The sequence below is a fragment of the Panthera pardus genome, unplaced genomic scaffold (assembly GCF_024362965.1).
Source record: "Panthera pardus isolate Hobbes unplaced genomic scaffold, ASM2436296v1 HiC_scaffold_10, whole genome shotgun sequence".
In the NCBI taxonomy this organism is placed as follows: Eukaryota; Metazoa; Chordata; class Mammalia; order Carnivora; family Felidae; genus Panthera; species Panthera pardus.
Window position 1 is genome coordinate 37,130,130 of NW_026526655.1, and position 72,089 is coordinate 37,202,218.

Consider the following 72,089-nt stretch of genomic DNA (forward strand, 5'->3'; position numbering starts at 1 on the left):
CATAGTCTTCACACATTTCCCCTTGATTAACAGTTCAGTTTGGGTCAGTCCCACACAGCCCTGTCAACTGCTCTGGTTCAGTCCTCTGTGTGTGCCTGTATGCGTGTAGTTGTACCTATTTTTTTTTTTTTTTGAGTATTTATTCATTATGTGAACATCATAAAGTCTGTGGAAATCTACGTGTGTTGATGTTAAAAATGATTTCTCTATTTAGATACATGTGCTGGGTCATTTTTTTTTAAATGTTGCCCACACTCTGAGAATACAGAGGAAAGAGGAAGGCCCTCACACAATATGACCTTTTGCTCACATCCATAACTGAGTCTCTACTTGGAAAAGGTCAAAATGGAAATTAAATCAAATTTTATTCTGTAGATTTTCAGCACTCATGTACAAAATAAAATAAGGAAATCCAATTGAAAATCAGAAATTGTTCAGAGTACTCTTTACCCAACTGAATTTATACCTACAAAATAAACACATTTGAGCAAAAGATTTTCCCCATACAAATTATCTTTGGAAAACTTTTTGAAAAAATGTGTCCCAATAAAGATGCACCTAGTCCTCCATTTTAAGTTGATCTTAGTAACTCATGGGACTATCACAAAACATAAAAAGGCAACCTTCCCATCATTTGCAAGCTTAAAACAGTAAACTGAACATTTGTTTTTGCATTCTGTTTAAATGTGCTAAGAGAATTATTAGTTTTAAAAGAAGGAAAGCTACAATCTTCAGGGCTCTATAAATTCTCTCATAAAAAAAAAAATCTGAGTGTCCATTGCACTAAAACCAGCTAAAAAAGAAAAAAAATCAGTTCAGAAAATTAATAAACTCAATTGTTTAAGCATCATGAAGACAGAACTATTGATTGAGCTATCAGTTGATTGCTTTTTATAATTTTTGAGTTTGTGATTGATTTGAATATAAAATCAATTATATAAAAATCAATTATAAAAAAAGGCAGATGATCTGTGATTCAGAATTAGGATTCTGTGTTTGGTCGATTAATTTGCATGAAGATGAAGTTTAGAGAGGGTGTGGCAGGGAGCTTTTGTTGGGATGGGGGCCTCAGTCCCCCAAGGAAGAAGCAATGCAATTATCCTCAACTGTATGTCTTTATTTACCAGAATTTTAACTGTTTCCCCTTTATTTTGTGCTACTTGGTAAAATAAAATTTGGAAAGTCTTTTATTCTGCTTCCACCCATTATCTTTTTAAAAAGTGGATACAAATATATAAAGTCAAAAACCCGTATTAGTCTTTGAAATATTGAGAATTAAGCTTCTCTGTAACCAAGGCAGCTACTCCATATTTAAAAGTTTATCAGATGAACCTGGTTGGCTCAGTCAGTTAAGTGTCCGACTTCCGCTCAGGTCATGATCTCAGGGCTCATGAGTTCCAGCCTCATGTCGGTCTCTGTGCTGACAGCTCAGAGCCTGAAGCCTGCTTTGGATTCTGTGTCTCCCTCTCTCTGCTCCCCGCCCCACTCATGTTCTGTCTGTCTCTCTCTCTCCTTCAAAAATAAATAGACGTTACAATTTGTTTTTTAATTTTTATCAGATGTATACTATTAGAAGGGCATGTGTCATGAGAAACACTATGATTTTAATTATAAAAAACTTCAAACAAGGTAATGAAAATAAAATACTAACCTAATGAGAAAAATTATAAATACTTTTGGTTAATCCTTTAGTGTTTCTTCAAAAAGAAATTGAAAAGCAATAAAAAAATTCCTAGAAATAATTTTAGTATAACATGGTGTTAAGAAGACAACTTTTCAGGTTGCTAATGAAAGATATAACTAATTTGTTCTATCACATAATGATTCATATCATCATTTAAGTCAAAATAGCTTTTATAAAGATGGCAGGGAGCAGGAAACAAAAGAGAAAAAAATTGATTTTAAATATTTAAAGATCTCTCCCCACACACACAAAAAAATATGTTTCAAAACAGAACTATTTCTCTCCTCAATATATTTCCATCCTCAATACATTTCGATTTGCAATACCAGCAAAAGAAAACAGATATAATTGCACCACCTATAATCAAGACTATTTTTACTGCCACAAGAATGTTAAAACAATAGTATTTTACAAACAGCATCAGTCTTATAATGATGTCTTAAAAAAATACTCTCTCATCTTTTACATTCACTTATTTATGAAATGACTATGAGAAGTTTCCTTTCAAGACGATTCTCAAAATTCACCCAAGGATTGCCATTCATTTTCCAAATGCTGAAAATTCTCAGGAGAAACATATTGGGTTCTTTGCCTACCCGTATCTGATGTTTCTTAAAGTGAGACTCATGAATTACATTATAATTTATCTCTAACGCTTGCTTAAAATGCAGATTGAAATAGCCCAGGTCGGGCCTGGGAATAGGCATTTAACCATTCCTCCAGGGCTTCTGACACTCACAGAAGTTGGAAATGCCCTAGAATGGAAACCCTGGGAGCACAGGGCCTTAGTAATCTGTCTTCCCTCTGCACCTGGACCAGCGCTACTTTGACCAGACACCACTGTAAATGCATAAATGCACTGCTGCCCTAATGTCTGAGACCCACGGCAGTCCTCAGGTTCTGCCTGCAGAGGGTGGGTCCCCTCTTCCTTAAATTCCTGCAGCACACACCATGCGCCCAGTTCTTGGAACGCGTGGGAAGCCAACGCCTTGCTTTGTGTTACTGAACTGAACTGCCATTCCAACTAGATTATGAATTCCTGAAGGAGAAGATTTGGATTTGGGTTTTTTCTTTTCCTTTTCCCTCATTCAACATTCACTATAGAAATATTGAGCACTTAGTCCATGCCAAATACCATGTCTAGAACTGGATATAGAAGAAAAAAGAAAACAGGTATGTTCCCACAGGCCTGGGAACTCCGTCAATGGATATCAGGAAGGATGACCCCACAACCTAGAGGGCAATGCGGACATTTTGATGGGTGCTTTGTCAGTGAACACAGTGGTGTCAGAGCATTTATAATTACATACATATTATTTCATTATATACTTCTCTTTTATATCTCCTATGTATTATAATTATGGCATAACAGATTTTTTAAAAAGACGTGTGTAAGTAGATATTATCTGTGAATTCCATTGATTACTAAATTAAGCATCACAGAATACACATTATCAAAAGGGGGCATACGTTTGAAAATCACTAACCTGGTGAACATTTTAATATTAACTTGAAGATTCCCATAATAAAAGCAGAGTGATATTTCAAAGTAATTGCTTAAGAAAAATGGATAACTTAATGGAATAAGGATTACAATTTCGCCAATGACTTGATTCTACTGTAAACTTTCCTTTAGTCAATAAGAGTTTTCACATTCTCACGTTTCAGATGCATACACTACTGGTCTGTAGTTAAATACTATTCTACATGACAGATAGCATGTGACCAAAAGATTTAAAGACACGTCACCTATATTAGTTGGCTATGGTTAGCACCTACTCTATCACACTGAGGACATTCTGACCAAGTAGGTGACTATCTTTCTCTAAATGACTTAAAAAAAAATCAAACCGTCATGGCACTGTAGCTATATCATCTAGACTCAGCCCCATCCCAAAAGAAGCAAACAAACAAACAAACAAAAAGTGAGATTTATCCTGTTAGTAGGAACATTCTTAATCTTTTCTCACACTTGAAAGACAAAGAAATAAAAATTACTCAGATGCTAATAATTAAAGACTTCAGGAGCTCTTTTTTTCATCTGAATGCTAAATCACAGGGACACTAAGTTCTACCTTCTTTATATGAATTGTCATGATTGTGCAAAATCTTTAAACAATTATCCCATTCTAGCGTATATTGGTGATGAAATGCACCTGATACAACTCTTTGTTTGCAAATTCAAGTACAGCAAGAGAAATCAATCTTTACCATCAAGAGAAGCTCTTATCAGCAAATGAAGAGGCAAAAATGACACCAAAAGGCAACTAAGTAATGACCCATAGAGTTCCAACAAGCTCTTTTATCACCACACTGTGTGAAGACCATCACTGTATAAGGAATGGCCCTACTCACCCAAGCTGCCCCCTCTAATCAAAACTGTCTCCCCTCTTAATGAGCAGTAACCACCAGGTCGCTTATAATTTGGCTTGCCAGAATGACTACAGATTTATAGGAAAGAGGTTAAAATAAACACAAATAATTTAAAATGCAGTAAGTAGGAAATGCCTCTTTGGACTAAACTGTGTTGTAAATTTTACAAAAAAATGTCAGAAAATATTTATAAATCTTATTTTCTCCTTTCTGCAAGAAAAAGTGACATCCATTTTTCTTAGCAGTATGAATCGTTACATGAGACTAAAAACTTTTTAAAACAGTAAATAGCTTTTATGAAACTAAAAGGTCCCGAATGTAAGAGAATTTATATAAATTGTGGGTTTTTTTCTTAAAACTACTGTTTTAAGAGTTTTGATTCTCTGGGCCACAATTAATTTAATATATGCTTTAATATAAGCATTTCTTTCTATATAACCAGCAAAAAGCAGAAACAATAGATGTAACATATTAAGACACAGGCCTAGGACAGTGTGACATTTAGACCATAAACATGTCCATTTGTAAAATCAGAATTGTTTAGAAGGATGATGTAGAATATAAGACAAACTCCTATATTGTAGAGTGATGTCTAAGCCATATTATAAGTAAAGTGCTTAAGATTCTGCAGGATTAGATTGATTTTCACTTATTCCAACACCTCTTCCTATGGCTATTGTTTTGTTCTGAGCTCCAGTACAAAATAGAGCTGCAATCCAGGAGGGGTAGAGATTGCAAAGTGCTTCTGAGCCATTTATTGTAGGAATGGTGCAGAGAATTGGAAACTTTGGGAAGTCTATAAACCACAAAGAGTCCCATTTCAGCTCAGTCCACCATTCTGCCTGCTTCAGCCCAGGATTTCCAATGCTTTCCTTTCCTTCCTTCCCTGGGAGGATGATGGGAGAAAGAAGGTTAATGTATTTCCATGTACTTACACTTACGTGTCTCAAAAAGAAAAAATGAGAGCACAGGAGAAAAGAAGAGGTAGGTCACTGGCTCTATTACACCTCCAGCTTAGATTGCCCTGACCCCAGAGGCAAAATCCCACTGCTTCAATTGGGATGCAAGGACAAAAGATGGCTCATCAAGGGACTTTGTATCCTTACCCACCACAGAGCCCTGGTGAAGGGCAACCATGGCGCTTGCACAGCAGCTGGGGGTGGAGTGGCCCAGGCTACACTGTGTGTGTGAGGATGAGCTATTTCACAAAGAAGTCTCCTTCCATAAACTACATGTATTCCTACGGAGGAAAATTGTACAAAGGTAACCACCTTATCCAGGATTGAGCAAAAACATACTAGTTTTCACTGTCAGCTAGAAAGTTGCTGAGGTTTCAAGCCCCACATTTTCTTTGTCCTTAACCTTACCTCCTGCCACTTTCTTCCTCACTGTCTATAGTGGATATCTTGTGATTCTTAACTCTAGTCTTCCTTGGTCCCACAACTTCAATCACTTCTCCAGGAAGCATCCCACTAAAATGGCTCCCAGGTCATAAACCCTGTGTTTCCTCTTTTATAACACTTGGTACACCTGTATTTATTCATAGTTTATCTTTCCTGATAGACTGAAAGTTCCATGAGAGCAGAGACTACATTCATGTGGATCACTGCTATATTCCCAATGCCTATTCCTTGCATGGCATAGGTGTCTAATAAAATATCAGTTCAAGGAATGAATAATAATTTATTAGCAACTGATGGCAAATATTTTCTGCCACGGGACTCTGTAATAAGTTCTCCAAGCAATGAGCAATATAGTCATGAATGATATGGACTGACCATAACATTGCTCTAAAGACCAAACCCTACCAAGTTCTCTGGCTTCATCTTTCACCAGATTTCTCTTGCTAACTACCATCTAACGACACTACTCTCAGTTTTTTGCATGCGCCATGGATTCCTTTATCACTGTGGGTGTTTTAAAGGGCTATTTCTTTTGTTTGAAATGTTCTCCCCCACCTCTATCTTATATCCATCCTATATAGTCCTTTTCTTGGTTGAATTTTGCATTTATTTGCATAACCTTTCAACTCCCCATAGGATTATGTGTTCCATGAAACTGGGACACTATTTCCTTGTGCTCACCATTATATCCCAATGCCTAGCACAATGTAGGCACCTGATAAATATTGCTGTGTGACTGAATGAACAAATAAATGTATTTTACTGTGGCAAAATAATCCAACTGAAACTACCATGTCCTTATTGGTATTTATTGTACTATTATCTTTGGACTTCTTCTATTCCTTGTGAAGAGAAAAGAAAGATAAAAATGTGCCACCTCTTTCATAATTGTTCTTCTATACCAAGCCAAGAATTTTGCACAGATATACATCAGATTTACCAATTCCTGGATTTCTCTGAGAGTACCCCTAGCCTATGGAAAAGGTTTGTCCTTGCCTCCGTGGCTTTGGCAGTATAACCTTGAATTGTGGTCTGTCATGCTCAGTGGTCCTTGATATTGGTTCTTAGCAGATATAACCTAAACCACTGCTCCTTTAAAACTGGGCCCTAAGGACTAGATCAAGACTATTTGTTTAGGCGCTGTGTCCTACCAATGCATTCAAAAATGTCCAAATTTTTCACGTTGTATTGGAGGCCCACTCTCCCTCTCTTTTATGCACAGGCTTGTTGTTACCCATTGCGGGATGGTTGATTGGAATTGGTATTTTGATTTCCTGCCTCAAAATGGTAAGGCCTGACATCACCCCTCATCAGAAATATCTAAAATTGATTTCTTAAAATGGAATGAAAGTGACTTTATGGATTATACAATGGAGGGCTAGACACTGAATCAGACTCAGAACAAACAGATAAAAATTTACTTGGCCTAATCTCAGGAGTCTCCTGGGTGTTAGCCACTTGATGGGATGCAGTTTGTTTGCTGGCATTCCTCTATTTTTGCTGTTTTAAACCACAGGTCATCTTAAAGTAGATATAATTAGTTAGCCAATCCAACAGCCTTTTTGCTGATCTGGGCCTGGTTGTGACAGAATACGTGGGAAGTTGACTCTGGTCACCAAACCCAAGCTATTCAAAACTGCTGATGTGCCAGATGTAGCTTTACTTATAGGCATATGTCAGAGGCACACTGCGTGCTCTGGCTCCCAAACAGAAGGGTTTTAGATTTGTTGGCTCCCTAGCTTGCAATTTAAACCCTGGAACAAAAGTATTCTTCTGGGTAGTGTGGGTGCAGTGTTTGCAAGCTTTAAGTTGTTTAAGCTGGGTTGCCCCACAAGGCAATTACTGGCACTATTTCACTATCTTTCTGTCCTTTTGATGTGGTATTCATTTTGTTTGAGGCATTTGCCTAATTTAGGAGGTACAGTGATTCTGTTAGGATTACCCCTGAACCCTCCTAGGTTTGGGGAATGGGTAGTCTCTGTGCAAACCACAGAGCCCACTGCATAAACTGAAATCTAAAAAAAAAGAGAAAAATGTGTACATCTAGAATAATGGAACCCACATCTAGGAAGGAAAGCTGACGTCTGTGAATTACATATGGGATCTTACCCCTTCTTGAGGTATCACACTTTGGCCTCCTTCTCTGGTGAAACTCATAAATAAATGTTTGGACGACAACAGCAAAACAAAACAAAACACACTCAGCTTTTAGATTGACAGCTGAAAGGGATATCAGCATCTCTCTGCCCTTGATATTTGAACTTTACAAAGATCTCTCAGCCATGGGAAACATCAAAGTGTGAACACACAAGTCATCACTAGAAAAGAGTATACCAGGTGGGTCTCAGTGCTGCATGAACAGCTGTAGAAGCAAGGTCTGGAGAAGGAGCCAATGTTGCCCACAGCCACAGGCCAGTGCCTGCCATCTCCATTGCTTGTAAATTACATCAGGGTTGAGCCTTGGTAAAAACCAGAAGTCCTACGGGCACAGGAAGAAGGGAAGGTTTAAGCTTCATGACAAGGAGTCTTCAACATGGACGTGAACCACACTGATGCTCAAAAGTAGACCTGCATTCAAAGATTAATAAAGGTCATTCCTTAGATATGAATAAAGACTGGTTTGTTTTGTTCTGTTTCTCTTTTCAATGAAACTTTGTTTTTGGAAAGCCAAGTGTGGACAGACAGACTTTTAATACAAGTTATAAGAAATGAACCCATTTTCTTGATCTATTTTAAAACAATCTACTTTGCTTCATTGGATTTGTACTAGTATAAAACTTCGACTTACTAATTTAAATTTTGTTAATATCCTAGTGATGAGAGCCAATATGTATACGTTAAACAATTGTGCACCCTTAAATTTGGAACATGCATATTATTTACATGATTAATAACAATGGCCCAAAACATGCAAACTTGGCTTTTCTTCACAAAATGATTTAATCATTCTCACATTGTCAGTACTAATGATATCACTCAGAATGATCTCTTTTAAAAAAATGATGACTTTTTAAACAAGCTTTTGCCTCAAAATATCTAGTTGCTACTAATACGAATTCAGGAAGCATGGAGTTAAAGAAGTTGGCTTTTTTTTTTCTTAAATCTGAACAATTGGAATCAGCAGTTTGCATTATTTTAAAAATGAATGCTTAGAATCAGCAATTTTCTTCTTTTTTTTTTTTAAAGATCTTGAGGGTTTTTTTTATTTAAAGTGGAAAACTACATTAAGTGCAAGGCAGTCAACAAAGAAGCAGCCATAAAGCCTAAGTATTCCTAGAGTTATAAAATATGTCCATTGTGCCAATTCCACTGCCAACAATGAAGTTTTAAGCATTAATATGCCTTCATTGCAGTTTTAATGCCTTAATATTGACTCTATAGCTCTTTTGGGTAATTTTGCTTTCTCTGGTACTTGAAAGGTGATGATGTCAGCGTTCTTCGCACTGATTCATATGCAGGTTGATGAAGCTGAGTTATTTATTGAGTTCCATTATATTTTCTATAAACATTAGTTCTCAATAAACAGAGACATTTAGCCGAGGGTTTATTTATTAAATAGGTACTGTACAGATGGTTTTGCCACACATGATGTGCTGCAGAGGATATTACTCAGGAATAATCAGCTGTGTTATAGCTTGGCTAAATTAATAAGATGATAATGATGAAATTGATGCTTTTGAGCTAGGCTTGGTAAATGGTTTTTGCATAAACAAACTGATAAATTTGAGAAGCAATTACTTGCTTGTCAAAGATAAAAACACAACAGGGCCCATTTATAGTTAGGTCCTATTTATTTTTAAAGATTGTACCAGATTTTATGTTTAATACGCTGCAATTAAAAAATAATACTTAAATGAAGAAGAAGAATAAAAAAAACTAACTTTCTGAGTTCTTCAAATCTGAAGAAGCAGCGTTGCTTGATTAGACACCAAGAAAACTTTTTTGCTGCATGTGAAGGGAGAATCTATCTGACGAAAAAACGGGTGATATTCTACATACATTTTTAATCAGATGGGCGTGCTGCAGAAATAGTGGACGGACAACTCCCTCCTCCTCCTATTCATCCCCTTCCCCAGGCACACAGCACACACTTATAAGGGCCCTAAAAAGACTTTTTAATCTTGTACCCAAATAGCAAAGGAAATGTTTAACCTAGCTTACAGTGTCCTATAAATGGTACAGAATCCATCCATTCTTTTCACCCAAAGACCATTCAAGTTTTACTTAGAACCTGAACATGAAAAGTACATGCCTACTGATAAAAATTTACTGATACAATTTCATTACATAATGCTAACTTCTTGTACTGTATAAGTCAGAAATGAAGTCCAAGGTCAGGGAAATGTTAACTCACTTCCTTCCCCAGATTTAGCAGAATTTTTTTTTAATTCTGATTAAATTACAGCCTGAGGGGCCACCCTTTAGACCTGAACATAAGCTGTATATCGAATATATAGTTTGCATCTGTTTGTGTATATGTGTATTTTAACTATGACAGAAGAAGAGAACATCTCTATACATCTGGCAGCATTTTATCAAAAGCTACTTCATGCTAAATAACAGGTTTAATTTTACTTCTTCCCAAAGAGTCTCTGATCACCAAAGATAAGTTATAGCATATTTTTACTACTCGGGTATACTTACTGATTATCAGCAATAGACTAGTAGTCATACAGAAAGAGAATCATATGCAAAAAAAATTAAATATTTTAATTCTAAATGTTGGGATCCCAAACTTTTGTAATTGTAATACTCTTACAAGTTATGTAATAGGGGCAGACACTATCACTATTTAAAAGTATAGGATGAAGTCATCAGCTGTGAGATGAAATCAGATACTTGTTTCATGAAAATAAGCACCTTCTTTGTCTTTTTAAAAGAGTATTTTGATGTCCTTCATATAAAAGTATGTTAGCTTAAAATGAATTAATCTGTGACCATTAAATGCAAGCCACAGTGTTAGAATGGGTGTTTTGCATTTTATTGTTTATGTGAAATAAATGAGTTACAGCAAAATGTTTTGTACATGCATGGTAGAAATTCTATCCCTCTGGGCAGCTCAAAAACAAGATATTTATCTTCTCAAAAATTCCCAACAAAAACAAAAATAGAATGATCACAAGAATCAGCAGGATTATTTTTAAGACACATAACAGGTTTATATCACAGAAATTTATAATATATTGGTCTGATATCAGAATGCCTAATGATTTGTTATAAAACTTCAGTTGTGATTTCCTCCTCCTGGTTAATTGGAAACAACTGCTCCCCACGACTAATTACAACTCCATCAAAAAGAAAGGCGAGCACAAAGATGTCTTAAGGGAACGTGAAAACTTTGAAGGTGAGGCCCCATAAACTGAGTTGAGGGATGAAATTTAAAACCATTCTATGAACTCTGCTTTCTAGAGACCATTGCAATGAGCATCAAGGAAATAAATCCAAAGAGATTTTCAGGGATGATATCAAGAGGCATGAGAGCATAATATATTGAGATGCTTTAGATCGTGAATCCCATTGATCAGCTGACAAACTGATTATTGTTAATAGAAATTCTATGTTGGATCTGCACTGTCATCTGCTTTACTGAGAATAATTTTTGGTAAGTGCTTAGCAGAAATTTGTGCTTCTTGAAACTATTCTGAATTATCTAAGACAGCACTAATATGCCTGTGAACTCTGCAGAAGCTATAATCTTGGTAGGAATCTTGCTTTACAAGATGTACCATTCAGCTTGTAATTGAAGATATTTTAAATTACCTATAAAATTAAAGAATGAATGAGGGCAATGGTCCATCTGTGTTTCTCGCTCTGCTATCAAAGATCGCAACATCTGAACTGATTTGCCTTGGTTTCAAATGTCTATGGTCCTATGTCACAAACCTGTATATCTGGATTTCAACATGTATAATGTTGAACTAAGGAAACACATCTCTGCAAATTACAACACAAAACTACCATATCTGTGAAGTTGTTTCTAATCAATATTCAGGTGACAGATTTTTTTCTCATAAAATTCTGTACGAAACTACCCTACTCAAAATTCACATGCAGAGAAGAAAGCATTTTACTAGTCTAATCCTAACAAATAATTTTAAAATTTTATTAAGCCTATGTACTGTGTCATATATTTTTGTCAACATATACTAATTTATTTTCACCATTTGCTACATTTAATAGTCCTATTTAAAACATTAGTAATTTATTCAAGTAAATAATCAAAATAAGAATCAAATTAAGCTCTCTGTTTTAGACATTTTGACAGCTATTTTTAGGTTTATGATTTAAAAATAGTACTTTAAAAATTTTTGTGATAAATTATATTTTGAAAAAAGCAAAACACTTGGGAACATCTACCCAGCTCTAATATATATGAGTACAACAGTTCTAACATATTTTTTTGCAGTACCAAAATATAGTCATGGTTTTTCATATTTGTGAAATTTTCCTCTTTGTCTTAAGCAATTTCAATGGTTAGGATAATCAAAATCACAGTCATTAAATTATTAATTCACATGAAATGAAGAACACTGGATTTAGCAGTGGTGAGACTATAAACTGCAACAGAGAACACAGAAATTCCCCTTATAAACATACATTAGAGAGGCTCTCTGTTACAAAGCTAAATTATACCGATTACAAAGCAATTGTATAAGATGGCTTGCATGGATTGGAACACTAAGCAACCATTCAAAATGCAAGTGTGAGAATTTCAAAGGCACCAAGTAGAATAGAATTACAAATTCCTACCACTCTGTCTCTTAAAATCTGTCTCTTTCATATTTACTCTTTATTTCACTCCTACATGTCAATATATGTCTCCAACAGGCTAAGAATGCATTCATTCATTCACTTATTGTTTCTTTTACTTATTGTTGCATTTACTTTCTGAGTACCCAATATGTGTTCTGCAGGGTACCGAGTGTGGGCAGGGGTGGGGGGATGCTAAAATGAACCAAACAAGGGCCCTACTCTTTAGGAGCTCAGAACAGCGGAGAAAATAGAACATCAGAGTGTAGGAGACTTGTATCCCAATACAACTGAATTAAATATGCCATGGAAGAAAAGCCATCAATGGGTAGCCATTGAATCAATATGCTTTATGTACGTGAAAATAAAGGTATCATAAATCCAGGAAGACAAACAGTGGCACAAAGAAGTCTGAGGTTGAACTGATAAAAGAATATAATAGATACCCAAGCAGCTGTTCTTTCATATCAGAGTGAGTTGTCTGGGATAAGGAAGAGAAAGTGTGGCCAAAAGTCCAGTTCTAAAATATAAAGGGATGTGGGAGTAGAAAGGGAAATAAGTGAATAATGATAGACAAATAACTGAAATTTCTTTCAATATTGGAAATGCTAGTTCTTTTCAAAATATTCTTCTTCTAGTAGTATTATTTTCTGCTTATATCCCAAAAGACTTCTTTATCTGAGACAGGGAAATTCCCCATCATCTGCTTTTGGAAAGGAAACTCTTGAAGGGCAGGACAACGATAATTTCTCCTCTCCCTTGACTGATTGCTCTGCTTCTCTGCTGAGACTCCCAATAGGGGTAACAATTAGTGCCAATTGTCATGATGTTTTGAGATGTAGACACCTGTCTTCTAATAACTGGACTGAGACCACCGACTCATTTCATACAGACCATCAAACAGACATCAACTAGTAATAGCCTATATTTACTACCAACCTGGGCTCAAGCCAAAGCCTTTTCTCATGGAACTGTGTGAGCATTCTTGATGACAAACAGCAAGTTCAAAGTGTTCACTCCCCTCCAATAAATGGACCAGTGGCTGTGGCAGTAAGTGCCACTAGACTATCATGGCTCTCTCTAATTATGTGTTACCTCCATATTTGAACTTTGTAGAGTCAGCCTCTCCTAAGTAAGTATGTTTAATACCCATTGAAGTGAAATGCAGATTAAGATTCATGTACAATTTTTTAATATAGAAACTAAATTTACATATTCATGTCCCACCATAAGATGAGGAGGTAAAGAAGGCCTGCTCTATGTTAAATTCCAAGAAGAAAAATAAACAGTATCAACATCAGGGATGCATGAATTCTATATAAAGTATTTTATAACCATCTGCATATTGTAGTTCTCTAAAATAATCTTTCAAGTAACTTTAAAGTACTTAAGTAGAACTAGATTCTCCAATTCCCATATATATTTCGTACTTTAAGGGGGGTTTAAGTTTTTTTTCTCATATGTAAATCAAAATTATCAAAACACAAAAGAAAAAAATGGTTTAGAGAAAATGATAGAATTCAAAGAAATTCTTAGATAAAGTCCTAAAGAAGTACAGGTTAAGGAGAAATTATCTTTAGCTCCAGTTACAAGAAATAGGGCTGGGGGCGCCTGGGTGGCTCAGTTGGTTAAGCATCCAACTCTTGATTTTGGCTCAGGTCATGATCTCATGGTTTGTGAGTTCAAGCCCCATATCGGGCTCTGCACTGATAGTGTGGAGCCTGCTTGGGATTCTCTGTCTCCCTCTCTCTCTCTGCCCCTCCCACTCACTCTCTATCTCTTCCTCTTAAAATAATAAATAAATAAACATTTTTTTAAAATTAAAAAAAAAAGAAATAGGGCTGAAGAAGTAAGTGGGGTCAGTCATTAGTCCTTAGAGCTCTAAAGGGTTTGTTGGGAGGGGGGTGTTTCAGGGACACCAGTCTAACACTATAAAATGTACATGTTGAAGAAAGACTGGAGGCAGGAAGATGAATGACAAAGACTAGATGTTAGAAGATAATGACCATTGTCCAGGATAGTGACAAGTATGCAACATAGTGACAAAAGCTAGTGGGTATTTCAGAGAGATTGTTGGTTGAAAGCAAGAATTGGGAGAGAGACTGCAGATTTAAGAGTACTACAACCTGTTAATCGATTGGCAGAAGAAACAAAGAGGGGAAAAGATAAAGTTGATGTTAAGATGTACCTAGATGCCTAGAAGAAGAAGAGAAAAAAAAAAATTTAAGACACAAGGGGCACAGATGCAAGGGGAAGATGAGCTAAATGGGAATAATAGGACTAGAGGAACAAGGACAAGAGGAACAAGCAAGCACACCTGTATTCCTGTCTACTTTGAGAGTCATCTGAGGAGCAGTAATGAAACAAAGGAGGTGGATGAAAATGCAAGAGACTACAGAGCTAGAAGAAAATAAGATACAGATCCTTGGAAATACAACCTAGTCCCCACCCTCAGAACACACTGTCTGACCATGAAGAGAATTATGCATCTTCACAACAAAACCAGAAGAGAGAGGGTGTTAACATGAGGAATATGTTAGTAACACAACACTTACATATGTATGCAGTTATTCTCTCTAATATATCTCTAACTAATTTTACTACCCCAGAATTTTTGGAATTGTGAGTCATGAAAGCTGAAGGCTCTCATATCACTACAGAGCAGTGGCTCTCAACTGAGGATAGTTTTGTTCCCCAGGAGATGTTTGACAACATCAAGGGACATTTTTATCACAACTGAAAGGTGCTACTGGCATCTAATGAGCAGAGGCCAGAGATGCTTAACCAACATCCCACAAGACACAGGGTGGCCCCCCACAACAAAGAAGTATGTGATCCAAAATACTGACGGTGGCGAGGCTGAAAAATCCTTCTATAAAGTTATTTTGACACTTTGATTAATATTATCTAAGGTACTTGAGCAGTAATGTTCACCATTGAGATGCACCTGACTTTTATTTGTGTACTTAGGACAGTCATTCAAGATACAAAGAAGACACCAGAATTTTCTAGGGTTATTTCTACCATAAAGCAATATTTATGGCAATTTGGATAAGTACCTGGTTTTAAGCATGCATTTAAAATTTCAGGTATTTAAAATGTGGAGCATTTTCTGGTATAATTATGTGTTCTAAGTTTCTGTTTTCCAAAATTCCATTAACCAGCTCATTCTTCACAGTTCCAAGCTATTAAAATGTTAAGATAACTTAGTAGATACAGAAATTGACCTTGGCTGACTTCATTGCTAACTTTCCTCTTGAATACCACATAACCTTTCTAGCACTTAAATTCTGGTACACCCTGACTACTTGTTTTGTTATTTATGTCCATGGATCTCTGCGAACACTTACCCTCCTTTAATGCAGATTTTATTTTGGCAATGCTGCTGTCATTGTGTAAGAGTGCCTTCAACTAAACCCTCTCACAATGAAGTTAGTCACAGAACTATTTCATGTCTGTGATTTATTGCTTATAAAGTGCTTCCATGACATCATTTCACTCTTCAGGACAGCGTGATAAGGCATGGTACTTCCATAGCACGTGTCAGGAATTATCACCTTGCTGGGAGCAGGGCACTGTAGCTTATCAATGCTACTGAGGGCGGTTGTCAGACCTGGAATCCCAGCTGTCTGATCCTTGATCCACTCAACTGCATCACCTACCTGTCAGATGCCTCACTCAGGATACCTGGGACCTCTTGCTTTACCTCCAAGCACCATGTTCACACAGTTCATCGCTCGCTGTGTCTCCACCTCATATCGCACCACTAGGGCACGCAAAACAAAATGCTTCTGTCTAAGACTGTTAAGGCTTAAATAATAGCCTCAACGAACAAGATTTTGATGACCATACTTCTTCTGGACAGAGACTTAACCTAATCATTCAGATAAGGCTAAATGACCCTGTTTTAGCCCACCCTTCATTTCCTAGCAGCACAAAACAAAATTTTAAGGAAAAAAGTTAGATTGTGGGCTTAAAATATTAAATGTGACTACATTCTGTTTACATACATGGATTTCTTTGTTGTATATTCACAGAAGAGTTTGTGTGTGAGAGAGAATTCTGCCAACATTATGTCAATATTTGCTTCCACCGCTAATAAGGGAGCCCCTTGGTCATCATGTTTCCCATTTCTTTCCCTCTGTACCGCCAACAAACCCCTCTTGACATGTTGGCAAACTGACAGGTAGTGGAGTCAGTTATCAACTTACAGCTCTAAAATGTAACGAGAGGTGACCAGACATTAGGTGGGACGCCCTCTGACTGACACAAGAGAAGTGGGAAATGTTATTTGTAGCTGATTAGAACTCATGAAAAAATGTAAGTTAGAACCAGAGAAAGAACCTTAGAGTTCTTTTGTTCCAACAAGCTCGTTTCCAACTGAGAAAACTGAGCCCCAAAGAAGGAAAACTTCAACAAATCTAAATTATGGCTGTTGGAAATATATTTGAAAATGGTGAGACTATCTCCTGTCCATTCACCTCTGAAAATGATCTTTCTTTCCACAGCACCATTTTCTCTATTTTTTTTCTGTTGTTGGTTCTTCTTTTTCAGTGCTCTACATTTCTTGTGACTCATCATTGCAATGAAGTATTTGTGTTCATTTAACACTCAGTCTACAGCTTTCTTCCTAGTGTGAAATATGTGAGCTCGGGGACTACCTGGATGTGCCTCCCACTGCCATCACGTAATAAGGGAGAGATTCTGGACTAGAGACTAAAGCTCCCTGGCCTCCATTTCCCCCTCTTTAACATGGTGTTAAAGTTGTACCTACTTCATAAACGTCTGAAGAGAATAAAATGAGATTGTGTGTATATGTCCACACATACATGCTTATGCACATCAAGAGATATATGCTTAGCACTATGCCAGGCACATTGTAAATGCTCATAAATGTCAGTTATTATTTCCAAGAATAGTACCTTTAATTACCCAAATCCTCGCTATTCAATTAAATTCAACAAAGAAATATACATCACAGGGGCACCTGGGTGGCTCAGTCAGTTGGGTTTCTGCCTTCAGCTAGGGTCATGATCTCGTGGTCTGTGAGTTCAAGCCCCGCATGGGGCTCTGTGCTGACAGCTCAGAGCCTGGAGCCAGCTTCAGATTCTGTGGCTCCTTCTTTGTCTTTCCCTCCTCCCCACTCACCCTCTGTCTCTCTCTGTCTCTGAAAAGTGAATAAACATTACAAGTTTTTTTTTTTTTAAAGGCATATATATCACAAATCAAGCCACCTAGTGGGTCACTATGTCTTTGCTGGGAGTAGAAGCAACACAAACATGGTGTGTAGAATGGTAACTGTTTTAGACTAGCGCTGGGTGCCACGCATTGTGGTCAGAACTTTTGCTGCTTTATCTCATCCACACTTTAAAACCATCCAACCCTGGGGCGCCTGGGTGGCGCAGTCGGTTAAGCGTCCGACTTCAGCCAGGTCACGATCTCGCGGTCTGTGAGTTCGAGCCCCGCGTCAGGCTCTGGGCTGATGGCTCGGAGCCTGGAGCCTGTTTCCGATTCTGTGTCTCCCTCTCTCTCTGCCCCTCCCCCGTTCATGCTCTGTCTCTCTCTGTCCCAAAAATAAATTAAAAACGTTGAAAAAAAAAAAAAAAATTTAAAACCATCCAACCCTGTTTTCCTTTTCATCTAAGAAAACGTAACTAGGTCTGAGAGAGATGAAGTGACTAGCCCAAGATCACTTGGCGATAAGATAGGAAATAAAAGGTATCTGACACCAAAACCTTTTGCACCTAAAGCACTTTGCTATTTTCCTTCTCTACAATATGTCCAGCTCTGGGGAGTGCGCAATGCATAATAGAAAAAGTTGAAGCCTCCTTCTGACCCAATTATCCTCATCCAATTGCCTAAGAATTGAACCATTGGCATATGTCACTGATTGTGGTATGTGTTCCACACAGTCTGGATTTTAATTGCAGGCTTTCATGACATGTATTCTCTTGCCATTATTGTATCCTAATTTCTGTGACATTTCACTAAAAATGATTCAAAACAATAGCAGTCAAAGCTTACTATAGGTAAACTCAAGAAATGTTTGGTTGTGTGTGTGTTTTTCTTTTTTTGAAGTTCACCAATTTTATGCTATCCACACAAAAGAAAATTAAGAAATTTTCTTGGTGGCTCATTACTTCCAAAAAAATTATCTCTCTGTGACATTAGTAGATGCTAAATAAGAACATTTACACAAATAGCAATGCTCCAATAAATAATTTTTATTACCTCTCTTCTGGTTAGGAATATTACACACACACACACACACACTACACATGTGTGTGTGTGTAGTGCGTGTGTGTGTGTGTTTGCTTTTTATATAGCCTCTAAATAAAATTGGAGAGTATCCAATCCAGGAAGCTCTAATGTCAATCTTTATTTTACAAGCGCCAAAATGTATATCACAAGAAATTGTCATTCATCATGACACTTCACATGTACTGCATCGTTTTAATAGAAAAATCTAAAGTTTCATTATGTTAATGTCGAGCAATGAAAATAAAACATCATAAAAAAATAAGCACTTTTTGGTGATTGGCTATAGCAATTTTCTGTCAGCTTCTAGCACAATAAAAGTACACTGAATGGAAATAGAGCAAATGCTAGGAATCTAGTAGCACCAAAAATGTTTTACTGGATCCTGGGAAATCTAGTGTTATTAAGTGTCATCCCAAATAAAATACAACTTACCCAGTAAATTATGTAATAATTTAATTGTCCCAGAGAAGAATTTATAGAGTCTTCCTATACATCAATGCTAAAAGCAATTTATCCAAATAACATCTCTCATTCAAAGTGATAGAGTGACTTGCTTAAAATTTAATAACTGATTTAGGTCAAGTTAAAAATGGAGGAATACTACTCTGCTACTCTAGAGGAGAAAACGCAACACAGAAGCTCATCAATAACTTTGCTGATTTTTCTCTTTTGTAGGCAACACAAATATAGAATTGATATACTAACAGAAGATCCATCTAGCACACGATCATTGTGCAGAAAAAAAAAATGCCACCTATACAATACTGTCAATAAGTCTAAGTATTTTCTGTGTCTAGGCACATATTTACTGGGGAATTAACTAAACATATAGATTGATATAAGCAGTAGGTGTAGAATTGGCTTAATAGAAAATATGTTAATCTTAGGAAATAAACTATTTCTCCTTAGGTGTCAAAACTTCCACATGTAGAAGAGTTTGCTTCACTCGTATTTTTTCTCTCCCCTTTTTTTCTTAAAACTCCTCTATTACAGCAATTTTCTTTGCAATGAAACAAAAATTTGTCATGCAGTGTAGTGGGCTAATCAATATATATCATATGATAAACCTATAAGCGATCAATAAGTATCAAATTACATTTAGTACTTTTATAAAAATCTCCCAGAGAAGACCACTCTATAAAAAAACTGCATACCCCTACAATGTGCTAATGCTCAAAATATTCATCTACAAATCACTTGAAAGAAAGGACATACAATACAGACTGGGTATCAAGCCAAGAGATGTCTTCATTTTTCAACAGATTATTCAGGTAATGATTTATAAAACATTTTTTTAGGAGATGATTAAAGATATTTTAATTTGTCTTTCCTGAATCAAGCAAGTACACTGTTCTTGACTACATTCCATTCCTTGATGAAAAATATCTTGGAATACTGGTCAATTTCACTAAATTTTGTCTATTTTGCGTCAAAGACTTTAGATCTTGCCCAAACCCTGACTTTGTGGAACTGTGATTTTCCTCTACTATTCTAATTCTTTTATATCCTAGAACAGTAACTATCCAACAAAAGCAAAATCTGAAATGATCACCCAAACTAGCTTCATATCACTTCTTTTTGTATATCTGGGAGGGTTTTTGTTTTTTGGTTTTTTTTTTTTTTTTTTTGCCTTTTGTTAGTAGCTGACAAGCATTTTGCCAAAGACTTGAATAAATAAACATCTAATTCTAATTAGAATTAGTTCAAAATGAAGAACCCTAAATAGAATTAGAGGTTTATAGGTAAAAGGGATCTGTAACATGTTCTATATGCTTTACAATACACTGAATTGCAAGATAGCTGTATTTTCACAATCTTTTGAAAGTATCTGTGCTATTACAAACTTCAGTGCCTGAGTAATCCTGACTCGTTCTCTCACATTTATTTTCTAGAAATTGGTACTTTCCACCTCCAAGAGGGCAAGCATTACCTACCATATGTCATGTGACTGCTTCTCAAGAGTTCATATACCCTCTCCAGGGGAGTGGGGGGTGGGAGCGGGGAATGAGTGTCCACCTTGCAAGAGTCCTAGAATTTCTTCTGGTTTTTCAGGACCCCTGGATCTTCCCAGTCCCAATCCTCCTGCTTCTCTGATAGGAGCAGTCTATGGCCACTCCACTGCCACTGCCCAAGCCCTTGGCCACACACTCTGCTTGAGCCCACGTAGGACTCTCTTTGTTCTGTTGTCTGCACCGACCAGTCACTCGACTGTTTGGGAAAAGTGCTAGACTGGAGCTGTGTGCACATAAGAGAAATACTGTTGAGTAGTGCCTAAGGAGATAGAAGAACATTATTTTAAATTATCTCGATCATAAAATCCAAGTGAAGATTTGGCAATATAGCAGCAAAAAAAAAAAAAAATCTCAAAACCAGTTATTCCTTTTAAATAAAAACAAAAATGAGAAACAGTAACTATTAGAAATCCCACCTGGTGCTTTTCCTGTGTTAATGATGCTTCTTAAATTGCATGTGGGTAAATGGTAATTTTGTCTCACACCATTAAAAACTAATGGAACCCTTGATGATAAGAAATGCCATAGCTAGCTTGTTGGAAAACGTTTAATTAATAAAGTAATAAAATTATTGTAAACTAGTGCAGTTTCAGGGAGAATTCAATGGGATATAAAACAGATAAAACATTCTAGAGAGTTTGTATAGGAAATAAACATTACTATATAAAATACCATATAAAGTTAAGGGGGTTTGTGTGACATAGAATTAAAATTAGCTATTACACTAATAAAAAAGAATTATTCTTTCAGGGAAAAAAATGCTAGAGAACACAACTTATAAAAATCTATTTTTAAATCATCCAAGAAAATATCTCAATTACAACAAAAAAGGGGAATGTTATTGTATTATCCCATAAATTGGAACTCAGAATTTAGGCATAAGTTTATGTTTACTAGCTTAACCTTAAAACAATCAAACAACTGGTTCCAATGAAAACATTAAGTCATTCTGTTTTTTTTTTAATGGAGGTTAATTCTTTAGATTATCTCTTACACTTTTCCCAGTACAGTTTACATTTTTGTCAGACGTTGGGATTTGCTTAAGAATCCCAAATGAAAAAGATTCCAAAATGTCTTTTGTCATTCATTTGAGGGTAAATCATGAAATAATGAATATTCTAATGTCAGCCCACTTTTAACTTGCCAGCCCACTTGTAATGCAGTGCTGATTCTTTTTTAATTCTCTTATGTTCCTTAGGGTTATATTACTCAAAGACTAAAACTATAGTTTATAAAGGACACAAATTTAATGTATTAACAGACATTAGTAAAATTTGGGACCTTGAGCCAAGAAAAAAAGTCTCAATAAACAAATGAGTTTTAAAGCTTAAATTACCAGTTTCCCAATGATAGTGAAAGTTGACATTGTAATGGTGTTCTCTCTCTTCTCAGTGTTTATAGAAATAATATTGATTTGTAGATATCCCCAATTCAAGTTTTCATGATGTATTCATGTCAGCTTAGATGCATGCATTCCTTAATTAATTCCAAAAAATTATTAAGCAACTTCTGTGTGCCAAGCATTGCTATAGGGGACACAGCCGTGAATAAAACAGATTCCCCTACTCTCACACAATTTGTATCCTAGTCCTTATTTCCATTTTATTGTGAAATTAAACAAGTTTCTCCTTTTATTAAAGACCATCTCACAGTCTTTTCCAGTTGCCTGTTTCCCATTAATAAACTCCGTAATTATTTTTTAATTTTTCACTGGATCCTTATCTCTAGGTTTTTTTTTGTTTTCATTAAAATTTACCCTACTTATAATCTTGAGGAAGGGGAAGCCTGTCTTATCAAATCTCCAAATCACAAGTTGTAAGAAAAAGTTTGACTTTAACATGTGAAGAGCTTTTCATATGTTAGATATGTAGATAACACCACATACTATCATATGTAGATAACACTACAGAAAATTTGGCAAATAACTTTCACAAGTAAGAGAAGATGAAAAAGAACAATAAACATCAGATAAACAGCATCATTAAAGAGAAAGGATATCCAAATTAAAAGAGTTATAAGTTTTGTTCTGTTTTGTTTTTCCTACATTATAAAGAAAAATCAAAAGTTGATTATACCAAGGTAGGTAACAGCATGAGTACAATTTAAGGTGTTAATTTGAAAATACTTACCAAAACTTAAAATAAAATATATGTAACCTTTGACTCAATAGTTCTACTTTAGAAATGTATTCAAATGAAGGAACAGAAAAAATAATAAATTATTAAGTACAAGGACACTCATAGCAACACTGTTAGTTGAAAATTTAGGGGAAAAAACCAAGAAGGAACTAGGTGAAGAAATTATACATATGTAAAATAAAAACACAATTAAAGGATAGCTTCTTATGGGGTACCTGGTGGCTCAGTTGATTAGGCATCTGACTCTTGTTCTGAGCCCAGTCTTGATCTTAGGGTCATGAGTTCAAGCACCATGTTCGGCTACACACTGGGCATAGAGCCTAAATAAAAAAAATAAGATAAAATAAAATTAAAAAGGATAGTTACTTATAAACTTACATAGAAACATATTCATGACATTGCTAATTGAGAAAGGAAGATTACAGAAAAGTATGCATAATGTGATAGCATTAAAAAATATATGCAAAAATATCTGTAAGATACACCCTAAACTTTAACCATTGTTTCTAGTGATAGAACTATGGTAGATTGTACAGCACTTTCGATTTCTATTTTATACATTTCTCTTTTGTTTCTCTATTGTTTGCAATGAGAATTTATGATGTTTACAAACAAAAAAGGTAAATATTTTCCCCTCTAAAAAATTTAAAAGCTATTCTATTCTCAAAGCCAAAGACTAAATATAACTGTCTGGTTCAGTTTTCAGGATGCCAAAGTCAATTGGCTATTGTCAAAAATGTGAGGTTCTTTGGCTTTTTTGGTGAGTTTGAAATAATCACATTGTCAGAACTTATGAAAACTTGCAAATTTCTAGGATCAAATATAATGCCTGGAAAAAGAAAGGCAATGTCTGGCATTTATCTCAACTTCATACACTTTCTGTAACATGGGGAGAAGTGTCCTTGAGAATTTAAAGCGCTGTTTCTCCAGACAGAATCATAAGAAAATTCATTTCAGAATTGCATTAACATTTGTATATGGTTAGTTTGATATATTATCAAAATTAAAAAAAAAACCTTAAAAAATAACATTAGAAAGTATAAAGGTTGGGGTGCTGGGTGGCTCAGCTGGTTAAGCATCTGACTCTTGATTTCAACTCAGGCCATGATCTCATGGTCATGAGATTGAGCCCCACATTAGGCTTCACACTGAGCATGAAGCCTGCTTGAGATTCTCTCTCTCTCTCTCTCTCTCTCTCTCTCTCTCTCCCCCTCTCTCTCTTCCCCCCCCCCACCTTGCCCCTCTCCCCCGCTCATGTGCTCTCTCTCTCTCAAAATAAATAAATAAATAAATTTTAAAAAGAAGGAATAAAGTTCAATGGATACATAAAAAAAAATTATTTGCATATGGTTAATCACTGGTCATAGAATATAAATGGAGGCCTAGGATTTTTTAATCTAGGTACCCAGCAGTGCTAAAGATGTGATTTAATAACACTCATAGTCATTTGGAAATTTTGCATATACTATCATTAAGAAATTTTAGCTGGACACTGTCGTTAACTGAACACTGTCATGCAACTGGACACTGTCATTCAGAAATTCTTGAATCCTTCCATATGTATAAACCAGCTATTCAGGTTACCCCAAAGCACATCCCAGCACCATTAGCTCTAGGAATTCACAATAGGAATTACTGAGAAGCCAGTGTGACCATTCACAAGGCTTCTCCTCCACGTTACACCAAATTGATCATGAAGCTCAGGTGATTCAATCTCAATCTAATTGTCTTTCTTATCTCCCCTCCCAGCATCCACATCCATAATCTTAGCTCAGGGCAGAGTCTCTCACCTGGTTTTCTGGTCTCATGACCCCAGTCACCCTTCTAATTCAGTGTTGGTATTCCTAAAAGACTGATTGCATTACATGACTCTTATGCTCGAAAACCATCTGTGAATTCCCAAAATATTTCTAAAATCCTTAAAAACAAGGCCTTTGAGAATCTGGATACCACTCACCGCCCCAGCACTACCACTTGCCAACGTTTCCACATGTACCCTTAACTCCAAACATATTACATGCTCACTCTTCCTATGATGCACCAGGTCCTCTGCTTGCTCATGCCTCTATGCCTTTGCACACATTTTTCCTTCTGCCTGGCAGCCTTCTTTGCCCTGTCGCTCTCCTTCTTACTCATCCTCTAAGTTCGAGTGCCACTATCTCCAGAAAGCATATTTTGAATGGATTCTCCAACAAGATGAATTCCAGAGAATACCCCATTATTCACAGTGAAATCAACCTGCTCTTTATTATATGATATTCTAATAATATGTTGATTCATCTGTCTCTTACAAAACTGAGACCACCTCCAACCCTTGAAAGCACGATGCATCTGGCATAGTACTTGAAAAATAGTAGACCCCGAAGAATTTTTTGTAGATTGACTGAACGAGTAAATTATTGAGGAATGTATTACCCTCACCCAGGAAACCTGCACAGAGCCAAACATTCTCAATGACAATGCAGACCTGAAAACCATCACTTACTTTTGCTACCCATTTAATAAACCAATCTTTGGAGCTCTGGTTGATCAAAGTTATTTAAAAAAGTGAAATGAGAAGTATACACACCCCTAGTGAGATTTGCAGGTAGAGTCTGACACCAAAAGATCATTAATATCCAAGTTAAACTCCAGTTACATAAAATGGTTTTGTTATCTATCCTGATGTATGGCTCTAAGTCCACATGTTGTTTAAGATAATGGTGTTCCTAGTGACAGTCATACAAAAATACGTCCTCAAAATAGGTTACTAGACTGGAGGGAATCTCTTTCCATTGCAAAATGTCTGGATCTGTGTATGATGTGGATAGTAAGAGCAGCTTTATGGTGTAATGAAGTTAGTCAACACATGATATAGCTGTGGATTTGAAGGAAATGATAGCAGCAGGCAGATGGACAAATAAGCCTGGCCAAAAAAAAAGTAAGAATAGAGGAGTTTCTTAACAGCAAAGATCAACCAAGAAGCAAAGGGAAATTCAAAGGGCAACTGCAAAAGGTAGCAAGGGCTCTGGACTAGGAGTAGGGCGCATGTTTGTGTCTTGGCTAGAATCTGTAAATTGGGCATTTCCTCCTCTAAACTGCCAGTTTCCAACATGTATATGTATGTGTATAGTCAAAGTAAGATAACTCTTTTAACAGTCATTTAATCATTGTATGGTACAATATATAGGAAAATATTATCATTAAGTTATAATACAATTGTTGAAGAGATGATTGGAAAAGATTGCTGGTCACATGCAGATTTTCAATTTACATCTTCACCTAGAAACATGCTAAAGTCTTTCTTGTCTCAAAAACAAACAAAAAACCTGAACTTAATTTTTTAGCCACATCTCTTAACTGCCTTCTCTCTCCTTTACTTCAGAACCAAGCTCCTCAAGTCAAAGTTACTTGTTATTTCCCATTGCATTGAGGACTTGGACCCCAATACTCTGGCAGCCACCACTAGAGGCCTTTTAGTCTTCCTCTTATGTTATTTCTCTTTGGCTTTTGACATTTTTTTTTTTACCCTCTCCTTCTTCCTGACACTCTTTCCATTGTCTTCCATTTTCTCCTGGTTTTCCTCCTACATCCATTCCTCCTCAGCCCCTTCCACTAGCCCTCTTCTTCTGTTTGTCCTTTAAGATTAGTGCCCACCATACACACACACACACACACACACACACACACACACACACACACAGCAACCTATGAAAAGAGACTCCCTGTCTTGCTTTTCCTACCGTTCTTGGAATGATTATCTGAGGTATATGAACACAGTAATAGGAGATTTATACTTATTAAAATTTGGGTATGGGGTGTCTGGGTGGCTCAGTCGGTTGAGCGTCCGTCCAACTCTTGATTTCAGCTCAGATCATGATCTCATATTTCATGGGAGCTCCACGCTGAGTATGGAGCCTGCTTAAGATTTTCTGTCTCTTTCTCCCTCTTCCCCTCTCACCAGCTCTCTCTCTCTCTCTCTCTCTCTCTCTCTCTCTCTCTCTCTCTCTCTGTCTAAAATGAAAAAAAGGGTATGGATTAATAATACAGACAAAAATGTAAACACTAAATCTAAGAAGGTCTTGGCAAGGGTACTGTTGGTAGGGGAGGATGTAAAGGTGCTAAATTCCTATCTTTCATACAAAGAAATTAGTAGATAATATTCAAAACTGGAAAATAAGGACTCTGTAATAGAAGTTTTTTACACATGGAAATAAACACCAGGAAAAAAAGACAAGTCAGCTAGGAGAGTTGACCGTGCTCTTTTGAAGAATGAGAACCGCAAGAAGTCAGAGGCTGAAGACTGAAGGCAGAGGACTGCTGTTTCTCACATAACATTCTAATACTATTTGCCTTTTTCAACTTTGTGCACATCCATATGGAAGATGACAGGGATACTATTCAAAAGCCACCAGTTTCCTCATGTATAAAATCAGCATTTCGATGTAAACTTTGCCTAAATGAAAAAAGATAACTGGCACCATTCCAAAACAGACCTCCAAGAATGGAGCAATAAAACGGGGAAAAAATGCTCACATGGCAGTTGAAGGAGGAGACGAAGCCATAACTGCTGTCTGAAATGATAAAGAATTAACTGCATACCCCTTTTCTATTAAGCACAAAGCCGTATCACGACAAGCAACTCCTAAGTCTTCATATGTCTGTTGCAAACAGCCCCATGCTTGCCAATGAGAGTCTCCCAGGTAAAATTCTCTGTGCCAATTCTTGTTTCTGATGTTAAATCTGTTCTGATTCTTAATTTACATGTTGGAACAAATACCATACCCTTCTCTTTTAGGTCACTTATGATATCTCTTTAACTCTATACACTAAGTATAAGAAAATTCAAGTACAAAATCCTTGACAATATATCAAGGGTTTCATATTTATATGACATATATATCTTGTGTAAAATATGTTATAAAAGAAGTGAACACAGCACTTTGCACAGGGTCATATACATTCCATGTTATAGGATACATATTGTGAAGCCCCAGTGGAACACCTGATAGAAGCCTTTGGGCCTTTACAAGTGTTATTGGATTCCAGTCCCAATAATTGGTCTGATCTACCTTGTTTACAGGCATTTCTGATTAAAAACCATAGAGGAACAAGGTGGGGAGGGGAGTCAGGGATGAGGAAGGAACATTCATTAGCAATCTCAAACTAAAAGGTAGTCATAATCCATAAACTATTGACCCAATAACAAAAATTTCCCTTTGTTTTAAATCAATTAACATTTATACATGAGCCATTAAAAAGCCATCATGCTTATAAGCCATTACAGTGTGTACCTACTGTATTGATTAGCATGCAGTCAGTTATTAATTAATGACATCATCACTCTCAAACCTCTTAAAGGTTTTAGGGCCTTAAAGAAACCCACCACCCACCAGAACCAAGTACTCTACACTTGCCATGCTTTATAGCCTTGAGCAGAAAAATATGTTTTTACAGATCCTCTGTTGTCCTTCTAATGCATCAGTCAGCCCATGATATTGCATGGTGTGTCCTCCAAAATATCCCATCGCGTTGTATAAGTAAACCATATAAATCTCCAATGATATCATAGTTTTAACATTATTTGTATTACAGCAGTATATTAACTTCTCAGTGCACACCTCAGATGAAAAAAGTAATTTACAATGCATGTACGATGGCTGCCATCTAAATAAACTCAGCGCGCCTCTCATCATGAACACCCTCTTACCCCGTTCCTACCGTACCTAACAAAGCAAGGCCTAAAGCTGTAGGAAAACAAGCTCTACAAATGCCATAATCTCAAATGTCCTTCCTTTAATGTAATACAAGCCAAATAATATCTTTTAAATATCTTTTCCTCTCTTTATTATCATTTACAAGATGATCATCTCTGGAAAATAAAGATGTCTTGAAAACTTTGAGAATGAAAATTTTGGTTCAAATTTCTGCATCGATTCAAAAGAACCAGATTAAGGCCCTAAATCATACTGTAAAACAGAATCACTGCTGTTTACTTAAACGCCGCAGTCTGTTAAGGGATTACACACTGACACCATGACAAAAGTCATATTAAGTGCACAATAGGGTTATAAAGTAAAAGCTACCCCAGGGAATCTGAAATCTACTAAAGAGTGTTAACATCATCTTCCTATCTAAATCAAATTAACCTCCGAAGAAGATAGACATACCACAAAATAACTAATTATGATTCACCCCATCCCCCTTACTCCTAATCATGAATAAGCTAGTTATTTGGTGTTCTCCATAAAACTGTTTAAATAATACAGAAATTTAATTAACATTTCTTCGTTTTTCAATTGTATTTTGTGGTATAAAGAAGCTTCCCGATAGAGTTTCATTAAATAAGCACAAGAATGAGACCAAACCACCTGAATTAAAATTCTTTATTTTCCCACTGTCTTCTCCTCTGGGGTCTTGGCAAATTATTCATCGTTCTCATTCAGAGTCATTGCAAAAAGAAGGTTGGACAAGTTTATGTTAATTAAGCCTGTTGAGGATGAAATAATGCATGGCCACATTAAGTGTGCAGTATTATCTCCTTGTCTAACATTGTTACGGTCTCATCGCTCAGTCTGGAAGAAGGAAGGAAAGCACCCTTGTAAGATGATATTATTATTATTATCATTACCTTTATCATTATTTTGTCACAAAAGATCTCTCTCTCATTAGGTTAGAGACCATCCTGAAATGATTACCAACATGAGAGGGTAGGACAAGAAGCTGGGTTAAATGAGACCCCCGTGTTGGGGGCTCACAATAGAAATCAGGTGTATTTGCTTTTATGGAAGATTTTGGTTCATGGAGCAGTTTTTGGGTGATTTTTTTAAGCCACAACCAAGATAAGCTTATTTCTTCCATAAAGGAAGACATCTTTTTTTTTAATAAAATTGGCAGTGAGGGTATGTGTAAGGCAAATTGTGACTGAGCCAATAATCTGTCATTCTTACCATCCAGAATGTTCACATGAAGATATAAACAGAAAAAGAAGCCACTTCATATGTAAAGAAAAAGGAAGATGCTTCCTCAAGATCTCAAAAGCTCGGATTCACACTCCTCATCCTCCCAGAGAAGAGTGAGGTAAGCAACAGGGCAGGTATGAAGGGGAAGAGAGAGGAAATACTAACCATTAATACCAATTGTGCGTGAGTTCACAGTAGAGACGCTGAAGTCTAAATAAGCACTTTTGGTAGGTCTGGTAATGCTGCTCCCATTTTCTTTATGACAGAAAATCATAACATACTATGTAGTTCAGATGCAGGTACAAGCAGGCTTTTCTTTAGAAAAAAAATAACAAAACCTCTAACTCAGGGCCATGAGATTATTAATGGATTATTAATGGGCTCATGGCAAATTCTCCCCTTGGCCTCCACTCCATCTGTCCCTTGAATTCCCTGGGTTTAAATGAGTCTCTCTCCATTAAGGGAAAATCCATGGCAGTCGGAAGCTACCATTCAAGTGCTTTGGGTACATCTCACTGTCTCAGATAATTATAGAAAGGTTGAGTAATTTAAAAAGAATACATTTGCTGACAAAAAAAAAACCCCACACATATATATGTATATACATACTAGCTATTTGGAATAGATCATTTTACTGGCACTCCTCTTAGATGTCACAGCCAGACAGTCAGCTTCTGTGGGTCCAAAAACCTATTCACTAATGATCTTAGTTAACCTTTAAAAAAAAACAGATTGGAGAAAGATTATATAGGGTCTCTTACTATTCTGCGATCACAACGAAAAAGGGAACTCAAAGGAACGAAATGTATTAAGCAACCATTGTGTGTCAAGTGATAGAATAAATGATTTACACATTGATCTCTCACCATAGCATCCCTGTTTGAGAGACAAGGATCCTGAGGCCTAGGCAAAACTACAGCTTGTAAGTGCTAAAGGCTGGATTTGAACCCAGATCGTGCTGATGCTGAAGCACACTTCCTCTCCACTCCACCAGCCCCCCTTAATTGCCTTCAGTCAAGATACACCTATAACAGTTATCACAGAGCTTAGTACCTAATTAAGAAATTGCAAAGCAAAGGCTCCCATGTTTAGTGTTGTCATTGTTAACACTGCTTTGAAGCATGGGTCAGAAGGCAGGTAGATGTTGTGAACCACCTGCTACGCATCATCTAGCATAAGGACTTCCTGGCATACAGTAGGTGCTTACTACTTACCAAGTTTTCTCGACAAATGCAGAGAACAACAGCCCAGGAGAAATGGGTCACCCATACGCCATAGTTTCTCCCAACAGTAAGGAACTTAACTTTTTCACTAAGAATTTGATACAGTTTTTAAAAAAAAAAATCAGTCAAGATGAAATTTAAAGCAATTATTTATGCCTCTTCAAAAACCTCAAACCTATAATTTAAAAACAACAAAAATGGCAAAATTAAAATTGATAGCAGCATGAATTTTCATGTACACAAACACACCATATAGCCATGTGCGCTTTAAGGGAAATGTTCCCTGTCTTATGAAAGAGAGGCAACTTGTTATGATTTGTGCACACTTTCATGAAATACCAAAGAGGGGAGAAAACCTCCTGTCACTTGTCAGCTAGTTCAGTCACTGCTGCTGTAGAGGTACCATAACATATGCACATCCCCTTCTGAAAATGTATCAGAAGGGGCTTTGGTAAACTCCTGTACAAGCATATCATATGTGCTAAAGCCAAAATGACTTAAATTCTATTCCCTGATGGATCTGCACATCAGATGCATAACTGATTAGTGACAACTGACACAGAAACAGTGAAAATGCTCACTGTTAGGACAAACCCACAATTCATGCAGGAGTGCCATCAGGATGGCTTACTATACTTTTTATATGTACAGAGAGTATGTTCCTCTCCTAAGGGAAAATTCTAGTCGAAGAACTTTGCCTGTTCAGTACGAACCCCTCAAACTGACTTGGAGATATTTCTTTAAGAATGCTTATCAATTTAATGTGTTCATCATTAAAAGTATCATAAACATTCTACTCTCCAGTTAAAAATAATTCATTCGCAAACATTTCTCACTTACTCTGTGCCGTGTCTATTTCACTAAAGCATAAGTGATAAGGGAAAAATTAGCTGGGGGCATAAAGTAGTTAAAATGTAAGTTGATCAGATCACACACATTACTAATACACTGAACAATTCTCAAAGGTCTCAAAGGGCAGTACTGGTCCTCCAAGGAAGAATAACTTACACCAAGAAAGAGTTCAAGCATCAGAGAAAAAGATAATATTCACCCTATATGTGAAAGACAAATCTACAAAACACTGAATTCCTCAACTTGTTAGCTTTTAATCTGTCCTTCAGGAAAGTTACCATAAACATTTCACTGATATATGGAAAACTATGTCATAGCATTAAGAATAATAAAGAATTTAAGCATGAAGCAGACTGAGAACTATTTTCTTCTGTCAGAAAAAGCAAAACTATATTAAAAGAGTAATTTCTAGAAGTCTCATGGTGGCAAAAATGGCAGGTACCCTTGGCCTTAAATTTCATTTGATTTTTTAAAAATATATATTTTTTCCTTTTCAGGAAGTCTTTCTCTCCCTGGATGAATCTCTTGGATTCATTTGAGATGTCCTTCCCACACTTCTCAAGGTTTTTGGTACGCGATGAGAAAAGTTGTGTCTAAGTTCTGTGACTGTCAAAGAAAAGACAATCCTAGATTGTACCCCCCTCTCCCATATTTCTTATTCTGAATAGACACAACATGTGTGTTGTTTAGTCTCTTCCCCTACAAGCTTACCTCTTGACCCCACCCCCCCAAAATCTGGTTTCAAGCTCATCAGAAGGAAGGCCTCCCTCCACTATTATCTCTGCTCCTTCAAATCCCGTGTAAAGACTTCAGTGAAAAAGCACATGAAATCAGCAGCTTGAAACAAGTGCCTTCTTGGCTCCAACCAAAGGGCTGTGATAACTGGCCACCTCCCAGAGACGTGAAATACTACTGAGGGGACAAGGCCATTCCTGCCACATCTTAGCAGAGCCAGTTAGAGGGCTGCAGAGCCCAGAGAACATACTAACTGCTAACTACGGCACATGGTGGTCGACTGGGATACTTTCTTACTTCCACATTGGAAAACCCTTCTTGATCCTTTCCCTTTCTCCTTCCCACTTCAGGTAGTGTTTGCACAGAAAGCTGCCGTGGATGCACCCTCTCTGAACTGGTGGCGGGCCTGTCCTGCCTGAGGGTGCTATGCCCTGCACACTTTGCCTTGGAGAGCTCTGCAGCCCACAGCTCAGGCCCCCATGCCAATGCCACATTCTGACTTCTGTGCAGAAGCCAGCCCCTCCAGAAGGCTATGTATTTAAAGTTCTCCATCCCAGAAGAACAGCGGCTAGATGAAGATGCATTTCATCAACCCTGCAAGAAACAAATAGCAAAACAAAACCCTGGCGCAAGAGAATCACTTTCTCCAAGTGAGTACCCAAAAGGCCAAAATTCTAGGCTTTTATATTGTCCATTCCTTGCATTCTCTTTTACAAGAAGTTGCTTTTGCCTTCTTCTTTTACAGAAGGAAGAATAAGAGTGCCTGGGTGGCTCAATCAGTTGAGCTTCTGACTTCAGCTCAGGTCATGATCTCATAGCTCGTGTGTTCAAGCCCTGCGTGAGTCTCTGTGCTGATAGCTCTGAGCCTGGAACCTACTTCAGATTCTGTGTGTCTATCTCTCTCTGTCCCTCCCTGCTCGCTCTCTCTCTCTCTCTCAAAAATAAACATTAAATTTTTTTTTTTAAAAAGGAAAGAATAAAATCATGTCCATTTTATTTTTTAAAAAAATTCTCTTAAGTTCACTTTTTTGTTGCTCTAGCCATTGGCACCAATGCCCTTGGTATTTTTCTCCAAGCTCTCTTGCCTGATGTGTCTTTAGCAAGTCTTCATACCCTCTTCTCGGTACTCTAACATGTAATGAAGGTTTGCAGTCTCTGCGTACATTATTTGCCAGGGATGGTTTACAGGAAACATAGCCAACCTATATGGAATAGAACATCTGGGGAATATCTCAAACTTCTGAGAAAGAAGCTGACAACAGAGTTATTGCTATTTTTTTTTAAACTAAATCGACCCAAACGCCAGTTAACGGTTTACCAGAATGTTACCTCCTTGCCTCAACTGGCTGTCTTCTGCACCAGTTCCTGATGTTAGTGGGGGTGATAAAGAAACCACAAATATAAAAGAATAATATTATAACCCAACCTGTTGATATTTTGAACAAGAAAGCTCCTTATACTTCTCTAAGTTAAACACCAGCTATCATATAATATTTGGGGTGATATTCTAATGCACGAAGGAAGGCGCTTAAGGTTTAAATTCTGATCCATTCACTTCTGATAATTTTTATGATCCGAAGTAGTTCTCCCTCTCATATAAAACCTGTCTCCAACTACCTACTAGTTATGAAAGCCATGAAGTTCTTGCAGATTGAAGGTGGAAAAATAAATTGTGTGTATTTTAGACCCTGAATGATCTTCCTATAGCAATTTTAGAACAAACTATGAAGAATTCTGCAATTTTAATCTCCTCAGTAGCTTCCCATTACTAAACAAGCAGAACGCCACGGTACAAATGTAGACGTTACATGTCATCTTGATCTGCTGCTTTTTTCTTTCATTAAAGCTTTAATGCAGCAATTATGGCTACGTTGCCCTATAAAAAAAGGAAAAGGCAGTTTACTTTAAAAAGTGAAATTGCATAGCCTACTATTTAATTATACACAAATGTAAATGGCCTATTTTTCCATAACTGGTTATTACAGCACTGTTTTACTTTCTGAGTTTTGACAATCTCTAAAACCTACAAAGCTTCCTGCTATATAATTGTTTTGTTACATTATTGTTTTCATCTTATTTTTTCTTTTAATGTGAGTGCAGCGGGATAAATCTTGGTTTTAAGCCAGCCACTACTTCATCTACTTAAGCTTTTATAGATGAAGATTGCTGTAATTATCAGAATACCCGCTTATTTCTGAAGTATTATCCTGGCAACCTGCTGGCATTTACAACCAATTAACAAGCTTTGCCATTAGTTGCATAAGGGGTATCGCGGAGTAAACCCATTGTGTGCTAATTTTCTATTTTAGATAATCAGTTTGGCTGTCCAGAATGGAAAGAAGAAGAAAAGGAAAGGTTTGACACTCAGTGGTAGACATGTAAAAATTACTGCGTGCCCCCTAGAGACAAAGGTATCCTGCAACTCAATGATTGCTTTGTGGCCGTCACTATTGGTTCTTAAGTATTTCCCTTTGTCTCTTTTGGAAGAGAAAAAAAAAGTGGGGATTCAGCAAAGTAATCATGTCCTGTCTCACAGGCTCTGTGTCTTTTCAAGCTGACTAGCTTCTCTCGCTGCCCTGCCCATAATTTGACCAAATTGTACAAGTGTTAAACACCTACAAAAAAAGATAGAAAGAAATTGAGCATGAGTTCTTTGGTTTTTTTTTTTTTTTTTTTTAAACAATTCCCTTCAACCTCTTTTCCCCTCTCCTCCCCGCCTTGCTATTAGAGTAAATTAATGCATGGGCTTCCTCCAACCAGGCTGCCTTAAAATTAGCCTGCAAGCTGGGCTTAGTTAAAGTGGTATGTTGTCGTTTTATTGCTCTGTTTAAACAGTCTCTGATATTAATACGTCCCGAAGTTTGGTCTAAAGCAAGACGAGAAGCTGCAGTGTTGTTTTGCTCTTAAAGCTTAGGCTTCACTCCAAGAGAGGGAATGGCATCATCAGCCTGACAATGTCAGCGTGGGGCACAGGAGACATCCTGGGCTTGTGTGTAGAAATAATCTGACCGCCTCAGTCTTGGGAAGCACTAATAATTATTTCATCTCAATTCTCTCTGCTTCTACCTGAAAAGCGCTCCTAATCAAAAAGCTGCCTCCTCTCTCCCATCCTCAGATGATTCCTAATGAAATGCAACTCTGCTGTCTATTGAGAAAAGGTCACTGACATTTTGAAAGTGCCAGTATTGACCGGTACCCATGCTTGGTATATGTAAAGCTCTTTGGCCACAGAGCTTCCTAAATTCCCTTGTCTAGACGCATTTTAAAATCATAGCTTTCGGCACTTCTACCTTGAGTCGGTAGGTTTCTCTATTTGCAGTCCTTAGATCACATCAGTGTCCCACTTGCTTTGCTCCCTCTCACCAGACTTGGTTAGGATCGCAGAGTAGTAAAGAGCCCATCTCCAAGGACCTAGAGCTGTTTTACCCTGGATTAATTAACTCTCTCTCTCTCTCTCTCTCTCTCTCTCTCTCACACACACACACACACACACACACACACACACACACACACACACACACCACATCCACGAGGAGACACCCACTATCCCACACTTCAGGTTAAAACTTCTAATAATTTCCTTTTGTCCAATAGTTTGGTCACAGATGCAGGTAATAACTGTGCCTAGAGGCACAGCCATAGTATCAAGTCTTGACACCACTATAATAAACTTTTCTATCTTCGTAACCAAATTCACAACTCATTATGGCATTATATTTCAATATGTCTTTCCAGCAAATGAAGACATTATTATGCTTCTCACAAATACGGCTTATTGAAATCAGGAGGAGACAGTTTTCAAGGTTTGTTATATTCTTATACTATTGTAAAATTCTTAAGAAGAAAATCCTAGCTAACTTTATACTTTCACAGCACATGGACCTAAATGCTTTACACACAGAACTATCCGATCACACACACACACACACACACACACACACACAATTTAGTTAAAAAGTTAAAAGCTTGGAAAGATAGAGAGGAGTCCAGAAAAAATGCTGGAATTTCCCTTGTTGTTATGACTATTCCAGGTGACTATGTTGGTTAGTCTAATAAAATAAATGTATATAGTTATCGAGTCAGCTATTATTATTGTATTTGTTTCCTAGTAAAGAAATTGCTGATTTCAAAGTTTCGTGAGTTGGAGTTAAACCTTGCTTGGGCTGTTGGAACTGTAGTAAAAGCAGACAGAAAGAAACAACCCTAAAATGCCTTTTTAGAGATCCTGGGATTAATAGGATCAACAGGTAAATAAGAGGAGGCTTCCTCTTCTCAACAAGAAAGAGGCCACAGCTATACCATTTTTGCTTCTGAGAGACATTTATTTATTTCATTTGCCTTATCTATATTTCTGCATTTCAGAAGTTCCAGAACTATAATAATGGGGCTTTCCCCAATAAATGTTTAATCTTGGTAACTGTGAAAATCATCTCTGCAGGGCAAGCCTTTCTACCATTTTTTGTAACTTTGTGATCTTGGTCAAGTTACCTCTGTGGGCTCAGTTTTCTTTTCTGTAAAATGTGCGAGTAACTACCTCATAGAGTTGTTGTAAAAATTAAATGCAATAGGGCATGTCAAATGCTTAACACAGTGCAAAGCACATAGTAACACAAATGTGACTTATCGTTATGTAATTTTATCTGTGTACTAAGCATTATGCTAATAGCTATGGGGCTACTAAGATTCATCAGAGCAGGAGTCCTTCCCACATAGAGTTTACATAACTAAGTAGAAGACACTGGAAGCAGCCAAAGAGGAAGGATTTGAGAATATTTCACCAGGTCCTCCTAAAGGTAATACCTATGGCTCTGATTTCATTTGTTATACAAGTTATACAGTACAAAAAGATCGGAGCAAAGGAGAGCTAATCTCAGATATGACATACCAACAAACACGTGTATGATGTTTTAAAATCATCTGTTAACTTTCAAAAAAGAATTCTAGTAAATAAAATAAATAGTAGTGTATGTCTATGAACAGGCAGTATTTGGCATTTTAGTAATATGCCACAGCTTGATATCAGCTAGAGTTTATCTTATGGTAAGATTTCTTTTTTTTTTTTTTTTTTCCCCAGAAATTAGCACCCTTAGACTCAATGGAAAATGTTGCCCTCAAAAGGAGGAGGTTTAGTTTCATTGCCTGTAAACCCCATGACAGCAAAGACTTTTCTCACTGTTTCATCTCCAGGACTTGGCCAATGTTTTACACAATAATCATGCAGACAGTGCATGAGGGAATTGTCTTGTTTTCTGTTACATTATTTCTATCAAACATCAGGCTTTAATGAAATATTAAGTCAATAAGTATTAAGCATCTTGAGCTGTATTAAATTATAGAGCTAAAAATACAAAGAAATTGAGAAGGAAGGATTTTGTCTCGGAATAGTTTAGTAAATAGTTTTAGGATCTCTTTAGAGGCCACACAGTAAGGTTGCTAAGTTCGAAACAGTATCACGCTCTGCTGCAAACTGCAACAGCATTCTCAGCCTGCAATTGTTGTATAAACAGCAAATTGAAACTTTCCATTTCATGAAGAATGAAGCAAGACTGAACAAATAAATACTCATCAAAACCCAAAAGTCGGGCAAAGAACCCCAAATTTTCTTCCTTCAAGGAATGATTTACAATTTTGTACGATTATTAGGCCAGGTCTCGTTGATCTAGTAATCCCTCATAAAAGCTAGAAAAGAAAAACTAGCATCTGCATCACAGTTCACAATTATTAAACAAAGGAGAATTTAAAGCCGAATATGAACCGTTTTCTAAAATAAGTTGACAGTTTTTAATTTTAGAATGGAACCAGAACGTATCTCACAACTTGAAAACCTCTGTGACACATTTCCTTTGCTGTCAAAGAGGTGAAAAAGAAATTGACTTCACCTCTCTATAGGGCCCTCAAAGTTTTCCAAATTGCAGCCTTTAGATGTTGAGTGTTAAGTTTCGATTATATTTCAGATGACTTTTCTCGTGTGTTTTTTAAACGGCCAGAGTTCAGGAAAGACTTTTATATCACAGAATTTCCTTTTACATTAGTGAAAAGGAATAAAACCTTGGAGATCATCTCCTATCAATTTTGAGTTCATATTTTTCTCCATGATGTTAAATTAACTAATATCATATCTAGCATGGGACACTTTTAGAATAAAATTACTGCAGTTTAGATTAAAGGTAGTAAAATCTACTTTTATAAAATGCATCTTACAAGATATCTGTAGCTCTTAAGGAAAAAGCAAGTAAAGATAATTATAACATATGTATGTTTCTAGCCCAATAATTAAGAATACATTTCAATTGTCATTGTTTTTCAATGTTAACTTAAAACATATTTACAAGGGAATGTTGGACCACAAAAGGATGTAAAGTTGTCTGTACTTCTCCCAGGTTCTTCATGTATCACTGTACAAAATCATAAGAAATTCTCAGTTCAGCTCAAATATCACCATTACAGATTTCATCTATGACACAAAAAATTCAAGTCAATTCTGTCATTATGACCAAACTTGTCACTGTCTTCATAACATGCCCTCCTAAATTGTGGAATGGCATTTTTAATAAATCTGAAAAAGCTACAGAAGATATGAAAGTGTTTATAAGATATCTATACATCCTTTTTCTCTAGAGTATAATAATTTCAAAAACATGTACTTAATTTCCTTTTTTTTTCTTTCAATTTATGGCAGAGAGCTTTTCGTGTTGCAAACACATGCATACATACACACACACACACACACACACACACACACACAAACACACCTGTTTATCACTTTTTAACAACTTTCCTCAAAAGCATTTTAAAACAGTCACATATGTAGACACTGTTTTCAAGATATTTGTGAAAGGAGCCTAAATCAGAACGAAAAAAATAAATAAAAGCGCAGAGACTCAGGAATATGCTTACCATGTTACTACTTTTGAAAGGGAAAGGAACAAAGGTCAAGAAAAGCAGCTGCTCAGCACAACAATCTGGCAAGAAGAGAAGTGCTGTCTCTAATGACATAAAAGCCATCCACACAGATGAAGCATTGTAGGGTTGGAGAAGGGTAGCTGTCTGAAATCATTGCTGCATGTGGTGTCAGGGTAGTATCACTGAGGGCCTCTCTTCCTGATTCTATGGTATATTAATAGCAGCCCAAGCTGTCCCATTCTCAGGGGCTCACTCCTGTGCTGGGGAGGGGAGCTGGCAGACCAGATGCCATACTCCAATCCAGCGGCAAGGCCACCACACCTGCTCCAGCTTGTCATCTTTCTGATCTCGGCCAACAGCCCCAGCCCCAGCCCTGACCACGGACCCTCGTTTTCAACTTCACCGGAGGGCAAAGAGTAGGAGAAGGAAAGACAAATAGCTGTAGTACAAACTAAAGCATAGGAATCTAGAGACTATTCATTTCTAGGGCAATATTAAAGTATAAGAGAGCTCTAGGCCTTGAGTTCAAATCCTAACTCTGCCATTTCTAGCGGTGTGATCTTAAGAGAGTTACATAAGCTCTCTGTGTATTCCTCTACTTCAGTTTCGTGCTCTGTAAAATGGAGATGATGGTAGCACCTTCCTCAGAAACTTGTTTTGAGTATTAAATGAGTGCTGAGGCTCTGTGCGATGTTCTTGGCACAGTGCCCAGCACATAACTGGTTCTCTGTAAGTATCAGCCATTATTACCATTATTGCAATATGAACAGTGTCTCTCCCCTGACCACTGGCACTGTCCCATCTCTCTTCCTGATGTTGACCCAAAGTACCAGACACTGACAAAATAAGTTTGTGACTATGGACACATAGGAACATTTAGAGAGCTTGAGAGAGTAGAGTATAATTTTAATTATTGAACCACTGCCAGTTTGGGAACCCTTCGGCCTTGCATAAGGGACTAACCAGGGATGACGAGAGGACAGTGGCCACGATGAATGGGTAACGATATGGAAGTTCTAAGAGAGGTGGTCAGACAGATCTGACTTGGAATGCCTTCTCTACTATGTATGGTCTATATATATCTGTAATTTGGGCAAGTTCAATAATCTTTCTAAGCAACAGTTCCTTATCTTGAAATTGGAAAAAATAATAACAATAACTTGCATGCAGGGTTGTGGGAATCTAGAAAGTTATAGACATAGAGTTTTTATCTAGCACACAGAAAACACTCAATATGTAGTAGCATAATTATTAAGATTCAGTAAAAAGTAGATTGTGGACCCAGGGGACCTGAGGTAGTCCCCTGATAATGATTTCCCAAAGATGTCCATGCTCTAATCCCTGGAACCTGTAAACATTACATTTCACACCAAAGGAGACTTTGCAGATATAAATAACGTTACAAACCTTAAAATAGAGAAATTATCCTAGATTACCTAAGTAAACCCAATCTAATCATAGGAGCCCTTAAAAGCCGAGAAGTTTTTCCAGCTGGAGGAAGAAGATGAGGTAGAAGGGGAAACATCTATGAGATTCCAAGCAGGACAAACACTTGACTCACTGGTTCTGGGATGTAGGAGCTCATGGGCAGAGGTAAGGGAAAGCCCTTGAGTTGCTAAGGGCAGTCCCCAGCTGACAACCAGCAAGGAAATGAGAACTTGAGTCTTAAAACTGCAAGGAACTGGATCAGCCAACATCTGAGTGAGCTTGGACGCACATTCTTTCCAGAGCCTCCAAGAAGAGTCAGCTGGTCAACATCTTGATTTCAGCCTCGTGAAACTAGGAGCATTGAAACCAGCCAAATCAACCCAGACCCCTGGCCTATGGAACTGTGACATAACACATTTGTGTCATTGTAAGCGCTGAGTTTTGGAAAATCTGTTATGGCACTAATAAAAACATAATACAGGAATTATTTGTGTAAATGGTTTTTACTACTAGGTTGTGCTATCCTCCGTTGGAGTAAGAGCTGTGGGAAGATAGGGATGTTACCAGCTAACAATAGCTAATGTTTTTGATCATTTGCTCAGTAGGGCACCATGCCAAGTGCTTTACATGTGTCATCTCCTTTTATCTTCACAAAACTCATACTTAGATGCTATTACAATTGCTATTTTATAAATGAAGGGATAACAAAACTAAAGCGCAGGAAGACTTGAGGATGATCACCCACAGCAGAACCAGGATTCAAACTCGGGCAGTGATTCCAGAGCACATGCTGTGAATCACAATATTATGCTTCGCTCGGCACAGCTCGGGGATTGACATGTACTCTACACCGATATTTTGTCAAGCACTTGAACAAATTAATAAAAGAATGCAAAGAAATAGTTTATCTCTTCTGACTTACCCAGACTTCTCATAGTCTTTACATAATGCTAGAACCTAAAGATTGAGCTATCCAAGGCAGCATTAAAATATTTCACTAGTCAGCTAAGCTAGGCTATACTATGGTAACAAATAGCCCCACAATCTCAGTGGCTCAGCACGACCAAGGCTTATTACCCATTTATGCAAAGTCTATTCTAAGTTCAGGCAGTGTTCTAGGGCAACTGTCTTCCCTGCAGTTACTTGGAGAATCTAGGCCACTTCAATTTTATGTCTTCCCAATAGGAGGCTCCAGGAATCGCTAAGACAGAGGAATGCCTGGTGACATCATACCCACTCTTCCAGGATTTGGCCTGAAGGTGACATCACTTACACTCACAACCCATTGGCCAGAACTAGTCACATGTCACCCCCAGTGACAAGGAGCCTAAGACATGCAGTCTTCCATGTACCAGGGAAAAGAATCAGATGTTGATGAGCACTAGCAATATCAATGAAAATTATTAAATCCCAGTCTCTACTGAAGAAACACCTTGACTTATTAAAAAATAATAATAGCTCCAACTTCCTCTATCAATTGTCTCAAGAAACCCTCCTTCAGCCAAATCTACTCAACATCCTCCTTTCTTTTTTAAAAAAAAATTTATTTATTAATTCTCTTTTAATAAGCAATATATGCATTTTTGCAGGAATGGAATTCAGTGATTGTTTACTTACATAGAATACCCAGGGGTCATCCCAACCAGTGTCTTCCTTAATGCCCCTCACCCCTTCAGCCCTTCCCCCTACCCAACACCCTGCCAACAACCCTCAGTTTGTTCTCTGCATTTAGGAGTCTCTCATGGTTTATCTCCCTCTCTATTTTTATATTATTTTTCCTTCCCTTTCCTTATGTTCATCTGTTTTGTATCTTAAATTCCACATATAAGTAAAATCATATGTCTTTCTCTATCTGACTTATTTCACTTAGCATAATACACTTAAGTTCCATCCACTTTGTTGCAAATGGTAAGATTTAATTCTTTTACATCACCGAGCAATATTCCATCATATATGTATACCACATCTTCTTTATTCATTCATCCATCAGTGGACATTTGGGCTCTTCCCATACTTTGGCTATTGTTGATAGTGCTGCTATAAAAACTGGGATGCATGTGCCCCTTCGAATCAGCATTTTTATCTCCTTTGGATAAACACCTAGTAGTGCAATTGCTGCATCATAGGGTAGTTCTATTTTTAATTTTTTTTAGGAACCTCCATACTATTTTGCAGAGTGGCTGCACCAGTTTGCCTTCCCATCAGCAAGGCAAATTGGCTCCCCTTTCTCTGCAGCCTTTCCAACATCTGTTGTTGTCTGAGTTGTTAATATTAGTCATTCTGACTACTGTGAGGTGGTATCTCATAGTGGTTTTGATTTGTATTTCCTTGATGATGAGTGATTGAACATCCTCCTTTCTGATCTACACTTCAAATCCTTCATGACAAAAGGTACCTATTCTCACACTGGAAAGGCTTTACCTCCTTTCTCTGACTGCACTTGACCAACAATGGAGTATTAATTTAGATAGTCTAGATGTCTTCTAAAGCTCTGAGGAGCTTTACTTGGGACTCTCAAATCACAGATCTGTCTTCACCCTACCCCAAAACATGAGGGCCTTCACACTTCATGTGAACCAGCATTAATCAGATATTTACTCATCCTCAGGAGCCAAGGGAGTTCAAGTATCAGAAAAGGTAAATTGAAATTTGGTTTCATCTTTATTTTCAATTAAAAACCTATCCCTGATTATTATCTCAAAGTTACAGAAAGTTCAAACAAGGTTTTATGAGAATCTCATTCAGATTTTTACACTCTCTTTCCCTAGGTTTATTGGTAAGGACCTTGTTTTGAATTAATGAAGATGTGAGAGAAATCAAGAAAATTTCCCTAAAATGAAGGAACTTTTGAAGTTAATGTACATTTATGTCCACAAAGTCTTGCTATCAGCACATATCAGTATGTGTAAAATCACAAACCCAAAAAATTCTGCCTAACCCATAGAGATATTGGTGTTTGTTTTGGAGAGACAGACCATCTATATCTTATTTTCATGTCAATGTGCAAAATAATACAATTTCACATTTTTGGAAAGTTTACAAAAATAGACTTTGCCCCATGTTTTGACAATGCTCTGAGGAAGACTGCTATTTATTTAGAATAGTGGTTCTCAAACTTGAAATGTGCAGAAGGCTGACTTCCAGAGCTTATTAAAAATGAAGATTCCTAGTGATGCTCCCTCTTAAATGCCTGCTTCAGTAGGTGTTCTATGTGGTCCCCAAACCACATCTTAACAAGCAACCCAGGTGACACTGTCTCAACCAGTACTACTCAAAGTAGTTACATACAAAGTGTTTGTTTTCAGTTTACTATGAAATGAGGAACTCATGTCAGACCATAAATTCATAGTTTTCTTCATCAATAAAATCTTGCTACAGATAATTAAAAAGTGTGAGTTGAACTTCACAGTGTGTTTGGTGAAGATAATTCGCATTCTAGAACAAGCTTCTTGTCTTGGGCAGACAACAAACAGTTGACAGACCAGAACACTCATGCACATTCCACCCTCTGAGGGGTGACACATGAAAAAACTCAGCTCTAAGAACACTGAGATGAGGGCTATGAGTATAAAAACAACTATAAAATCAACTATAAAAATATAAAATCAACTCCTGTCCCTCTAGTGAGTCACTATAAAGTCAGACTCTTAAGAATACAGATCCTGAGAATATTGTCCACCCTTGTCCTAATTGTTGGTTCCTATGATATACTAGATGTAGAAACACAGCTACAATTCTCCTTAAATAATTTTTGTGGCACTCAGCCCAATTTCTAGGTTTAATCATTTATCAATATTTTATGAATGACCATACTGTGCATGGTTATTTGTTGAATAAAATAAGCATGTAGTATAAAATCCAAAATACTATATCTACTTTCAATAGAATCAATTAAAATCAGAATGTTGATTAAATGTAGTAAAACTTTAATTATCCCTGATTATGGAGGTAATAGGTCAACTCTAATCCAACCACCAGACATCACAGAATATGTACATTTTGAATCAATTTTAGTATATTTAGCATTACATTACACGCATGTTTGAGCAGAAGCCAGTGTTAAAGTCAGGATTCAAACTGGGGTGCCTGGGTGGCTCAGTCAGTTAAGTGTCCAACTTCAGTTCAGGTCATGATCTCACCATTCATGAGTTTGAGCCCCGTGTCGGGCTCTGTGCTGACAGCTCAGAGCCTGGATCCTGCCTCTCATTCTGTGTCTCCCTCTCTCTGTGTCCCTTTCTCACTCGCACTCTGACTCTTTCTCTCAAAAATAAAAGTCAGGGTTCAAATTTATTGCACAAACTTATTGTACAATACTGTAACATCTAAGCCACGAAAAAAAAAAGTGGTGGGAGGTATGTAGAGGAATTAATTTAAATATGAATTTCTTATTTTATCCTTTCTTTACTGTGAAATTACAAACTTATTAAAGGTAAAAGGGCAAAAGACATGATTTACTCATCTTCATATTGTTCATTGTGACTTAGTAGGGCTCATTGAATCAAATGAACTTAACAGTTAATTTAATCAAATATAATAATTGCCTAATGTGTGCTTAATATTGCAAAGTTTAACTTTTTTTTTTTCAGTCCAACCCATAACTGTTTACTGAATACCGACCAGTTACTTACTGAGACGGACACAAAATCAACTTGGACAGAGTGCTCATGTTCCAGTCTGTGAGACTGACAAACTAACAAGTAGTTACTATATCATATGATAGGGCCAGAAGAGTGATGATAAGAATGGCCACTATTCCAGTGGTTACTTGGAATCAAGTAGTGTTGAGGTACTTTTCCTGTATTTACTTGCTATTTTTCAGAAGCACAGATGTACTTGTTCAATCTGGAGTCTTGGATGCAAGCAACAGAAACCAACTCTAATTACTTTAGGCAAAAAAGAATCTATTGGAAGATTTTGTGGAGCTCATGAAATGAATAGGAAACTGGAAGATTAGCAATAGGGCTGGATCCAAGATTCCTCCAAAGGACCAAGAAGAAGGAAGCAGAAATCACAGCACCTATTTTATGGTTGGAATTGCTGGTCAGAATACCACCACCATTACAGCAGCCTCGTCTGCCTCTGCTGCTGTTATGAAAGTCTCTAATCATGCCCCAGACCTTGTCATTTCCTCAAGACTTGATGTTCCCAAAGTGGGTGTCTAATTAGCCAAAATTGACAGTCATTCACCCTCTGGCTGAACTAAGAAGGAGGAAAGACAGAATCTAGTTCCTTGGATGAAAATTCAACATCACCCCAGGACTACTTACAGTTGTGGAAACATAATTCCTGGAAAGGAGGGGAAAGCGCTTAAAGAAATAGTAAAGATTCAGGGTAGCTAAAAATTGACAAATGTTAGAATCAATGTAAATAAGATAGGGGCTACATTTATTGTAAGGAAAGAATGCAAAAACAAAGATGTTTTGAAATACATTAAGGTTAAGGAGTTTCCAAGTGTTAATCAGTGTATAAGAATTTGAATATTTAAAGATACACCTGAAATATTTCTTTCCACAGCCTGACCCACCCAAACTTTCAAAACCTGTCTACTGATCCAGAAAGAATAAAGCCAGTTAAGTGTCATTGAGGGAAATGTATTCATTCATTTAATGAAAACTCATTCAGAGTCACTCTTGAGGTGGATAGCTGTCACACACAAAGTGGCATATATAAGGGCACACTTCTTTGGCCTTTCAGGTTCAAGAGTTTTTTTTTTTCTTTTTTTTCCCCCAGGTTCAAGAGTTTAAAAGCAAATTTAATCATAACATAACTTATGTCCTATATTCCTTTCCATAGTCATAATGCCTTGCACTGAAACAACATCTTTTAACTCAGGATATTTCCCTGCCCCTAAAACCTCACATACCTCTATGCCCTAAACAGTATTATCCTTTTCACTTTAGAAAATTAAGTCACTGGTCTGCAGTCACAGCAGTTATTTAGAGTGGGAATTACCAGATCATTCATGCTTATCTCTAAAAGTTACATTAGTTTTCAAAGTCTAACTTTCATTCCAACACTCCTATCACTTTAATAGAGAGCTGTAGATGGATATAATGGATAACCTATGCTCCGGGATTTCCTCATTCGAATTTTATAGTATCTGAAAATATTGGACGACAAAGTGCAAAGTGACAGTGAGTCAAGGCTTGAAGTGTTTATAGAACTAATTTTTTCAGTGGTGACAGCAAGGCCTGGAGGGAAGGAAAGTCTAAACCACACCTATAAATGGCAGATGAATCAGGCTGTGGCTCCAGAGTCTTCTCTTTTTTGTTGTCTTCACGCAGGATATAGACTACCACAACAAAAATAATTAGTGGCAATCAACATCCAGCACTCCTAGAGTTGATGAGAACAAACTGATTATGTTACTGTCATTTATTTCACACAGAAAAGCCTGCCTTGAGTGGGGGAAAAACACTTTTTGAGTTAAAGATCATCTTTCACAACTAAGGACTACTAGATTATTGTAAAGGTTAAGTGAAATAACATATATGAAAATGCTTTGTAAACTGTAAGAAGATTCAGATGTGTGGTAGACCAGGGAGAAGTGCAATACAATATCTGAAGGACAAGTTCACAAACTTTTTAATAAGTAGCAAAGAATCCAATGGCTGAATAAAGATTGAAAATAGCCTCCGTTCTGAAAAATGTTCGGTTTTGCTAACATCTTTCCATGGTAAAACGAATGCCCTTCACTTCTGCAATGCTACTGCTGACACTAGAATATTTTTTGAAAACACACATTGGAGACATATGGAAAAAACAGGGTTAGTACATGAACTTTTGAAGACATTGAGCTCTACTTTCCACCACTTTCTTATTTCTGACTGCCTCGCTCTAACCTGTCCCCAGTTTTGGGTGTCTATTTTCTAACACTCTCATTTCCCCCATCAAAATCTTAATGGGGCAGCAAATCATAAGCCACTAATTTTCCTTCCCAACAAAGTGTGAAACACTGAAAACAGTTAAGGGCTTTACCTCTCCCAAGAAAATGTATGTGTACTTCAGTGAAATCATTGCAACTGACACGTCCAAGGGATAAAGTAACAATGGCACAATTTCAGGCATCAGACAAATGAGAAATAAAAAGACTGTTTGACATTGAAGACCTCCTGAGAAACCTGGAACTAAACTCCTCTGGTTATCATCTACTTGAAAGAAAGTGAGGCCAAACAAGAGTAAATTTGAAGGATAATCTAGTATTGTCAAATTCCAATTGCTGATGAGTATCCAATCTATAATAATCACAAGCCAGCATGATACACTAGAGTCCTCAGAAAGGTCAGATTTCTTTGCTCTCTGAAACCACTCACCCTGCAGTCAGTTTGATGTTGCTTTTATCCACCAGAGTTCATGTCCCTGCCATGGGGGACCCAGAATCCAGTGGCAGTTTGACTCATGGTTTCCTCTTATTTATCTCAGGCTCTCTTAGAAGATATATCATTGACTGTAAAATGATCAATGGCAGGGGAAAGGTATGTACCAAAGCCTTGAAGGTTACCCCAAATTTCTTTCAGAATCTTTCCAACATCCTTGAGATTTGGGAACAAAAGAAGATACTCATTTGTACTACTGAATTGTTTGTAAAATGTTCGGTAGAAGATACAAGTAAAATGCTATCCATTTACCAAATATGAATGAACCCCCTACTATGTGTCACCTACACTGTTCTAGGTAGGCATTTTATTTTTTTTATTTTTTTTTTAATGTTTATTTATTTTTGAGAGAGAAAGAGAGATAGAGTATGAGTGGGGGAGGAACAAAGAGAGAGGGAGACACAGAATCCAAAGCAGGCTCCAGGCTCTGTGCTGACAGCTCAGAGCCTGACACAGGGCTCGAACCCACGAACCGTGAGATCATGACCCGAGCTGAAGTTGCACGCTCACCTGACTGAGGCACCCAGGTGCCCCTAGGTAGGCATTTTATGTAAAAGTAGACATGAACCAGGAAACAAAATTAATTAATTAAAGTGGAAAATGTTGGGAGTACTTTTTAATTGAATCTGTAGTAAAAATTGAGAAAGACATTGAAATAAATCAAAGGATCAGTAAGTTCCTGTCCAGCATCTTTCCAGGTTCTCTTCCTTTCATTGTTTTTGAGCTACTTTACATCTCTGTGGGTTGTAGAAAATTAATAATAATACAAATCATTCTTGTCCATAGAAACAGAAACGTTGTGACCCCTAGAATACAATTGATTATTGCCATGTAAATACTGACCACATTTGCATCTACTTGTCAGTTTGTGTCAGTGTTTTTATCTACCTAGATGTGTGTGGGTGCAGATTTGAATTCTCCTTCAAGCAGGTTATAATGCCCTACTGCTTCTCTCATTAATGAATTAATGAATAAAATCTTTAAACACATGACAATTTTGCATTTATATGAAAATCATAATGATACATTTTTAAAAACTATATCCTCTAATGGTTCATAATAAATGCTTGTGATGGGACCACCTACCTCAAAAGAAAATGTTTAGAAAGAAATAGCAAATGAATTCTAAAGCTTCAAGAGCAAAGCTTTAAATGCAGGGAAATGGTATCTTCTTAATACACTCGTGACTTTAAAGCACGTTTGATAAGGCCTCTGAGGGCCCTCACCTTGCTGATCCCAGAGAAAGGAATAGAGCTGAGCTGTGGGTTCAAAAAAGAAAAGAAAAAGAAAGAAATAAAAAGAAGAGAATATAAGATCCCCTCTTATTTTTTGCTTTAAAGAAGTAATAAACTGCATTGTTGTAAGTCAGTGTAAGTGGCTTCGAGTAAGGCAATAGAGATGGATGCCAGAAGCTACTCACATCGTTCTTTAAAATGGAAATTTACCGTCTGCTGCATCACATGGACAAAATACAGAACTATTTTTCACAGCTTGTTCACTGAACAGATTATTGTAGAAAAAAAAACTTTTACATTTTCTGCAGATTCCCAAATCTCAGTCAAAAAACTCTTGGCAATTTTTAGCAGTGAAACAGATTTCACTTTCAGATTGAGATACTCCATTTAGCAGTAGTCAGATGATCTTCCAAATAAATATAGACTCGTTTCACTCTTGATTTTATTTAAAAAAAAATGTTTTCATGAGGTGTCTTGGAGGAAACTTGCACTTATTTGGTTTTCCCAAGCTAAAGCAAAGAAAAACTCGAAGGTCTAAAAATCAGAGTTAAATAAAAAAAGGAATGTTAGACTAAAAATGTTATTACAAATAATGCATGTTCATCACACTACCAATAAATAAATAACCCTATAAAACTTTAGAATTAGTTGCAAAGATGCTCTAGTCTTTTCTGCCCTAAATCTCAGCTCCCCAAAATATTACTAAACAGAAGTACATGTGTTCGGTACAATATAACAGACAGCAATATGTTGAGATACTTCACACAAAGAGGTCTCTGGGCCATTTTTCTTTTTCTAGATTAGTTTTATCACTTAGGTACGAGACAACTGCACTTGGGATTTTATTTCCAGGACCATTTTTTTTTTCCTTGCCTACCAGTGTTTAATGCCACAGACAATAATGGGATGGGTTAAATTTAATAAAAAAGTTAAATCCATGAGGAAATACTAAAATGAGAATAACGATCTTCACATAATCCTATACCCAAAACCCAGTTTGACAGACTCTACTGTCTCCTCCCCAAATTCCTATACTAAATTTTCCCCATGCTTTTTCAATCCATGAAAGGAAATTATATGGTAAATATGAATAAAACCAGCAATAGTGATTATGTCCTACTTTTATATTTTTAAAAACATATATGAATACCACAAGATGCCCATTAAATTTCACAAATTTTGTTGCTATTTTTAACAAGGCTTTATGGATATGTTAAAAGTTCATCTCCGTGACATTCAAGATGATCTCAATCATAAGCAAAGCAAACTGAATTTAAAACAGAAGCTTTACCAAGTAAAGAAAACAGGAAATAGTTCATGCTATTAAAACCATTTTCTTATTCTTCTAATGACAAATTTACTAGTTGAAAAGGATCCATGGTATCCAATTCCAAAAGCCACATTTCAATGGTTAATTTGATATAGGAGAATAGGTTAGTTTTTGAACCCACTATGAATCATTACCACGTTTCAAAGAAAAAAAAAAGCTAAATTTTTCACATCCTAATTATGATTCTACAAGCATTTGGATAATGTAAAAGAAGAAAAGTATTCTTTTCATGAGGAGTCCTTAATTTAAAAAAATTAAACTAATATAAGATGCGTGAAAAACTGAATAAAGCTATGTTATAATGATTAAGTATTAAGTTTTATAAAATTTCCATGATAAACACTAAACTGTTTGGTTCCAAAGGACTACAGCATGAGACAAAGTTACTGTGCTTTTGGATTTAAGTGCTGGTTTAGTTTTGGGGTCAATAATGGAGGAGGAGGGATGATAGGGCAGAGGACAAAACACAAAATCTTCATGTTCGCCCATTGTTCAATCTGAGAAAAAATATTTGAAATGTTTCTAAAGACTTTTTGAAATTATAATTTAGACATGTGGGAAATTTAGACCTATTTACAAAAATGTTAGGGCCCCAAATAATATTCTTTTCTTTCCTTTCATAAAGTTAATCAAACTGCTGTGCTTGCTTTTAAAAGACTCATGGGAATAAAATATACTCTGAACCTCAAATTGATGAACAACTTAGACAACCAACAATTTAGACAACCAAGGAGAACAACTTGGCAATGTGAGGAAAAGTGAACACCAACCTCCCAGATGCATACGGCCAATCGGCAAACCTGTTGCACGTGGTCAGTAACAAGCCAGTGACTTTGGGACTGAGAAGGGCCTAGAGGAGCGGCAGAGAAAGAAACAGGGACAGACGGAGGCCCTTCTCCCAATTTTTTTCTAAGCATCATGACGTTTAAGCAAATACACAAAAATAACCCAAGAATTATACATTTAAATATTCTTACATAACTCAGAAATTAACCCCCAATTCTGATCTTTTTTTATATTAAAGACAACAGGCCCAAAGTGGAGTCGCTCATGCTAAGCCCCCTATCACTACACAGTTTCAGCTCCCCCAGAAATAGACTCTTATCAAGTCAGTCAGGAATCACTTGATCATTATTAGTGAGATAATCTGCCTGATAAATCCCTTGCTATCCCCTATAAAGAAAGTCAACTTGCAATAATCCATTAGCTTTTTGTCCTAGTACAGCTCCCTTGTGCCGGCTCCCTTCTGCCTATAAAATCTCTCGCCTTATACAGACAGCTCTTTGGAGGTCCTTTCTATCTGCCAGATTGGGTGCTGCTCGATTCATGAATTGCTGAATAAAGCCAATAAGATCTTTAAAATTTACTCAGTTGAATTTTGTTTTTTAACACTTACAACAACTATCTGTGAGTCTAATATATCAAGAGAAATACTAACCTAAATAATAGTAATAATACTAATAACAACATCCACTGTTCCCAAAAATAAAGGATTCTTCCTAGGCCCTACATTTAATTTTTGAGTTAGCGTCTAGTAGGAATATATGTTGATGCTGGCTACTAGCCCATGGTGCTGAAGCCTACTGCAGTCTAGAGAACCCAGACTTATACACAGTTCAAGGCCATCTTTCTTACTGGTCAGGTCCGCCACCTTCCTGATTAAGTGCTTTGGGTATCAACCTTGCATGGCACCCTTATCAGATGTCTGAATCAAGACTTTTGTTCGAGCATCTTTCCTTGGAAAATCAGTGAAAACTGGACACCGAGAATTTTAGTCCAAGTTCACAGGCTTGTAAGAAATCCTCCCCTGTGATAAAGATTTAAGCCAATTCTATCACAGTTAGATTTCAGCTAAAATAATCCACCATAGCGCTTGGTTGACATCTGATGTTTTCTGGCAAACAAAAATAATAACATAAGCTGATGGTGAGGGTCTACTCACGTCTAGCTGCCTGTCAGACACTAGTAGCCAACGACATAGCACCACAGGTCTTAAGAGTCTAAAGTGCTGGGTATAGAAGTTAGTTGGAATTTTCCTAAGCGGCTGGTGCCTCCCCAGAAAAATAACAACTATGAGATTGAAAAAGGTTTCATTTAGTGGCTGTGGCTGAGATATATCTATATATCTATATATCTATATCTGTATCTATATATCTATATATATAGATATATATATAGAGATATATATATATATTTTATGTTAAAGAGAACTAAAGGCAAAGAGGGTTAAGGTTACTGCTAAGAAGGTTAAGGTGGTGAATTATTCATCAAGTAATTTCTATCACATGGCCCTTTGCCCTGCTCACCTTTTACTTTCCTTACCACTTAACTTCCTCCTAACATTCTCGATTAGCCACTTTATTTGACATTTCCCTGACCTAACAAGTGGCATGCATACTTATTCAAACTCATTTTGAGCCATTACAATTTTTTAATTTAAAAAAGTTTGTTTTCAAACTCACTGCCTTGCCATTTTAATAATGTGCACACATTTTTAGTGAATACATAATAGTATTCAAGAGATTAAAATTCCCCTGATGCAAAACAGAACACCCGTGGTAAATTTCCCATGCAAGGACAGCCAGCACACATTTCATGCTCTCTCACTCTCTCTCTTCTCTTCTTGTTCTTTGGCCCTTTTTTGATAGTGGGGAGGGGAGAAATATTTTACCTACCTTGGACTCTTTGTTCAGTGTGAGATGGCTTCTCAACATTTATGTATTTCTGTGCTAATACATATACATTTACATTTACATTGACATAATACCTATACATTTCCTTCCAGTAATTCCATTGCTCCCAGCAGTCATTTTACTATTCATTTTACTCTTCATTCTCTACATGACCTTTAATTGATTTTTTTGTTTGTGCATGCCAAAATACATTTTCTAACTCATTTTACAAAGGTGGGCATATAACATAATAAGGTAGTATAGTATCAATCAACTGAGAAATATGAGTAGCACTTTTTAAATGAAAAGAAAAATCAAATGGTATTTTCATTATAATTTCAAAAGTCATAGAGTTATAAAGCTTGCCCAGACCCAAGAAATCCCCTAACCCAAAGTCCTCATTCTACATCTGAGGAAATTAGGACACAGAGAGCTTGGTCAGACTGAGAACTCCTGGGCTTTGAAAATATGTTGCATTACTCTACTCGACCTATGGCTTATATTTACCTGGAACTTTGATTTCACTCTATCTCAACAAATTAAGAAGTAAATATTTACCACATTGCATCTGTACTGACTGCACTTGGGAGGACTTCCTTATGAAATTCCTGACACCATAAAATAAAGCATCTGAAATTATTATGCATTTGTTTTATGGCCCAACTGTTCATGAGGACAATACAATATATTGTCATCCACTGGTAAGAATATTTGTAGTCACCTACTATGACCCATACATCAACCTCTTTTGGGTTGATAATTTACAAGAATTTGGGTGTAAATGCATATTTATTTTGCTATTTAGATTTTTATGGTTTCTTCTGCTCCAAAGACTTCTTTTTACATGAGTTTTTATCCCAGGAATGAATGCTGTGATTACCTTTCACCACTGACCCATCTGACTAAATCCCAGTTCTTCTCTAGTGTGAAGCAGCCTTTTTTTCTTTTTCTTTTTTTTTTTTTTTAGCTATAAGTTTTGGTTAATTCACAGCCTCTGAGGAAACTGTTGAGCATTTGAGTGCCATCCTAATTGGACCTTGCTCACAAGCAATGGTAGATTGTAAAAGAAATATTTTACTAAGTAAACTAAAAAATATAACACATCCATCTGAAACTCTAGGGGAAAAAATTAAGCTAAATGTCACTGTTGTTACCACATAAAGCTTAGAGTAACATGAGCCTCAGACTTTGCAGGCAACCTGGGATTTTGGCAGATATGCACTTGGAAGGAGGTCTCAGGTCATTCTGTTCGTATCAACTCTACCAAAATTAGCAGAGATGAAAGCACTGAATGTCTTGACAGCCCTGATTTTTATTAAAAGCTTCCCTTGACTCCTGGCTGGATGTGGTGTTCTCAACAGATCCAGGTGGCACCAACGGGTCAGATTCTATAACCTGGCCTTTTTAATTAACCTGAGTATTGAAACCATGTCGTGACTGTGGAGACATAATTTGTGTCGGTGCCGCCCATGATGAAAAGAAAATTAATAACTAAGCTTTAGAAAGACTATTCTTTTTGTCAGGTTTAACAATTTGTATGGAATTTGCTCTTAATTCCATTTAAAGAGTCAAAGGACATCTCAGTGCATACATACAAAAACAAACCAAAAAACCCCAAAAAACTATGAGCATGAAAAAAGTAAGAAATTTGAGCAGTGAATAATTATCCATTGGCTATTAAATGTTTTTTTTCCATAATCAGTCAGTGACTCAGAGCCCTCACCCACGAATGATTCCCTGGCCACAAAAGAAGGCTCAACAGTGTGATAAAACATATCAAATAAAATCGCTGTATCGAATAAACAAAAATTCCATCTCTTCTTCTCCGTGTTTGAGAGAAATCTACTTTCTTAAATCAGGAATATTATTTAGTTTCTCATTTAGAGAAAAACTGAATATTTACACTGTGCACTACAACTTAACAATTTGGGTCACAAAATATGTTTTCCTTCTGTATTTGCCAGTAAATGCTGAGCTTCGATCTTACGATCTTCTCAAAGGCTGAGGCTCTGCTCTTTATTTTTCTTGCTATCTGTTCCATCTAACTCTAACTAAGCTACACTTTTCCTTTTAAAATACCTTTTCCTGCCGTCTCCTACCCAGGCTGCAGATAACATATCCATGAATTTACAATTGTGAAGAATTCCATTTACCGAAGAGCAAGAAACAAGTCGTCTTGAATGCTTCGGCTTTTTATAATTATACAGCACATTTTTATTTTACTTTTGGAAAAAAAAGAAAATAATACAGTACCTTAACATTCAGATTGTGCCATGCAACAAGAGTAATTCCTAACTTTTTCTCATGTTCAACCAAGTTTTCTATTAGAACTTCTTCCTGGCCATTTAAACATGTTTAAACTAATGGTTTTCGGTAATTTGTCTTTTTCCTTTGGAAACATACTGTGCCATTGTCAGCTTTTAAAAAGAAGCAATTTTCTGACTTTTGAGATTGAGCAGGGTCAAGGAAAAATTACTACTGTTGAAAACCTGTAATTAAATAGAAAATGCAGCTGCACTTATGAGAAACTAAAATTAAGTTTATTCTATTAATACTTGATTCTGAAATGCTATTTGAATTTTTGGTTAAGGTTACATTTAGAGTCATGTCTTATCTATATGCTGTCTTTGCTGATTACTTTTAATAAGTAACATGTAGGAACATGATAGTCGTATTCTTACGGAGAGATCATTCTGATCACTTTCTTTTCTCCCTTAAAATATCATTTTCAGAAGTACTTTTAAATGACCTAATGAAATATTCTTTGCCAACTGACAATTCTTTTTATTATAATTATTCTGAATAAATATATATTTCCCAAACATTGCAACTGCATATTCAAGAAATACATTTTAAACACTAATCCTTATGATGACTCTCGAAAAATGCTGCCATTTAGAAAATAAAATAATCTAAGCTTTCTTTTTTGATTTATTTTCATTTTCATCAATTTCTCTAAATGCGATATACACCATTTTATTGCTTTAAACAATACTCATAAAGGAGGGTTTACTAAGAAATCAAACTGACTGTTGAATTTATAAGATTACCAGACTCATTTCCTGATTACAGCTCCTGTATGAACAATTCATCAAAGTAGGTTATATTTAAAGAGTTAAAATATTTTGTATAAACACAAGTCTAATAAACAAATACAGCCATTTAGGACAATTTAAAAAGTCATAATATTTGTCACTGCTTAATTTTAATGGTGCGTTTTAACAAATCAAGATAAACACCCTTTAACCTCTCCTACAAAACTCTTGGATTGAAATCTGAATAACATTTACATAAAATTAGGTATAATGTGAATGCTTTATTAAAGCAAGTGTACGATACTATGAAATTATTTATGTATTGAAACAGTAGTAATCTCTATTTGAAGGCTTAAGTTGAGTGTCAGAGTGTACATAAGTTTTGTTACATCTTTAATCATAAAGCTTATATTTTTATAAGGGTATTTTTAGTGGCACAGTAATGTAAAAAAAATAGTAATTATTTAATAGCAAATATATCTAAAATCTTAAGCTTTGAAACTCATTTCTACTTTGGGGGAAAAAAAAACTTTTGTCTGGGAAAGAATGTTCTGGTTTTGTTTTTGCCTGTGTTTAGATTTGTTTCAAACATATCTTCAGCCAAAGTGTGGATTTCTTCACTGTGGCTACAGACCTATGTGATACTTTAAAACTGCATTACGATGGCTGGGCGACAGAAACACACACACAAAATATACTTTCCAGTTACAACAGATTTATGGAAAGAGAATTAGTAGGAAGTGATAAAAGTACATGGTTTGAGGGGGGAAATATGAGAATAAAACTAGGGCTTTAAATGAACACATCCCTCTTCGACATTGCCGTTCAATCCTGTTACCTGTTTTGTTTGGTCATTTCTGTTCATTTGTTAATGTGCTAAGGCTCTTGGAATTCTATTTTCCAGATGCTTATATTCCACAGAGGAAAGGAAAACTGATCCATGAAGTTGCTATTTGCATAAAACGCAGAAGCATCTGTCACGGGCTCCTTCCTGGTGGAGTTTGGCATCTAGGGATCTTGCAGCTGGTCTGCTTCAGCATTAGGTTCCCATGAAAGCAAGGAAAGTCCCCCCTGAGGACAGCATCCGGGGGCAGGGGGGCGAACTCCCTCAGTTCACGATCGGCATATTGACAATTATATTTTGATAGGATGATGACACAGCCGGCTCTGTCACACACATACATGCACACCTCACACAAACTAGCTCAGGTTCAGCCTGAGAACCATGGTAATTGATAACACTTCCCCGTAAATATGTTTCTTATCAAGGTCATGATGAATTAATCATAATCCTGTTGCATTTCGTTAGGTAGCACAGAGGGTGGGAATTTTAAGGCAAGGTTAGGGTTATTCACAGGGTTTTATTTTAGTGGGGATTTTTGCTTTGTTTGGTTTTGTTTTGTCTTGTTCTTTCTTACATCTAATTAAAATCCTATGAGTGTGGATATCTTTGTGCCCACTTCACATGCACACAGAAGAGAACATTACTTCTGTCGCTACAGTAAATTATAAAATCAGGATGGCTCAAATAAACTTTAAAGAGGTATATTTCAGTTTCATTCTTTCCCACACTTATTCCTGCCTGACACGCCAACCGACAATTCTAAGTGTCAAGGCCAGGGACCAGAAATATCTGTAAAATGTCTATAAATGTCCGTTAGTGGGTCACTGCAGAAAACTAGATACAGTTTTCCACACAGATGAATACAGACCAATTCAAACCCAAAATTATTTTCAGTATTTTCTAACGTGCATTTTAAATCTATCTCAATGTCTGGTGTACTAATGCTCCTTAGAAATACTTTTTATTAGTAGTCTACTTTAAGTTTTCAGCGCCGATACATTCGCTCTTCCTCGTTTCCTATGGATAGAGTTAAAACAATCTGTCTGACAAGGTCTTTGTGAGCAAATGGCACAGAGAAGCAGGCATAGTAACCAGTTAACAAATTCAGACTTTGTAATAATAACAGTTCTTTATAACAAACTTGTGTAATTGGTCTAAAAGTTTCTCTGATGCAAGTTCATCAGTAAGCAGTAATCAGATAGGAGGCTTCTTTGAAACTTTTCTGATTCATAAATAATATAGTAGTTTACAAAGAGGAAGTTTGTGGGAAGCAGCAGTAAACAGTCTCGCAATCCATCTGTTATTATGGAATCCAGAAGAGCTGAATCAGGATCCACGTTGTTTATGATATAAAAGATGCTTGGGAAATGTTGCTGAAATAATTATTAACCAAAAATGTCATGTTTTTACTTTTGAGAAGTCTGAGTCATATGGATTGGAATGAAATGTACCCACCTGTGTGAATAAATGCAGGAAGTTTACCTGGATTAATTATTTAGTCGAACACCAAATATGGTTTTGAAAAACTGACATTCCATGGCAGAATATATCCTTATCCTTTAATTATTGGTTAATTTTAAAAGTTATATTCAAATATGTTCTTTTTCAAGCATTAGTGACTATTAATAATATAGCTTTAAAGTACCATACAGAATGTGATTAAATTCAGTATTTGGCACATGAAATTAAAATAGCCAAAGCCAGAATGTCTTTCCACTCACCCATCCTGTCCTTCACCTCACCCCAATTTTCCTTTTCACTGTGTTCCCAACACACATACACACACACACACACACACACACACACACAAATGAAAGGAAAATTTTAGTGTGAGAGGTTCATTCTTGTTGCCCTTTTAGGTCCTGGAATTATTCCTCAATTCTAACTTGCTTGATTCTCATGTAATTTTTTTTTTAATTCTGTAAAGAATAAACCAAGAAATGCGTTAACGCAAGGGAATTTCAGTGAGGCATGCTTTGTTTCAGATATACTCTAGATGAGATCAAAATGTTTGTCCTCATGCAGCTTTCTGTCCAAGGCACGGTGATAAGACAGTCTACCACAGGAAGGTAAGCAACCACCGGGGGAAGACATGGTCATATCCAACCGGAGCACAAGTTTTTTACATCCTAAAATAATAGCAATACAAGTGTTTCTGTAGATTTCCAATAATGCCGAAAAGTGTAATACTATTAGTCCTATCATGTGTCCTTAATCAGCTAGAAATAGGTTTTGCCCTTAATGGAAAAAATGAACTCAAAACCTCACCACACTGAATGCCCGTGGGAAGACGGAACTACACCCCGCAAGGAAGGTAGTAGGCACATGGATCTAAAACATCTCCCTCGTTTCACCTTCCTTGTTTCAAACTGCTTTGGAATATTTTGTCGTACTTTACAGAAAACCCAGGTAACAAAAACCTACACATAATCGTGCCTGAAGTACATTCTGTTGGGCAGAACCATACAGAAACCAGCTTGACACATTTTGCTCCTTATCGGTTCTCCAGACCTGGGTGGCCATGTCCTCTGCAAACATTGACAATAGTGCCATCTCCTGGCTCCGCAAGTAAAATAACTCCTATGTTCTACTTTTGTCAAACTGCTGAAGTTCATTCGTTATCTGGATAATAAATCCTCTTCAGCTACATTTTCAAGCACGGTACCTTCTATTAGTAAGGGTAACACTGTGCCTTTGTAACTTAAATCCTCTCTTTTCTTTTGATGTATACACCTGTGTCAGTAGAAGATCTTTTTGATTGTCTCCAGCAGCTGAATTATTTTAATTTCCTTTTCCCCCCTCTCCCATTTCTTATCTTTAATTTCTGAGATTTTACCTTAACCTTAACCTATACCTACCTACTCTTTTTAGCGTAAGAATTGTTTCTCTGTGCATAGCTCTATATATGCATCTTTGCCATTTGGTTGTATTTGATCTCCCCAAGGACTAGAGTGACATTTATGTGGAATTCATTTCGTATTTTAATTCTCACTCTCCTTTTCTAGTATTTCTTTATTCCTAACGATCTTTTCATGGCTCCTCATTTAAACCCCCGTTATATTTTTCTAACGTCGCCCAAATTAGTAAAATTTAACAATCAGTAAAATGTACATGAATAGCTATAATTGCTTTAAAAATCTCCATAGCCATAAAATGCTAGCTGCTGTTGATGAACGTTGGAAGAAAAAGCTACATCTTTTCATGTACATTCGGCAATAGATAAATAACCAAAATAGTAATGTCTCTTTCAACCTTTCAATATGTTCAGTAGAGCTAAACACCAAATGGAGTAATGGTAACATGCAAGGAAAATTCTGTATCTTCTTAAGGATTTAAAAACTACCATGGAGAGAGGAATGGCAGTGCTCTGGACAGGGTGCTCAACAGATACTGGCTGAAAAATAATTAGGTGACCAGGTCCAAACAGGAGGACAGGAAATGGCACCAGGGAACAGAATATCATTTTATAGACAGGAGGGCAGAGCATGTGTAAATTTCCTAACCAAATGAGTGCACAAAAGACACTTGAGCTTTTCTTATTCTTTAAAAAGAAAGTTGTTTTTTTAAGTACTGAGCTTGTCAAATTTTAATCAGGGAGATAGATGAGTGACAGATGAGGAGTAGTAAATGATGAGAAAATGTAAGTGGGCAAAAAGAAATGAGTGAGAATAGAGAACAAAAGCTCACCCAGGGAAGCAAAGTGGGGGGGGGGGGGGGGGATGGAACACAGGGAAGGTTGCAGAGAGTGAAGCCTCAGAAACCCAGGCTGAGGCTCTATTTAACCCTGTCCTAGGAGGAAAGGGACCGAGGCACCAACTGCTCCTGTGGCTCTGGGAATCAAAGTGTGCATGTGATCCAGACCAAAGTGCAGGACACAAGCAACCAGCAGGCCTGAGGGTCCGCTGACCTGATTTCAATGGCCAAGGAAGTATGGAGGGTCTGTGGATGACGTCCTGCGCCCCGCTCCTGCTGCACATCCAGTGCCTGACAGCTCCACTCCCCAGCTAAGCCCAGTGGCTTCCAAAGTTGGGCTGTGCATTACAGTCACTTGGGGAGTCACTCTCGACGTCCAGGTCACGCTCCACGCTAACCTCTTACAGGACTCTCTGGGATCTGGAAGGCATTGGTATGCATTACAGATCCCCAGGTCCTTCCGGTGTGCACCAGTGTGTGGGAGCCACCGACACAGGTTAAACATTCTCCAGGGGCAGTTTGAGTCGTTTTTGCTGAGCTGGGGGTATTCGGTAGCTACCAAGACACCTCTCTTAAGTGAAAGTAACAAACGTTAGCGTCTTGACTTTCCACCTTTGTGTATGTTTCAGATTCATGGATTTTCATTCCAAACCCATTTCCCTTCGCCTGGGCTACAGAGTCCGTTTTTCCACTTCTTAATCCTATGACCGGGGACGAGCTACCCCACCCCCTCCGCTTCAGTCTTCTCAGTCGTGAAGTGGGCTTTATCGTAAAGCCGTTGAGAGGATCAAGGAAGATAACTCCAGCAAGTCCCTCGGCTCAGCGCCTGCCAAATACCGCTCCAAAAATGTCAGCCGCTATTATTATCCATTTATTCATGAGTTAATTCCCTGCCAGCATAAAGGATTTTTTTAAGTCTTTTGTAAAAGAAAGTATCAAGAACTTCATCATAGTAGCCTGTAAAGGGGAAGTTCAAGAGACAAGAGGAAGAAGCAACCTCATTTCAAAGGTTAGTGCAACGTGAAAGAGGAGGTGTTCTTTTCAGATCCAAAGGCAACCACACACCTTACATTTTAGCCCACAGTCTCCACTTAAAGAACATGAGATTTAGAAACTCAACAAATAATCCATCCACTGTTTGGAGAAACAGAAATGTGCTTCAACAGAGGGAATGTTATTACAAGCTGTGACCAAGTGTGCCCCAACCAGCCCTTTACCAGCCGAACCTTTCCTGCCCACTGCCAGTGGATCTCAGGGAAATGGCCCCCACGTGGCAATGTACATAGTGGCTGCCCTGGGAAGCCTGGGGTCACTGGTCCTCATTCTGCCTGGGTCCACGTGGCTAGAAATTCTTCCTGAAATAGCGGAGCGCCTCCTGGAAAGAAGAGTCTCCTATCTCTGCCCTTGGTGACCTCTCCCTTGAGTTTTGGACATCCTAAGTTGTCCAATTGCAAAGAACTCCATTACTGCACCTCAAGTTAGGGGTGGGCACAGCAGCAGGAGTGGGGGGAGGCCTTCCCCGGGGAGAAGCAACTGCTCTGTGAATAAGACAGATGCTTATAATTGAGTTAAGTGTATTATCTTTAAGCAGGTGAAGTCTGAAAGGCAAATTAACCTAAGAGGCCCTCGGTAAGCATTATGGAGGGGTAAAAAGCCCATCGCGCTGGGTAGGAAGGGTTTCATCAAAGGCCAGGAAACCTAGATGATTGCCCATTATGTGTAAATTGGAATCTGTTTTCACCATAATCAACTTTTTAATTTTTCATGAAATTATTTCAAAGAAATTTTAGCATTTCCTGAACTCTCTTTATTTGCCTCTATCCTTTTCTTTCACCAGATGGACATAATGTCAATGTTTAAAAGGAAGTATTTATGCCTTTCTTTCAGCAGTTAATTGCTACCTGTCAGGCAGTTGAAGATCTCAGGCAAGCCTGAGCAGAGTAAAATGTGTAGCCCTTTCAAGGCAGAAATTCACGCATCCAACAAGTGCATATTGGCCATCTGATGTATGTAGGGTCCTCTGGTGATTTAACTCAAAACTGGTCAGTAAACACTCAAACACAAAGACCACTACCCCCTCCATATTAAACCTACACAAATAAGAAACCAAGTTGTTATGGGCTCAACTGTATCCTTCCAAATTTATAGGTTGAAGCCCTAACCCCCAATACATCAGAATGTGATTTTATTTGGAGACGGGGCCTTTAAAGAGGTGGCGAAGTTCAAAGAAGGCCATTAGGGTGGGCCATAATCCAATCTGATCCATGTCATCATAAGAAAAGGAAATGTGGACACACACAGAGACGCTGCGTGCACACAGAGAAAAGGCCGTGTGAGGACACGGAAGGAGAAAGCTACCTGCAAGCCATGGAGAGAGGTCCCAGGAGACACCAACCCTTCCCACACCATAGTTCTGACCTCCAGAACTATGCGACAATAAATTTCTGTTGTTTAGGCTGCCCTGTCTGTGGTATTTTGGTGTGGCAGCCCCAACAAACTGATACACAAACCAAATCCTTACCGGGCAAAAATGCCTTAGTGTTCTCCAGCGCCTACAACAAACTCCAGTTCTCTCAGGTACTATTTTGTGTCCTCTTTCTTCCAGAAATTTCAGCCCTAAATTAGTCCCTGAACCCCCTGGACCAAGATTAACTACTCTTTGCCTCCTGACAAAGGAGATGTAATGAGTGTGTGTGTGTGTGTGTGTGTGGTAAATAGCCCATGGCCAAGAACTATTTCTTAATGAGTTACAGAGAAAAAAATGCTTGAAAAAGTACGTGACAACTTGTTACATTCTCTTAATTTGCTCTAGAGTGAGTACAATAAAGTAAAACTTCATTATAACACGGCATATAATTTGTACAAAATACTACTACTACTTGCATGTTGAAAGATTAGTTCTGCCTGGATCCAGCACACGTGTCATATTTCTGGAAAGTCATTTGACACGAATCAGTCTAAAAAATAAAACAAGCAGGTGCATAATATATTACCCAGAATAAAATAAACATGGCTTCATTTTTAAGTGCCAGAGTTTATTCCGTCCATTAAATCTCCATCAGCTACTGCATGTTTGGCATAGAGGCTTGGCGCCCTCTTGTGCTCACTTTGCGACAGGTTTGTTCATGGAACCTTTGAGCAATTCAGCCCATAGCATCTCTTTCAATCCCTAAAAATTGCAATAGAACACTCAATAGAAATCAAACTCCCCTTCCCAACATGAGTTATGCCAATTATGAAAATATGACTCAGTTACAAGATACAGTTTTATAAATTATCAAATTTTAAATAAGTATTTCTGTGCCCATGTGACTCTGAGTATTTGAGCTGTCTTCTCTCTAGGTTATTATGGACAAAAGGTTTTTCATTTGCTTTTACAGTTAGTGGGTATTCATATTGATTTGTTAATCCTTCAAAATTTTAGTTCTAAATCTAATTTCAGTTCTCCAAGAACCCTCTAAAAATTATTAATTTTACTCAGATTTCTACTGAAAAATATTAGGCAAAATATTTTTATAAATGAAACCATAAAGCATGTTATCTGCAATGACTGTATCTGCACGGTTTCAAGATGCCAATTGTTAGTGTCACTGTTTCTATTCTCACCAAAAAGGTGAATAAATATAAGCAAATTCCCAAAACGTGACCTCATGCACACTAGTTTAGCATGTTGGTGATTATAGTACAAAAGGTCATGTTGCACATTAAAGTTAATTTCCCCAATTCAGATCTAATGGGCATCCACCTTGGTTATTTCCTTGTTTGGTGTAAATATCATAAAACATGAATTGGCACCTATATTACAAACCATAAGAGCTTGTCCTTATTTCTCATTACTAAAATTTAGTTCAAATAGCCTACATCAAAATCTAACCACCCAATTTATATTTACACTGCGCTCAGATATGTAACATGTTCATCTGGGGCATGAGCTTCGTTTTCCAATAGGCATCATTAAACTCCCAAGTGAATTTGTTAAATTTAACTCCACAGGCAAGAGCATTGGCAAATTGACAAGGGCTATTCCAGAAGCTTCCAGAAACTGCAAATACAAAACAAATACCTCATAAGTCCTAAAAGACACTGACAACGGTTGAGAACAAAGAGAAGCAATTTGAAGCTGGTATCAGAAGTAGCTATGAGGCTGAGTAAGAACATTTGATATAAAAGCAGAGAACTAGGGTTTTAATCAAACTCTGTGATATATAGCCAGGGACCTTGGTCAGATCTGGTTATTTCTCTGAACCTCAGTAGCATCGCCAGTAAAATGGGGATAATTCTTTATGAATTATTAATGACAAAGCACATAATAAATACTCAAGGAAAAGGGTACAAGTAAGAAGATGCAGTTGATTAATTAATGCAGTTTAGATATTTAATACAGGCCTAGAAGCAAGAGGACTAATAATTCCCTCATTCTTGGGAATATGTCTTTAGTTTTTTAGACCTTGAGAATAAGTCTGAAATCAGAGGTAAGTGCAAAATTACCAAGACAAACATAGGAAGTTCGGGTCTGGATTCTGGAGGACAATTCACCAGGACAAAGAGTCCTAGGTCACTTTTTCACCCCCATGAGACACACACACACATACACATGCACACTCGTGCACACACACGCACATGAGCACATGCATGCACACGCGTGTGCACACACAAAGGCTTTCTACTCTCTATAAGTCAAATGCTGTAATATAGATAGTATCTTCACAGTATGCCTCCTTCATCATTTTTTAAAACTGTCTTTTAAGTGATTAAAACAAAAACATTTAAAAATTTCATTTAATAACTGTTTCCCTCCTTCTTTCCTTCTTTTCTTTTTTCCATTCCTTTCTCCTAGCTAGGAGTTTTGGCCAAGTATTTTAATCACTTAATTTTTCACCATCTGGATAAACAAGTAATAATGCAAATGAGTGGTACAGAGAATTAGAAGACACCTTCATGAGCCTAAAGCCAAAAGAGTTGAATTCTCCAACTCTACTTTGCACTTGGAGAGCCTCTGCCATTCCCACAAAGAATTTCTCCATCTTGAGAGTCTCAGAAAGCCTTGTTTTTATCCTTATTAAAATTAAAGTCAGATTGTATTAGCATACAAATGTATGTTTGAATAGGACCACAAGTTCCCTGAGGGCAGGAACCCTGTCTTATTTCCAAGTGTTCAGACAATGCCTTGGAAAGATTGTGAGGTGGGTTGGGGGGGGCCCCTGAGCAGCAGAACCCAAAGTCCCGGCTAAGTGCGCCCTTTATCCCTGGGGCAAGTTGAAACACTGCTCTGAACCTCAATTCCCTCCCCTGTAAAGTAGGTTAACAGAATCTCTGTGTCTCTCAAAATGTACATAAAAGCAAATTTTGAACTGCACAGCACTAAAAAAATACCTTAGTTTGGCAAGCACATAATAGGAGCCAAACACAGATATGTGAAATCATGCAATTATATGACACACCAGAACTCCCCCTTTTATGAGGAACACAGGAGAAAGTAAAGCAAGTAGTCTATAATGGTGAATTTTATGTGTCAACCTGGCTAGGCTCTGGTGTCCAGTTCTTAGGTCAAACATTAGACTAGACATTGCTGTGAAGATATTCTTCCGATGTGATTTACATTTAAATCAGTAGACTTTGAGTAAAGCCGATTACTTTCCATAAGGTGGGAGGCCTAATCAGGCCAAATAGAACAAAAAGATAAGCCTCCTTCAGCAAATGAATTCTGCGAATTCTGCGGTAAACAATCTGCAGACTGGAAATGTAACATTGGCTCCCTTGGATCTCCAACCTGCCAGCCCACCTTGCAGATTTTGGACTTGCTGGACTCCATAAGCACATAAGCAAATTCATTAAAATATATCTCTTTTATACTTACATGCACATTCTGTTGGTTCTCTTTCTCTGGAAAATCCTAATATACACACTTATATGTATTTTATACATATGTATGCATATATGTATGCTATGTGTTTTTATGTGTATACATATATTTGTTGTCTATGCTTTATATATATGGATATGTTTCTACATATGTATTTCTGAGACAGCCAGGCCCGAAATGCCCTTGATGAGGAGACAGGACCTCCTGTTCTGAGGAAGTGGGAGTTAGATGAGAATTAAGGAGTGACATCTGTCTTGAGGTCTGGATAAAATTGGCCTGGGGGCATCTGATTCGGCAGAACCTGTACTCACACTCCTCACAGCAAGCTACCAAGTTAATGTGGCTCATTCAGTTGTCATTACACCCAAACCTGCCCCTCTTCTCCCTCCTCACCATCAGTCCTTCGTCTCTATGCCCCCTGCCTGGCATTTTGTCTCCCTGGTGGCCTGGTCTGGCCCCTCTGCCTCTGCAGCCTCCGTGCCAGTCCAACCACCCCCTCTCCAGAGGAGCCGAGTCCTATCACTCCTGCTTCCCACCTGCAGGTGGCTGTCCTGTGCCTCCTCTTTGCCACCAGCATTCTTTGAGGACAGGATCACTTGTATTTCCTCAACCACATTCTGTTGTTCCCTATTCCACACCTTCACATAAATGGCTACTTCTATGTCTTCTCCCCTTGTCTGCTCAGCATCTCTTATCCACCAGTGCAACATCACTTGTTCAGGGAGGACTGCCCTCCAAACCCTTTGCAGTGGCATTCATCACGGCCTCCTCTAGGGCTCCTGCCCATGCCCCTGTTACAGTGATCAGCCCCTTTTTACTCATCTTTGGCTACAAAGCACCTGCCCCCTGCCTAGCACACAGTTTGCCTTCCCTGAGCAACCATAATAGAAGTGAATTTAATGTATGGGATGCCAAGGGCCAAGGGCTGTCCTGACTTACTGACTGGGAAGAGACCAGGAATGAGGAAGATGTCTATGCACCCAACACCTCTGGTTGGGGCGAAAGGTAAGATTTTGCATCTTTCTTTGAGTGGTGATCAGGAAACCTGGAGCTGGGTATTTGCTGACTGGCTGGCTGGCTGGGACGAGGATCCTGAGAAGTGTATAGAGCTGAAAAGAGATGGGCAATGAAGGAACATGGTGGGGACAAGGAAAAAGAGGGCAGGGTAGTATGAACTGATGGAGAAGGTGATGAGGAAGAGAAGGAGGAGGATGAGATCAATAATGACAGCAACAACAACAATAATAAGCAAGACTGAAAGTGAATGAATGGTGGCAGTTCAGGAAGAGCAGGAAAATACAGAATAAGCAAATAAAACCAGAGACACATGCTCTGATGAAAAATGAGGTGCCAAGAGTGGAGAAAAGGGATGCAGAGAAATGGGTTTTTTCCCTTGATTAATAACTTATCTTAAAATGGTAAAAGAATTTGCTATTATTTTATGCTCATCTTAGAAAAACTTCTTTGAGCATGTTGAGTCCTCAGATGACATAATATGCTTTCTTTGAAGTTTTCATGGATTGTTTTTTATGACTGCCAACATAATTATGTTATTATAATTTTTCTTTTAGGAAACGCCCCTAGAAAATGTTTCAAAATCTGGTTATGAAAAAAAAATTAAATTATCTAAAGTTAATATAAAAGAAGAAAGTAAGAACATTCAAGGAAATACCAAAAAGGAAATTAAATTCAACATTTTTCTATGTAACTTTAACAAACTCGAATAAAGGTATGATTTGTAAAATCAATAATCTCTCTCTTTTTGCCTGTAGAATCAAATTGGTTCAAAAAAGAAGTGAAACTTTTTACATCGAGAGCAACTGGTGGAGTAAAATAATTACTTAAAAATACTAACATGTTCATCTGAAACTTTAGATACCAGCGCAGACTCTCAGGCCTTGAAAATGCACTTGGCCAAGGGAGGAAGCCACTGAAACACTGTGGGTTTGGCATGTCAAGTCAAGCCAATCCCTTTGCTATTTGAGTTCATTTATTCTTGGCAAAATGAAACTTCCTGTCTCTAAGAAGAAAGATTTTTAAAGTCTCATAAAAATTATTCCAAAGTTTTCTTGGACTTCAAAAGGCTCTTATGAAACAACATTTTTATTAGTTAAATTTATGGAATATGGTACATAAGGATTATATTTTCTTATATCTTAAATAAGTAACAATTAGGGCAAAACCAATGGGAGGCAGAGTTTGGAGATGGTTGGCAAGGAAACCCCCAGGGGCCACTTTACTGTGAGTTAAAGAAAAACACATACTTTCCAAGGAGGGAATGTGTTCACTCTCTAGGAACTCCAGAACTGGGGTGTGGCCCTGGTTTCTTCAAATGATCAAAGTTCCAAGTGTACTACCAAGGGAGGCATCCTTCCACTAGGATCCACCAGAACTTCTACAGGTGAAAGCAAAAAACACCTGTCTACTGGCTTTTTTTGCTAATTAATGTGGCCTGTAGCCACTACCTATTCTCATGGGAACCAGCTTCCCAATTCCCCTTTTATGAAGCAAATAAGTTAGACTCTCTGTGGAATGGATGTGTTCAGGTCTGTTCCAATTCCAGGAGGCAGAGGGAATCCTGTAGCCCCTATTGCTGGCATTTTACTCAGTGGTTCATGTCCTCAAGACATGGAGAGGTGGAAAGTTCACTTCTCAATAAAGGGTGAGCCCCTGTAGGAAGAACTGACATCTGGACAGAGAAGCCTAAGCAGCTGGTGAGCCTTCTAAGCTCACAACGTGCACAATCTCCAGTCTTGGAGAGACGGTCCGATGCTGCTCCATGCTTCCAGATGGCCAAGCAGGCTGACTATGAATTTTATATTTTGAATCGTGGGTTAGGTTGGACATCTTAAAATTTAGTCCACCATATTTATTTAATATCATAGATCTTTGTTATCCAAGCATTAACTATATGATTTCCTAAAGTTGCCATATTGCTTACAAAAGCAAAAGTCATCAAAGCATTAAATATTTACTAATAACCTGAGCACATAAAAAAAAAAAATGAGTTCTCATTCCAACAGCCTTCCTGGCTGTGTCCATCCAACACATAGGTCAAGTCTTCATTCATGAGTTTTTCCCCAGAGGGTCACAGTGCTAAAATGCTGCAAAGTGATTGCAAAGGGAGATGCAGAAGATGGAGTCTATGAAGGATCCGCGAAGGATCCGTGAAGATCTGCATGAATTACTTCACTTTCTGCCTTGGGAGGTGGCTAGACAGGCAGTCAGCAAAGTGAGATTGCCTCCTTTGCCGCACAAGGGGAATCAGGGAGCCGATGTGTAAGCACAGTAGGTAGCTGAGGGGATAAAGGAGGAAGGCAAAGTCAGTTGACGGATTAAGAAAAACCCTGAGGATGGGTCAGGATCATCCTATGGGTATCAGAAAACAGGGATAATGCCATAAATAATACTGACAGTGATGGAAGATCCAAAGATCCCCCTTAAGAGGTTCTCAGTATGGCACCTGGGTGGCTCAGTCGGTTAAGCCAACTCGACCTCAGTTTAGGTCATGATCTCACAGTTTGCAAGATCGAACCCAAACCCCGAGTCAGGCACTGACAGAGTGGAAGCTGTTTGGGATTCCATCTCTTCCTCTCTCTCTGCCCCTCCCCTGCTTCCTCTCTCTCTCTCTCTCTCTCTCTCTCTCTCTCTCTCTCAAAATAAACTTTAAAAAAAAGAGGTTCTCAGTGAAAAGTTGTAGTAATTCAAATATAAAATATTACTAACTTATAATTAAACAATAAAAATTGCCATTGGTATTATGGTTAATTACAATGATTTTATCTATAAAATTCTGGATAAGTAGGAAAGAGGAATAGAAAAAATAATTAGGAGTGAGCTAATACAGAAATAAAAGAAATTCTACTCAGAACCGGAAGGGCTGATCAGCATTCTTACCATAAAGTCTTATGTAAATTAGCTTGAACCTCTTGTACATCAGAGTTTATGAGCAAATTAGCCTGGGATTGATCTTCCCATTGATTTTATTTCTGATACTTCCTAAGTCAATACTCTTCAGAGTAATCAATAGAGGACATAGTAAAGTTGATTTCTTCTGCGCGTGTGTGCATGTGCGTCATGCACGTGTGTGTGCGTGTGGGCGAGTATGGTGGAGGAAGAGGTAAGGGTGAGCAAACTTGTCACAACATCTTTGTGAAATAGACATTGCTTAGAAAGTAACTGAGTCCTTGCACCCAACTAAGGATAACAAAGTTTCAGTCTGTAATAGGAGCAGGAAGATACCCTCGGGAAGAGATCCACAGCTGTGGCCTCAGGCCTCTGTCTGCTCCAGAGTCCCTCCCACTAGACCAATGCTTAGGAAACCTGGGTTGTTTGCTTGGGATTTTCATCGAGTTACTTGCCTTTGCCTCTGTTTACAGAAAATAAATAGTCAACACTATCTCCTTGTTACTGAGAGGATAAAATAAAAAAGTAAGGAATTCTTAGGGTACCTGGGTGATTCAGATTCCATCTCAGCTCAGGTATTGATTTCAGGGTGTGAGATCAGTGTTGGGCTCTGTGCTGGGTGTGGAGTCTACTTGAAAAAAAAAGAAGTAAGGAATTCCTTTTTTAAACATATAAAGTGCTGTAAAATGTAAGGTATTTTGGTGTCCATAGTGGCGGAGTTGGGGTAAATAAGGGGAGGGGGGAGGATAAATCAAATTCCTAAGATGAAATAAGCTTTTGGAATGCCATCGAGTGAGGTGTTGAGCGACAATGGTTGGATAAATATCCTACACAGGCTTGCAACAACATCAATAAAGCAAAGCTTCAGAGGAGAAGAGTAACACTGGAGGGGAGTTTCTTTCATCAAAGAAGAGACTGCAGCTGCCCAGACCAGGCAGGGTTGCACTGTTGGGGCTTCCTCAGCCAAGGCAAGGTTGCTGAGTCAGTGCTCCACTCCAGCACCAATGAATGATTACAACAAGGTCAGGGGGTGGCTCCCAGACCCTGCCTTCCTGCCATAGTATCTTGGCTCCATGCATGGAGTGTCAGAGCTGAGAAGCCCAGAACCAGGCATCATAAGATGTCACCATGCAACACAGTGAGAAATCCTTTCTTCAGGAATGTTTCCAGAGTTCTCCATGCTAAATGAGAACTGCGGGCTCCCCCTCAGATAACTCCTGACAGGGTCACCACCCCCTCCTACCTTCTTCGCAGGAGGCTTTGGCTCCCTTGCTTTTGAGGAGAGTCCAGTGAGAAAACTGGGAGTTCTTGCCAATTTTTGCCTGTGGCCAGTCAGGACAGCCCTGTCCTGCCCTCACCTGGCCCTACACTGTCGCTCCCCCTCGGATCCACATACATCTCCGACCTTTAGCTTGCTAATCTGGACCTTAAC

General features: G+C 37.5%; 1 long non-coding RNA gene across 1 annotated transcript; it reads left to right on the forward strand.

Moving 5' to 3' along the window:
• The first annotated feature begins 6,680 nt into the window (after positions 1–6,680).
• On the forward strand, positions 6,681–33,293 carry LOC109254482 (uncharacterized). Its single transcript, XR_002074821.2, has 5 exons — positions 6,681–6,747; positions 29,558–29,680; positions 32,135–32,207; positions 32,723–33,022; positions 33,118–33,293. It is a non-coding gene; the product is annotated as an uncharacterized LOC109254482 (long non-coding RNA).
• Positions 33,294–72,089: the final 38,796 nt, after the last annotated feature.